The sequence below is a fragment of the Phaseolus vulgaris genome, chromosome 2 (genome assembly GCF_000499845.2).
Source record: "Phaseolus vulgaris cultivar G19833 chromosome 2, P. vulgaris v2.0, whole genome shotgun sequence".
NCBI classification, from domain to species: domain Eukaryota; kingdom Viridiplantae; phylum Streptophyta; class Magnoliopsida; order Fabales; family Fabaceae; genus Phaseolus; species Phaseolus vulgaris.
In genome coordinates, this window is record NC_023758.2 from 31,981,352 (window position 1) to 32,041,633 (window position 60,282).

The window sequence follows — 60,282 nt, forward strand, 5'->3', positions numbered from 1 at the left end:
CAATGAGTGATAATGTTGGGTTTTATCCCAGGCATATCTGTAGCAGTCCAAGCAAAAAGGTCATCATTTTTTATTAATGTCTTACCTATCACCTCTCAATCGTCCAACTTTAAGGATGTTCCCATGTATGTTTTACGGTCGTTTTCGCGGAGGAATATGGGTTGAAGGTCTTCCCTGACCTCCATTCAAGGATCATCCAATCGTGGATCTAGATCTACAAGGGCAACTAAGTGCCTTCTAGAGCCTCTTCTCCTGGACCGCTCTCTGGTGATCGACCCCTTCTGCTCGGAGATCGATAGCTCGTCATGGTGTATAGCCATCTGGTTGGTTCAACCTTTAGACTAGCTACATAACACTCCCACACAGTTTTCTGATCAACATGCACCATCACAATATCTCCATTGACAGAGGGAAACTTCATGGCCAAATGAGGGGTAGAAACAATAACCTTTAACCTGTTTATGGAAGGACGTCCGAGCAGTATATTATAAGATGTATTGGTGTTAACCAACAGATATCGGACAATAATTGTTTTTCTGAGAGAATCGTCACCAAAGGTGGTGAATAAGTCAATGTATCCCTTAGTGTCTACTCGTTCTCCTGAAAATCCAACTATTTGTTCATCATAAGGTTGTATCTCTGCCTCCAAAATTCGCATCTTTTTAAATGTTTCCCAACAGAGGATGTCGATCGAACTACCTTGATCTACCAGAACTTTAGAAATGGCAAATTTGTCTATCTCCATTGTAATGACCATGGGGTCATCCTGAGCGGGGTCGATCGCGGTGAAGTCGTCGTCAGTAAAGGTAATTGGAGGTATGTGTGGACGTTTATGTGTAGAGGCTGAATGGATAGATTGAATCGCCCTCAGGTGTTTCTTCCTAGCAGAGTTAGAACATCCACCGCCCGTGAAGCCTCCTGCGATATAATTAACCTCCTGAGGTGCTACGCCGAGTGGAACTGGGCTAGCAATAGTGTTAATAACTTCACAAACTCTTTGTTTGGTTCGACTTCTCCGCTCAGGGCTTTCACTTCGGGGTCGGGTCCGTCTGACTAGACTTTCACTTCGTTTTTGTCGGGTCGTGCGACGATAACCATCGCGGCTTCGGTTGTCCTTTCGTCCAGAATGTTCTTTGTCTCTAGAATAGTCAATGTCATGTTGGGGTGACCGTGGTGCAACATTAGACGTTCTAATGAATTTGTGGAGATGACCGGCTTGGACAAGTTCTTCTATTTTATCCTTTAATGCCTGGCAGCCTTCGGTCGTGTGACCGTAATTATGATGATACTGACAACGCTTGGTCGTATCTGCATTGGGTGGTGTTTGCGCTTGTTTGAGCGTTGAGATGAGTTCAGCTTGTAAGGCTTCATCCAGAATCTTTCCTCTAGGTACCATCAGATGGGTGTAATTATGGAAACGAGGACCCCTATTCGAACGATACCGGTCTCGGTCGGTCCCCATTACGGGAGGACGAATGCCCCTATTTTTCCCTCTTTCTTTCTCAAAAGGTTCTGCCAGTGTTTTCCTATGATAATCAACGTGTTCTTCTATCTGCATGAATTTGGTCGCTCTCGTCCTTATTTCGTTCATGTTGTATGGTGGTCGTTTTATAAGGCTCTTTGTGAACCGGCCTAGCAGTATGGCTGAGACTAAATGGTGCATTGCTCTATCTGGATTCAAATTCTTGATTCCCATGCAAACCTTGTTGAATCTGTCCATAAAAGCTTTCAACGATTCTCCTTTTTTCTTGTTTGACGTTGAGGAGGGACATTGAGGACGTATGATGGGGTCTACTCGTAGCATACTGGGGGTAAACTTTGTTTCTAGAACGTCGAAACTAGTCACAAAATTTGGTGGGAGCTCGGTAAACCATCACAGTGGCCCTTCTCTCAGTGAAGTGGGAAAAACCTTACACCACACTATTTGATCTACGGTGTATAAGGTCATTTGCGTTCTAAAAATGTTCAAGTGCTCATCTGGGTTAGTGGAGCCATCATAAAGGTTCATCGTTAAGCCCCTCCATTTGTCGGGAAGGGGTGCAACAATGATGTCATCCGTGAAAGGATGACCCCTTGGATTTACTTCTCTACCGGGAGCGACGTACTTAACGCTTTGGTGTGTGTGATGCGTAAGTGAAGTGTGATGTACCCCCTGAGTTTGGGGAGTTACTGGTTTCGTCCTAGACTGATGCGTCCGTGGTGTTGGTATCGGCGTGTGGGAATGTCCTTCCCATTCGGACTCTTCAAGTCGCTGAAGTAGTCTTTTGTTCTGCTCCTTTAATTGAGCCATCTTCTCTGCTTGACGACGCCGCTCTTCCTCTTGCTTACGTCGTTCCTCTTCGTGATGTAGTTGATCTGCAACTCCCTTCTGTTGCAGTTCCTGCATCTGGGCTTGGAGGGCTTGGAGCATGACCATTTGTTCTTCTGTCGTGATGTCATTATTCGTGTTATTTATCGTGGATACCATCGTTGCTTGTCGAAGTCCTTGTGAATGGAAGGCTACAAATTACTCGGGCCCCACGGTGGGCGCCAATTGTACCTGTATAGATGTCGAGGCCTAAGTAATGTTCGTCCACCTGGTACACAATTCGTTGTTGTGCCGGTAGTCTCCAAATCCTTCGAAGCTCTCTCTCTCCTGCGTGTGTGCTCCGCCGGTCGGTGGGGGTACCTGCGATTGCACTCCGACACTCAAGTCAGTGCTAGTGTTTTGTCTATTCTCTTAGGATATGAAAAACGTACATTTCCCCCTTTCAGAAGTCTTACTTATAGGTTGACTTGGGTCTCCACCTGTGTGGGCTAGATAATTAGTTCACCAAGACGTGTGTAATGGTCCTCAGGTCATGTGTAGTGGCTTCCTGATATCACGGGAGTGTATTTCGAGGTATATCTTTAACTCATTCAACGTTAGTTATAACTGTTTTCTTGTCACGTATTTATTACGTTACATTATTAATTCATATCTTCGGTCGTCCAGGGTCCGACTGGTACAAATGGTATTTTTGGTAAAAAAAATTATGGAATAATTTTTACAGAAAATTATATATGTTTAATGGGCTAATATTTTCTTGGAGATATTTTTCTATACACAAATAAAAATTAATCCTTTAATTATATATAGGCGACAAGGTTTGTGAACTTTTAAATATACATCTACATAAAATTGATAGAAGAAATTTTAATTAAAAAATTATTTATGTTTGGTAAAGAAGTTTTTTTAATAATTTCTAAACTATTTTAACAAGCTTTTTATATTGGTATTTTGAAATAACGTACCCAGAAAAAAAAAATATTTTATCATCTTATCTCTTAAAATGGTAACAGAAAACCTTAATGTTCAAATTTTATTTATAGCTATAATTTTTTGTTATTGTTTTCTCTCATACTAAATTATTGATTTAACATTACAGTTATTTATTATTATTTTAATTATTCAATTATTTATTAGCATCTAAAATATTTTTTATTGAGACATTATAACTATTTTAAATTATTGATGGTTCTTTTGTTGTCTGTGTTCCACTGGTTAAGTTTTGCTTTAAGATCTGAACCTTAAATAGGTATTTCATTGTGAAAACAGTATGTGAAATACAAAAGGTTATGAAATTAAAATCTCTGAGCCTAACATCAGCAAACTACAAACTATTTTTACCGCCAATTTCGGTGTGTGCTTCTAGAACAATTACAAACAAACAATTCAAGAATATCTTAACCATTAAAAATGTTTGAAGAATAATAAATAAATAAACAAAAGTTGCCCTTGAAATAATTATATACTTGATTCTGGTTTAAGATTTTTTATTATTATAAAAGCTCTATGTTGAACATTATTATAAAATTTGACATTTCAGTTAAACTCACACCTACGAGTAACAACAATCATTTGTTACTACATAGGTAATTTATACTTATTAAATAAAAAACTCTAAGAAGGGACTAGATGAAAGCTTGTTATACCAATGAAAATACTCTTATAAATAAAGTCTAAGTTAGCAAGTTTATCAGTACATGCATTCCCTCCACGAAAAATATGAGAAATCATAAATCTGATTTTCCCACATGTAAGACGAGTGTTCCACCTATTACAAAGCATAAAAGAAACCATGGTCATAACATTAAATGCAGCACAAACCAAGGCAGAATCACATTCAAACCATAATTTAGTAAGACTCATATTTTGAGCTTGTTCAATAATATATATAACTCCATAACAACAACCAAAACAGTCTGAACATAAAAAAAAATAGAGAACTATTTCTATATTTTTTGTATAGATATAGTCCATCACAAATAAATTAAGAATTCATGTTAAATTAATCTAATTCAACTTATAGATAAACAAAATTTGGTCAATTCAAATAATTCCTAAACAATTTGATGGGCGTTAGCATTATTGATAATTTATATTAACCTTTTGATTATGCATTGTAGTATAATTTTCATTAATATATATATTATATTGTAAATAAATTTATCATAAATATAGTTTTTATAATAATTAAAACAAAAATTATTAATTTTATTATACGCTTTGATTTTATAATTGATTGGTGAAAACAAATTTATATCGTTTTGCATGTATATTCTTTTAGGAGATAAAAAGACTAATAAAAAAAATAACTTTCATCAAAATCAGTTATCAAAACGTTGTGAATAAAATAAATATGTACATTAGTTACAAAATATGTTCACTTTAAATATTAGTATATGGGTGAAATTATACAAAGAAGATATATAGTTAAAAAAATATCCCTTTATATATTATTATAAATAATTTTATTTATGTTCATAATTATTATTAATTTAAGGAAGTGTTATTATAATTATTTTTTACTAGCAGATACACATGTAGCATCATATATGTATTTGATTTTTTTATTATAGTATTTTTTAATGAGTTAAAAAATTAATATTTATATTAATTTTCAACTATTTAAATTCAATATTTGTGATATTGTTTCTACATTTTTTAATATGTAAGAATAATATAAATTACAAGTTTTTATAGAAGAGAAGAAAAAAAAGTGTGACCATATTATATGGAGTAGTTGAAACATCCACAATTACTTTTAGTGAATAAGATAGTTTATATATAAAAAAAAATTATTGTATTATATGTATAAAAATAGTTATGATATTTAAAATATTATAATTTTAAAATATAATTAATAATAAAATAGAAATATGAAGAGTGTAGACAAAATAAATGAATGTATTTATTTACAAAATGATTTAGCTCCATCCAACCCAGATATTATTTAAGTTCTTTTCAATTGTTTTCTAGTAAGTGATGAACTTATTTTTGGAACAACTCAGTAAATCGATTTCTTTAAATAATTTTTTTTACAAATTATATTTTATTAGTTCAAGCAAAAGTGGTAATTTATATTAAATTTTAGAGGAGTCAAACATTTATAGTTAATATATTTGTCAATATTTACTTACGATCTAGAACAAAATATGTTTACTCAATAAATAAAGGTATACAACATAATTGCTCCTAAAAATAATATTTCCATTTTACTATTAATTAGTATCAAAATTTATATAATGAAATAATTTATCAAGAAATAACCCTTAAATAAACTTTATTCAACCTTTGTTTCGATGAAATTATCAACTATCAAATACATCCATGGATTATAATATGTATATGTACACATGTTTGTGTTGAGTATGAAGTCAAGACCAATTGGGTTGGGCTGACTAGACACCATGTTTAGTGAGTGAGTTTAATTATTGTGTCCCTTTTATAATCTCTATTTAAAGAGATCACTGTACTTGTAATTGGTGTGCAACATGACAAAATGAAAACCTAATAGTTGCCCGTGTGGATGTAGGTTGCAGTTGGCGACCGAACCACGTTAAATCTTGTGTTTTTTATTTTCTGCAGTTGATTCGTGATGATGTGTGTTGCTTCCGCGTGCGTTTTTCCCATCAAGTGACATCACTAAAGATCTGATCAGCAAAAATTAATCAATGAGACGTGAAAATTGCGGCTGCAGCGGCGTTCCAAAGCTAGGGTTTCGCAGGGGCTACAACAGCGTCCCAAAGTTAGGATTCCACATGGGCTGTGTTGGGTTTAATAGTGCCAAAGTTCTAGAGGGGGGTGAATTGATCTTTTAAATCTTTCTCGCATAATCAATATTTATCACAGTGTACAGAAAATAAATCGATTTATTTGAAATTGAACAAATTTATTTTGGCACTGTTTGTGTTTGAAAAACGTTTATACAGCAAGATTAATCACAAGATTATACAGATAGATTTTCCAGATACACACACACTGATATTAGCACGAAAAATAGTGAATCACAAAACAACAAGCTTCAATTTTAAGCAAGTGATTAAGGTTCAATTGATAGCTTGACAATTACTTGAATAACCTATCACAATCAATCTGTTTCAGTGGCTTTTTAACAAGTTATTTATGTTCTTCTTAAAATCAAACAGTTTTCCAGAAAGTAAGAACAGTATGAAACGAGCCCAGAAAGAACAGATTTATTATTGATTGAACAAAATTATTTCTTAACAGTTTTGACAGATATGCAGAAATTTAAATGTAGAGATTAAGGGAGAATGAACACAAGGCAATTATACTGGTTCACTCAACTGAGCTACATCCAGTCTTCACCTAAACCAAGGTGAAATTCACTAAATCACACTTCAAGCAAACACAAATCCCACTGTTCTTGAACCCTACAAGAACTTAGGTACACTTGCTGAAAAACCCTATTTCAGCACACACACACTCTTCAAGAAACCCTATCAAGAAGAGTGTACAACCAAACTTTTACAAGAAAAGAAATGTGAAACAACTACACCTGATTGAGGATGCAGAAATCTGCCTTAAACCAGTAGAACAGATTGCTAGAACAGTAGCAACACCTCTCACCAAGCTTTTGGAACCAAACAAGAACAAGCACTTTGTGATTTTCGAAATCTTCTAAGAACAGATGCTAACTCCTTGTAAATCCTCAATCCTCTGATGCAAAACTTGTTTTTACAAATGTATGATCGATTGTTTAAACTCAGAAACAAGTTTTCATTTTATAGAAAACCAACTTACAACATATTTTTGAAAAGCTGTTATAAAATGAACAGATTGAAAATAAAATGAACAGATTCATTTTCAAAAGCAGTTAGAGAATTTGTTATGTGAGGAGACTTAGTCAGCCATTCTGGTGCAGGGACAAAACTGAAAACCGTTTAAGCTAGTCATGGCACCAGAGTCAAAAAAGAATCTATTCATTTACAGATGAATAGATTTATTTTTCAAAACGAAAATAGAAAAAGCTTAACTATTTAAAACACAATCGTTTTGAAAGATAAAAGACTTAGTCAAAATACTTGATGCACAAAATCTAATTTTCACAAGACTTAGCCAAGGCATTAGTTTAAAAATGAATCTGTTTATTTGGAAAAGAACAAATTTATTTTTATGCAGTAAACGTGTTTTTTGTAAAACATGTGAAAAACAGTTTAAGAAATCCTATGCTTGTTCTTATCACATGGCCAGTGGTTAGGAGGTGAGTTACTCAGCAAAAAGCCTACTCTTAAACAACCTCTAAACACTACCTAAGACATTCTTAAAGCAAAAGGAAATATACATGAATTGTACATAAAAGTCTTCATCAAACACATGTCTTGAAGGGGCAGCAACCATCTTCAACAATCTCCCTTGTTTGATGGAGACAAATCCCCATAGCTATGTTGCTTTAAGAACCTGTACTGCACCAAATATTAAACCATAAAAACAGAACATTGCATAACATGTACAATGGTTTTAAGGTGCAGAATTTAACTTCCTGTTTCAGCTAGCTTCACCTAGCACGTTGAGCTATTTTTCTCCCCCTTTGGATTCATCAAACAGCATGTAAGCATAGGGAAAAAACAGAAACATAACCATAATAGTTCAGAAAATAAAGACAAATTGTTCAGCATTACAGAAATTTAAAACTGATAAAGAAAGCATGAAAAGCAAGAGACTACTGATCCTTGTAGTATAACTCTGCAAGCTGCATTTGAACCCCTTCAATTTGATCATCAAGGTGTTGAAACCTTGCTTGAGTAGTCTCAAAGTATGCCCTCTGTTCTGCTGTCATGACATCAAGGCGATGCAGAACTTGCCTTTCAAACATTGATAATGGTTCACCTCGGTATTCTGGAGTTTGATAGGCAACAATGGCATTCTGATGGGTTGCAGCAGCTTCATCATGCACAGATTGGGGAGCAGGTGAGTCTCCTCTGATTTCTACAGATGGAGAGCTTGTCCTTTGATTTCCAGCATGTTCAGCAGATTGTTCTTGTCCATAGGAGTGATGGATAACATAACGTGAATGTTCTGCAGCTTGAACTGTGTCATCCTCCATGGGAACAGCTTCATCCTCATCTTCATTGTTGAGGTTTGAGGCTCCATGTTCTGCTTGAGGGTTCTTGCCTTTGAGAACCACCCAATTGTCCTCTACTTTGTGAAATCCCATCTTTGTGAGAGTTGAATTGTCAATCTCACTTACAGCCTTGATGGGGTCGTTTCTCTCATTTGTAGCATCAACACCAAAGAAATCAATCAATTTTGAAACAAGTATAGCATAAGGAAAGCGATAATCAGCCAACCTTTTGGATTTCAGCATGTGTTCATTGATAATGAAAACCCAGTTTACCTCAATCTGGTTCATGATGCAGTATAGAAGGATTAAATCCTCTTCATGTAAAACAACATGATTTGTACCTCTTGGGATGAGTTGCCATGCTATAATGTAGGCAACAAGACGTGGCATTAGGTTCAAATGTCCTGCATGAAACCTGCTTATGCTCTCTGTAGGATTCCTCATACAGCTTTTATAATATTGCAGCTTGTTGAATTCTTGGATTCCACTGGTGTTTCCTTTTCCCACTTTCAGTCCAGCATACTTGATTCCAGCCATAGAGTTCCAAACATCACTTGCGATCCATTAATTCCAGCAGCTTTTTCAGTTTCTGGTGCTTCAACACAGCCCTTGTTTCTGACAATTTTTCTGATTTCAGCCAGTTGAAATCCAGCACCTTGGGTATATTAATCTGCTTTCTGCTTGTCTCGTGGATGTAGGCATTGATTGCTTCTTCATTTCTAGCGAACCAACCTTCTAGCACACCTTGAAAGGTGCTTTGCTTGCCCTTGTTTTTCTGTTTCTGTCTTGAAGAAGAAGCCATGGTTGAACCAGAATTTTCTCTTGGTTTCAAATGGTGAGAACAGAAAATGGATAGCCAATGTGGGTAGCAGATTTTCACACATATTTATATAGAAATGAATAGGTTGATATGGCAGTTATGAGTGGATATGCATGAAGATTTTATGCTCTGAATTTGTGCAGAGAATCTTTGAAAATATGCAACAAATATTTAGGGTCATGCTGCACACAATTCATACCTTTATTGAGCACCCAAACCATCAAATCGGTTACATAACCATGACCAAAACTGTCAAAGGTACAGAGGTTAATGCCCACTAAGTCAGTCAAGCAGTCAAAGATCAGAATTTCTCTTTCCTAGTCATCAATGCATATCAGTACAGAAAATAAACACATTCAATTACGAATAAACAAATTTAATTTTTCACTGCTAGGCACAATTGACATTTATAATACCTAATTCATTAAGCAGAAAATTAAACCTATCTTTAGCTAATGGTTTTGTGAACAAATCAGCAAGTTGTAAATCTGTACCAATGAACTTAATCTCACATGTTCCATTTGAAATGTGTTCCCTTAGGAAATGATGCCTAATTTCAATGTGTTTGGTTCTTGAATGCATGACAGGATTTTTGGTTAAGTTGATTGCACTTGTATTATGACACAGCAGAGGTATATGGTTAAGTAAGATACCAAAATCATTCAATTGCTGTCTTAGCCATATGGTTTGAGCACAGCAACTCCCTGTTGCAATGTACTCTGCTTCAGCCGTGGAGAGATCTACACAAGCCTGCTTTTTGCATTGCCATGAAATCAAGCTTGATCCAAGCAAGTGACAGGTTCCACTAATGCTCTTCCTATCAATTTTGCAACCTGCAAAATCTGAATCAGAATATCCAGTTAAACTTAATGAGATGTTACCTTGATACCACAAGCCAACTTCTTTAGTTCCTTGCAAATACTTCAAAATCCTTTTGGCAGCATTGTAGTGTGATTCTTTAGGAGCAGATTGAAACCGAGCACACATGCACACTGCAAACATTATGTCAGGCCTGCTGGCAGTGAGATACAATAGTGATCCTATGAGTCCTCTGTATTTGGTGTCATCAACAAAAATTCCAGCTTCATCATGATCCAAGTGACAGCTTGTTGAGAAGGGTGTGCTGATTGGTTTACACTTGTCCATTTCAAATTTCTTCAGCAGATCCTTGCAATACTTAGCTTGACTTAAGAAGATGCCATCCTTGAGTTGTTTGACCTGCAAGCCTAGAAAATAGTTCAATTCACCCATCATTGACATTTCAAACTCACTCTTCATGACTCTCACGAAAGCTTCACACAATTCTCCATTGTTTGATCCAAAAATGATGTCATCCACATATACTTGTACTATAATTGAGTCATCCCCTTTCTTCTTGATGAACAAGGTCTTATCTGATGTGCCTCTGTCATAGCCTTGTGAGGTGAGAAAATCACTTAGTCTCTCATACCATTGCCTAGGAGCTTGCTTAAGCCCATAGAGAGCCTTTTTGAGTTTGAACATGTATTCTGGATGCTGATGGTCTTCAAAACCTAGTGGTTGTGAAACAAATACCTCTTCATTTATATAACCATTCAAGAAGGCACTCTTCACATCCATTTGAAACAGCTTGAACCCTTTGATGCAGGAGAAGGCAAGTAGCAATCTAACAGCTTCTAACCGAGCCACTGGTGCATATGTCTCATCATAGTCTATTCCTTCTTCTTGATTGTACCATTTAGCTACTAGCCTAGCCTTATTTCTTGTAATCACCCCGTGCTCATCCATTTTGTTTCTGAATACCCATTTTATCCCAATTATATTCATATCAGGTATTCTAGGAACAAGAGTCCAGACCTCATTAAGAGCAAATTGATTCAGTTCCTCTTGCATGGCTAAAATCCAGTTGCTGTCCTTGAGAGCTTCATTCAGATTCTTGGGTTCCACTTGAGATACAAAGGCCATTGCTTCACAGAAGTTGTTCAAGGATTTCCTAGTTGATACTCCTTTCTCAATGTTCCCAATGACATTATCAAGGGTTAGGTCTCTAGGGGTTTTCCATTCTTTTGGCAAACCTGACTAGATGAATCACTTGAGATTGTGCAGCCTTTTGACTCAAAATTCACCTTGTATCCTTTGTCACAAAGTTGACTTATGCTGAGAAGGCTATGCTTGAGTCCTTCTACATACAACACATTCTCAATAGTGGTTGAGTTCCTTGTTCCAACAGTGCCTCTGCCCAAAATTCTTCCTCGGTTATTGTCACCATAGGTTACATGTCCTTCTGCTTTGAGCTTCAAGCTAGTGAATTTTGTAAGATCTCCAGTCATATGCTTGGAACAGCCACTGTCCAAGTACCACTGATTTTTCTTGCTGCCAATCTACAAAACAGAATAAAAATGATACAAATGGTACCCTTTTCATTATAGGGTCCAACACAGATTAAAACCTTCTCTTTGGTAGCCATTTTGCTAAATTCTTAGGAACAAGATGCTTTCTAGCAATGCAAGACCTAGAGGTATGACCAGATTTCATGCAGTAAAAACAGGTTACATGAGATGCCTTTTTGCCACTGTTAAAAGCTGAAAAACCTGATTTTGCTGGAACAAAAAAACTTGAAAGCTTTTTGACATTGGTTACATTTCCAGGGGTATAACCAAGTCCATTTTTATTGAAAACAGCATTCTGTGAGCCAAGAAAAGACTCAAGGTTCTCTCTTCCCTTGGTGAAATTGGAAAGGGTTTTTAGCAAATACTCCACTTGTTTTTTCGATTTTTTGCAGTTTTCACAGGTTTTAATAGAGGCATGCAAGCATGTTAGTTCAAGGCTTACCAAATCTATTTTGGCCTTATGCAATTCTTCCTCAAGTGTTTTTACTTTAGGTGCATTTTGCAGCTTATTGCATATTACAGCTAGCCTATTTGCTTCATCATGTGTTTCCTTGAAAGCAGCAAGCAATTGATCATAGTTATCTGAGTCCACAGAAAAATCACTTACCGAATCAGAGATTGACTCCTCATCCTTCATCATGAAGCACAAATTGTTTTCCTCATTCTCAGTTGAAGAGCTGCTGGTTGAAGATACTTCATTTTCCGCCCATGAGATGTAAGCTCTTCTTCCCTTGCTCCTTTCAACTTTCTTGCTTGCAGATTTATCCTTTGATTGATTGTTTGGACAATCCGTTTTTATGTGCCATGTTTTGCCACAGCCAAAGCAAGTATAGTTAGAGGAATTTGAATCATTAGGTTTAGGATACCTTCTTTTCTGTTGGTTCCTATCTCTGCTTTTCAACTTATAGATAAACAAAATTTGGTCAATTCAGATAATTCCTAAACAATTTGATGGGCGTTAGCATTATTAATAATTTATATTAACCTTTTGATAATGCATTGTAGTATAATTTTCATTAATATATATATTATATTGTAAATAAATTTATCATAAATATAGTTTTTATAATAATTAAAACAAAAATTATTAATTTTATTATACGCTTTGATTTTATAATTGATTGGTGAAAACAAATTTATATCGTTTTGCATGTATATTCTTTTAGGAGATAAAAAGACTAATAAAAAAAATAACTTTCATCAAAATCAGTTTATATGTACATTAGTTACAAAATATGTTCACTTTAAATATTAGTATATGGGTGAAATTATACAAAAAAGATATATAGTTAAAAAAATATCCCTTTATATATTGTTATAAATAATTTTATTTATGTTCATAATTATTATTAATTTAAGGAAGTGTTATTATAATTATTTTTTACTAGCATATACACATGTAGCATCATATATGTATTTGATTTTTATATTATACACTAGTACAAAAAGGTAGATTAACGACGGTTAAAATCAACATTTAAAGACGGTTTCATAACCGTCGTTATTACAAGCGTCGTTAAAAGGTTTGATTTTTCACGACGGTTCTGGAATGGTCGTTAAAACCCTACGAGAGAACCGTCGTTAAAGGTGTCTTTTCTTTAAAAAAAAAACTTATGGTATTTTAAAGACGGTTCCCAGTTGAACCATCGTTGTAAATAGCCATTTTTAAAGACGGTTTCAAGTGGAACCGTCGTTATATATAGTGTTTTAAAAAAAATTAATTGTTTTTTAAGAAATCTAAAACCTGCGTAAAATTTTCAATTCCAGAAAATAAAAACATTTCAAATCATAATTTAAATATAAAAATTACATACAACAAATTATAACATTATACAAAAAAGTTTTGCAAATATATGAAAAAATTTATCATTGTAATGATTTATCTATACTAGAGTGTTATACATGGTTACAAAATACTTTGACCATGTTGTTCTCACATACTCCAATGCTTCTAAATCTAGCGGGTGTTGGTCGTTGAAGAACTGTGACATTTGAAATTTTTTAAATTAGTGCATGAATACTAAATCTCAAATTTTAAAGTTTTTATTGTATTGGTATTACCTTATCCCAACCTTTCTGAATTTGAACTTGCAAAATAGTCAACATCCACTGCATAACATAATAGCCGCACTCATAATTTTTAGGTAGCTAGTTGGACTGCATGTGAAAATAAATGTATTAAATGAATGTGTGAAACACATTAAATTAAGTGAACAAATATACTTTAAATACCTCAAGGTACATCCAAGTGAGTTTTTGTGAATTTGAAGTTCTCCTCCCACACAACATATTATATCCAGAGTAAGCACTAAAATAATAAGATTTCATGTTAGAATACATAACATTATATAATATATAAGTAATAATAAATGTTAAATGAAACTGTCGTACCTATCTATAATGTTTTTAAAATAGGTAGGAGGTTTTTTATGCAAGGAGCAAAACCATGTAGCGGTATGATCTTGAACACATATGATCAATAGTTGCCAATGACGCCTGTATAACAAATCAGTTAATTAGTTTCTCTTATTTCAATAATTTATTAAAACTTATTTAATAAATAAGAACTTACTCATGGATGTACGGAGCAAAATAAATGTGTTTTCCACCATTCTTTAAGGCAGTGGTGATGTATGTTTGTGTTTCTGACTTCTTGTTTCCAATTGATTGAGTGATTTGAGGGTCTAAAAACCCATATATATTGTGTTTCCCCTCATGAAAGCATAATCCAGAAAGATACCTAAATTTTAATAAGTTAGTACTAATATATTTAATAAATCAAAAGTGTAGAGATTTTAAAATTTGAACTTACATCATCCATAATTGCAGAATTGTTATGTTAATCTCTTGATCTCCGGATGCAAGGTACAACAAATCAGACATGTGAACGTATAACGGTAGATTACTATGCCTTCCAAAAACATTGGCATCCCATGGAACCTCTAAGACGGTTGTATCTAAAGTTGTAGCAACTTCCACCAATGCCGCTAGAGGATCATCAATGGAGACTATTTTCTTCTTTCCCAGAGGCAGATTTGTCTTAGGTTCCTGCTACTCATCAAAACAAACAAATACTTAAATTAGTTAGAATGTAATATGTCTGATATATAATTCTATTAGTATTAGTGCAAAGATATACCATAGAGTCTATAGGTCTGACGAGATGTCTAGGCCAGGCAACGAAAGTATGTAATGCCTCTACTACAATTGTGACCTCTGATGTCGGCACAGGAACTGCAAGATCACCATAAAGGACCTTCTCCACCGTGACCTTCATGAAATTAGAAGGAAGAGGCACATTGTGTAACATTGTGACCCCTTCATAACACTTACCCAAGGCAACGAGTCGGGTCAAAGAATTACACTCAACATATAATTCGCATTGGCTAGTTGAGCCAAAGTCATCCCCTGATAGATGAACTGCCGAACAACTCCCTTTAGTGCTGACTTTCTTAATAGGAGGTGGAGGTGGTTCATCTTCTACCATAGTAGGTGGTTGCTGTGAGAGTCCTAAACCCTCCCACCGCTTTTTGAACTCCATTTCCATTCGCGCACTAAACTCCTCCATGAAGCTTTCTTTAAGCTCTTGAGTTACCTCAGCCTTTAACTGCTCATGTAGTTGTAGTAAATACTCTTGGCTAGGTTCATTGGACAATTGTTCCTTGCTGTGTGATGGAGCTCCAAAGTATGACCGAATCCCAACCCCATATCCAGCTACACCAACACGTCCAGGGTGTTCAGGTCGTTCGAGAGCAACATTAAGAATATCATTGCGACCACATGGTTTAAAAGTCCCCTATGTTGATTGCTCATTAAGAGAATCCTAAAACAAATGAAAAGAAATTGTCAAACTTCAACACATTGAATTTAAAATAACACATAGAAAACATATTTCTTACAATGCGTTCAACTGTTTGTTCTGTAGACTTAGAACTCCATGTCCCTAATGGGTTTATACGGGCACCCTTCCACATCTCATGTCGGAGAGGTGGGGATGGAGGTCTTAAAGAATCTACACTATTCATTTCCTCAATGGAAGTAGAACGTGCTTTAATCTTTTCTTCAAGCATCTTCTGCTCTAGCAACTTATAACCACCACGAGACAATAAGTGTGGGGTATTATTATGTGCCTGACTGGCTTTTGCTTTGTTCCGAACCTCCTATCATAACACTCAAAATTTAGTAATACGTTAATATAAACTATATTCAAATATAAAAGTGATATTAACCTGCCATTTTTCAGTTTGTCGAATATTCACAAACTGCTGCCAAGTTTCTTCATCAATGGATGCATATTTTGCACAAGGATTTTCTTCTTTCCTTTCCCCATATATATAATCTGTTGTCAATTTTGATTTGAACTGACGAAACTTGACACCCACATCTGAAAGAACCTTCGCTTTCAAGGTTTTCACATTCGGGATCTTGTAATGCGTCTACATTGTTTGAAAGAATTAGTTCATAAACAAAAACAAAGTATAAAAGAAATTTAGATTGAGCAAAGTAAAAACAGTTACATACCAGAATATCTTGCCAAATCATGTTTTTCTCGTGGTCAGTCACGTGATCCCAGGACTGAGTTAAGATAGAGATCCTTTCACGAGACAGTACTCCGAGATAACTCCTATATTTCTTTGCATATTGCCCAGTGGCCACACCAGTGTGGATATCAATAGACAAAGGTATTTTGTCATCTTTATTTATCTTCTTAAACATATTCTTTAATCTTGTAGGTCCTCTACCAGTTTTTGATCGAGAAACTTTATCATCTGCCATGTTCCTGTTATTAAACAAATATGATAAGCATCAAGAATATGAAATATAATTAAAATGAAATATATTGTAAAACTAAACATGAATCACATGTACATACAAATATATATTCCTTCATCATGATCATTTCGAGTTGCATGTACAACATCAGCAACATCCTCGTACTCTTTATTGATGATCGTTCTTGTAAGTGATTCAATCTCACAAATGTCATTGTTTGTATCTTCTGGGTCATTATGTTGTTTTTTTCCATGTAGCACAACAGACCAATGGTCAGACGTAGGATCTTGGATATAGAAAACTTGGGAAGCTTGATGTGCCATTATAAATGGTTTGTCATGATAACCTATCTTTCGAAAGTCAACCAAAGTCATTCCTGATTCATCAACTTTGACACCAGTCTTATTGTCAACCCACTTGCATTTGAAAACAGGTACAGTAAACTTGGTATAATTAACTTCCCAAATCTCTACTATGACACCATAATAAGGCATTGATCTCACAACAGGATTTTGATCATTTGCAGTTGAAAACTGCATAGACTCTGCCTCCAAGGTGACTCCGCTATTTTGCACTGTACTCCTATCATCTCGAGACTTTGTGTAAAACAAACAACCATTTACTTCATAGCCATAACAACATAAAACATCAAATTTGAGACCGTTTGCAAGCCATGTTAATGTTTCAGATGTTGATGGATCATTCATTATTTGTTGCTTAAACCATGACATGAAAGTTTTGTTATGCTCAATTAACACCCATTTTTCTGATTGTCTTGGATTTTTATATTTGACAATGTCTTTGTGTGTATCCAAGTATGGTAACACCTCATCAGTGTTATTCAAGATATACAAGTGTGCTTGCAGAACCTCTTCTCTAGATTTGTTTATGACATGTACACCTTTTGAAGATCTACTTATGAATCTATGAGAGTGCCAACCTTTTTCAGGAACTCCTATACATTTGGCTTTTGACATGTACTCGGAACAAAACTCAATAGATTCTTCTGAAATGTATCTTTCAATAATGGAAGCTTCCGGACGACATTGATTCTTCACATATCCCTTCAAAATCTTCATGTATCGTTCAACTGGATACATCCATCGCATATAAACTGGCCCATACAATCTGATTTCTCTTACAAGATGAACAACCAAGTGTACCATAATATCAAAAAAAGATGGAGGAAAAAACATCTCGAGTTGACACAAGATAACAATTATTTCTTCTTCAAGTTCATCCAACTTCTGAGAGTCAATCTCTTTACTACATATGGAATTGAAAAAAGAGCATAGTCGAGTGATTGTATGCCTAACATTTTTTGGCAAGATTCCACGAATAGCCACCGATAGTAATTGTTGCATTAGAACGTGACAATCATGTGACTTTAAGCCAATTAGTTTCAAATCATTCATAGATACAAGACTCTTCACATTTGAAGAGTAGCCTTGTGGTACCTTAACACCTTTAAGACATTCACAAAAACTTGTTTTCTCTTTCTTTGACAAAGTGTAACACGCTGCAGGCAAGTATGTACGTTTACCAACTTCTCTCGGTGCCAATTCCTCTCGTATATTCATCTCAATCAAATCCAGACGTGCATTCACACCATCCTTTGTTTTGCCTTTAATGTTCAGAAGTGTTCCTATTAGACTGTCACACACATTCTTTTCTACGTGCATTACATCTAGACAATGTCTGACATCTAACTTACACCAATACGGAAGATAAAAAAAGATTGATCTCTTCTTCCATATTTCATTCACAGTTTGCTTCTTCTTCATTTTTCCAAAAGTCACATTAACATTTTTGATTTTTTTCATAAATTTCAACACCACTTAAGGGAGTGGGACAAATGTCATGTTCTTGGTATCTGTTAAAAGCTTTTTTCAATCTACGATACGGATGATATTTCTTTAGAAATCTACGATGCCCAAGATACACGGTTTTTCTTCCATGTTTCAACTGCTCATAAGATGTCTTGTCTTGACATATTGGACATGCTCTATGGCCTTTCACACTATAACCTGACAAGTTCCCATATGCAGGGAAGTCATTGATAGTACAAAATAACATCGCATGCAATCAGAAAGATTCATTCTTAAACGCGTCAAACACATCAACCCCTTCATTCCACAATAATTTCAAATCTTCAATCAATGGATTAAGATAAACATCTATGTCATTTCCAGGTTGTTTTGGACCAGAGATCATCATAGATAACATCATGTATTTGCGCTTCATACACAAAGCAGGAGGTAAGTTGTAAATCACTAACAAAACGGGCCATGAACTATGATTACTACTTAAATTTCCAAAGGGATTCATTCCATCAGTTGCCTATCCAAGTCTTAAGTTTCTTGATTCTTTTCCAAATTCAGGAAATTCTTTATCAATATTCTTCCACTGCAAAGAATCAGCAGGATGACGAAGTAATCCATCACATTTTCTATTATCTGCATGCCACCTAAGGTTTTTAGCGTCATCTGCATTTGCAAACAAACGCTTAAGCCGTGGAATTATTGGAAGATACCAAACAACCTTAGCAGGAGGACCTTCCTTTGTCAATTCATCAATTTCATCATTCTGACCAACCTTAACCTTATAACGTGACAAACCACACCTGGGACATCTTCTTAAATCTTCATACTCATTTCTGTATAAAATACAATCGTTAGGACATGAATGTATTTTTCTATACTCCATACCCATTGGACAAAGTATTTTTTTCGCCTCATAATTTCGATTGGGCAAGGTATTTCCTTCTAGAAGCATGTCCTTAAGCAATTGAAGCAATTATGTAAAACTTTTGTCGGTCCATCCATTCATTGCCTTCAAATTCATCAACCTTAACACTGCTGATAATCGTGTGAAGTTAGTTGAACCAGGATACAAAGGAGTCTTTGCATCATTAGACATATTTTCAAAAACTGCATTAGCAAATGATTCTGCTCCCACATCACGAATCATGTCTTCTAATCTATCATCCATTGAGAAATGAACTTCCTCCGAACCTCCGTGCACACTTGGCAAGTCTAACAATTCACCATGCCACGTCCATGTTGTATAACTTTTCAAAAATCCATCACACAAAAGATGTTCTCTAATTTCAGAAATAGTCAATATCCTTCCATTTAAACAATTGATACAAGGGCACCTTATCCTTACTCCATTCTTATAACTAACGGCATTATGTTCTGCGAATTGTATGAACTCTTCCATCCCTTTTTCGTAAGTATCACTTATTCGTGGTGTATTAATCCAACTCCGATCCATAGAACTGCTAAACTAAGAACCAATACTTTCAATATGTAATCATGAAAAAATGAAACAAAAGTGTCGAAGGTCGGACACCTCCGGACTCAGAACCAGTGCGTTCAATATGTCAAAACAATATATAATGACTGAAAATTGCCAAAGGTCGAACACCTCCGGACTCAGAACCAATGCGTTCAATATAAAGAATCAATATCAAACTCAAAACAAATACTTTCAAAATATAGGTGATAATAAATAAGAATACACTAACCTCAAATGGATGGGCGGTCACGACAAGCGGTTGCAGCAAGGAGTCGGTGTTCACGGACGTGCGTCGCGGCACAGGGTCGGTGGTCGCTGGAACGGTCAAGGGTCATGCGCAGGGTGGTCGCTGGAACGATCGTCGCGGTCGCGCGGCGGGGTCGCGGTGCAGTGCGGTCGTGCGTCTGGGATTTAGGGTTCGCGGGCGGCGGTGCGGTCGCGCGGCGGGGTCGCGGTAAGGGGCGGCGCGGTGCGATGCGTCGCGGGCGACGGTCGGGGTGCGGCTCGGTCGTGGTCAGGGGGCGGCTCGGTCGCGGTCAGGGGTACCGGTCGCGCATAGGGGGCGACTCGGTCGCGGCACGGTGCTGTAGGGCGGTCGGTGGCGGCTCGGTCGCGGTCTCGGTGCGGCTCGGTCGCGGTCGCGCGTAGGAGCGGCGGTCATGGTGCTGGGTCGTGGGCAGCGGGAAAGTGGGAAAAGGATTATGTTTCTGAATGAAAATAGGAGAGTGGGAAAAAAGAGTTTTAAAACAAGCTTTAACGACGGTTCTGGATGAACCGTCGTTGTATCTCCATAGTGCAACATTTAACGACGGTTCTGGGATGAACCGTCGTTAAAAGTCCAAAAAAATTTCGAAAAATTTACAAGATTGCCACCGCGTAGTTTTTAACGATGGTTGTTTCCAAACCGTCTTTGAAGGATGTCGTTATTGAAGAATTTTAGGAGATAAAAAGACTAATAAAAAAAATAACTTTCATCAAAATCAGTTATCAAAACGTTGTGAATAAAATAAATATGTACATTAGTTACAAAATATGTTCACTTTAAATATTAGTATATGGGTGAAATTATACAAAGAAGATATATAGTTAAAAAAATATCCCTTTATATATTGTTATAAATAATTTTATTTATGTTCATAATTATTATTAATTTAAGGAAGTGTTATTATAATTATTTTTTACTAGCAGATACACATGTAGCATCATATATGTATTTGATTTTTTTATTATAGTATTTTTTAATGAGTTAAAAAATTAATATTTATACTAATTTTCAACTATTTAAATACAATATTTGTGATATTATTTCTACATTTTTTAATATGTAAGAATAATATAAATTACAAGTTTTTATAGAAGAGAAGAAAAAAAGTGTGACCATATTATATGGAGTAGTTGAAACATCCACAATTACTTTTAGTGAATAAGATAGTTTATATATAAAAAAAAATTATTGTATTATATGTATAAAAATAGTTATGATATTTAAAATATTATAATTTTAAAATATAATTAATAATAAAATAGAAATATGAAGAGTGTAGACAAAATAAATGAATATATTTATTTACAAAATGATTTAGCTCCATCCAACCCAGATATTATTTAAGTTCTTTTCAATTGTTTTCTAGTAAGTGATGAACTTATTCTTGGAACAACTCAGTAAATCGATTTCTTTAAATAATTTTTTTTACAAATTATATTTTATTAATTCAAGCAAAAGTGGTAATTTATATTAAATTTTAGAGGAGTCAAACATTTATAATTAATATAGTTGTCAATATTTACTTACGATCTAAAACAAAATATGTTTACTCAATAAATAAAGGTATACAACATAATTGCTCCTAAAAATAATATTTCTATTTTATTATTAATTAGTATCAAAATTTATATAATGAAATAATTTATCAAGAAATAACCCTTAAATAAACTTTATTCAACCTTTGTTTCAATGACATTATCAACTATCAAATACATCCATGGATTATAATATATATGTACACATGTTTGTGTTGAGTATGAAGTCAAGACCAATTGGGTTGGGCTGACTAGACACCATGTTTAGTGAGTGGGTTTAATCATTGTGTCCCTTTTATAATCTTTATTTAAAGAGATCATTGTATTTGTAATTGGTCTGCAACAAGACGAAATGCCCGTGTGGATGTAGGTTGCAGTTGGCGACTGAACGACGTTAAATCTTGTGTTGTTTATTGTTTATTTTCTGCAATTGATTGTGATTATGTGTGTTGCTTCCGCGTGCGTTTTTCCCAACAGTTTGTTCATTTCCCAAAGAATTTATTTCAAAATTTATTTATTTATTTTTGTACATTGTATATTTAACTTTGAAAAGAGTCTTATAATTTTAGGTAAATTATGTTTTCCATTCAAGTGAATAGTTAATAAAAAAACTAATAAAAAATTTCTTAAAAAATCTTAATATTAATTTATTTATTGTAAAATATAAATATAAATATAAATTTATGATTTTTTATGCTGATGGAACATAACGATAACAAAACACAAGTGAATTTGTTAGTCCCTTTATAAACCGTGAGGATTAAAAAAATATTTATATTTAATAGAGATTAAATTAATACAAAATAAATTTAGGATGTTTTTATTAATTTTCCTATTTTATAAGAATTGAAAACATAAATGTATTTTATGATTTTTTTTTAAGAAGATTAATGAGAGATATTTTGGAAACTATATTTTTATGAGTTTTTATTGAGAAGTAATATGATATGATTCTGAAACATTCTCATGCTTCTAGTTTATAGTAGAGTCGATAGTTGTAGAATTATAATTTGTTTGAGATTTATTTAAAGTGGTTTTTATTTATTTATTTTTTATTATTGATAAAAAAATTAATTTTTTAAATAATTAAAAAATAAAAATAAAGGTTACACTATAATAATGGGTAAATGAAAAAAAAATTAAATAATTATTTTTCTATTTATGTGGGCTAGCGGATCAACTCTCTTCACTTCGTTGTTGACCCGTGTGAATTGCGGGTTGTGCAGAGCGGATATAAATGAGTCAGCGAAGCAGGTCTAAATGGATTAACGGACTAAATTAGTGAGTCCATCCCAATTTTTTTGGTAACAGACTACGAACCAGTCCACATAACTCGTCCCGCATTGTGATCCCTAATTTTGAACCATTTGATGACGAATTATTCTTCAATAGTTCAAACTTTCTTTCTATACTTTATGACTACTTTAAATGGTTAATAGGAGCATTTATTTAAACAGCACTAATTGGAGTATTTTGCACCAGTTTTAAATAATACTTTATAAACAGTGATTTGAAAAAAAAGTTTTCAACTTTTAAGTTCAATAGGGACATTAGTGCATGACTTGACATAATATAAATATGATACATGACTTCAATACAATAAATGTAATATGACTTTATGGTAATAAATATAATATAACTTAATGACAAAAAACGTGTGATAATTTCATTACTATTTATAGAATGATTATATTTTGTTTATTATAGGAAGTATGCATTTTTATTTTGGTATAAAAATTTGAAATCAATATAAAATCTTAAGGTGTCGTAAGATGTTATAGATTATTTGACGCAACATAATATAAATGCAATCTTGAAAAGAATAAATATGACATAATGATAATAAATAAATATAACATAACTTTATTATTTATTAGCACTTATTGAGTAGTGTTATTTATTTATTAGAAGAAATATGTAGAAATTAAGCTTAAAAAATATTGGGTTAAATATGTTTGTTTTTTTTTACTGTACTTTCACATAAAATTGATTTTTATTTTTATGCTAAACTTTATATTTCTGAGCAGTTGTAGTAAAAAAATTATTAGAATGAGTCTTTGTGAGTTTTTTTTACATGATGAGAGACTAATTTTCAGTGAACTATGATGTTGAAATATTTCATATTAACTCAACGTGAATGTTATAATATTATAATATAGTTTACCGTTGAAATTCGTTTGTTATGTAAAAAAACACGGATAAGAATTCATTCTAATATTTTTATACTACAACACTATAAGAAAATCATTAAATAGTAATCAAACTTAAAGACCAAAAATAATTAGCCACTATATTGACTAGATTAAAGACTAAAAATTATTCGCATATAAAGTGGTTTCTATTATTAATAAAAAAATTAAAAGAATTTATAAATTGGTATATATATTAGTTACATAAGTTTTAACTACTAATATTTTAAATTCTAAATTAGTTTAAAAAAAACTAATAGAGACTAATTTAGAATATAAAATAATAAGCAACTAAAACCTTGACAATTGTTACATATCAATTTAGAAACTATTTATTAAGTTTTATTAATAATAGAAACTATTTTAGATACCAATAATTTTTTAGTTTATAAAATGATTCCTAATTTAGTCAAATAATAACTAATTATTTTAGTTTATAAAATTAGTTTTTATTTAATAATTTCTGTGTAGTACAAATACTTAGGGTTTATAGTTTAGGGTTTATGATTATGTTTTAGGGTATAGGATTTGTAGTTTGTGGTTTAGAGTTTAGAGTTTAGAGTTTAGGGGAGATTAAAGTTTTCGTATGTTAATTAATTACAATATTTATTCCAAAAGAAGCAATAATAGACATATTTGATGAGGAATTATTTTTGGAAAGTTGATTAGAAAAAGTTTGTCTAGCCAACAAAACAATAAAGAAGTTTCTTACGTGAGATATTAGTATGATAGAGATAATTGGAGTTTGTAAATAGAAAGCAATAGAGTTATGTTGTGATTTGATTAGGCGGCACTAAGGAGGAAGTGTTTGGTAATTTGGGTTGTGTTGGGAAGTGCCACCTAAGAATCCACGAACACAGATAAATGCACAATCTTGTTTTGGAGTCTTCCTTAACACCCTTGTCTCTTTGTCTTTCATAGAATAAGATATTAGCATTTGTTTTTGTAATTGTAATTGTTTGGTTCCATTTCTTGGAAGCTTTTAGGGACTTTTCTTGCCCTTCTCACTCACCCTGCTAGGAGACAAATCTGAGGCCAATGTTTGTCTTTGCTAAGGCATGTTTGGATTCTTGCAACCTTAGGGAATATTATAAGCACTTTCCCCCACCTCCGATTCCCTATCCACCCAAGGTCAAGACAAAGGAAGGACTCTAAACACAACACACAAACCTTAACCTTTGGAGTGTGTTGAGTGATGAAACAAACGCACCTTCTAGAGAGTAGAGTATGAAGTTATGAGACTCGAACACTCCTTTTAATTAACATGTCTAATAATTATAGGATACGCATTGGTGAAGTGTCAAATTAAAAAAATATTTATTGAATTTCTAACCATTCTAACATGACTCTAACATAATTTAAAAAAATATAAATACATTAATTTTTTAAAAACTCAAATTTATTGTATAATTTTTATTATAATTAAAAAATAATGAAATAATATTTTTTTATAAAAAAAATATTTTTATTATAAAAAAAACTGAAACATATTTATACATATAAATCTTTATTATTAATTTATATAATTAAAAATATATAATATATAAATCTTATATTTTATTTTAGATATATATAATATCTAAAATATAGTTATATCTCCATATTTCTACATAGGTGTGTGGAGAGAGAAATCAAAGTTTTGGGAAGATAAAGACAGAAACAACCGAACCAAGACTCTCACCAGTTCCTCACTCCACTAACGAGTGAAGGACAAGAAAACAATAAAGACAAGAGAACCCCTTCACGCATTCTCCACACAACCTTCTCTTCTCTTCTCTTCCCATGAACCACTCTTCCAAACCCCTGCTGCTGCTGCTGCGTCGCTCCAACCACAACCTCATTCATCACGCTTCTGCTTTTTCGGAGTGTTCACACCACCAAGCTTCGGCATTTTAAGGGGGCTTCTTTTTGTTTCTTCTTCAATTGCATAACCCATCAACGGTTTCACTTTTCCTTGTTGGGTTCCGAAAATGTGGTTTTGGTACGATTCTCTCGTTTTTACATCACCGCTTCCTGAAATTCGTGGAAAAAAGTCCCTTTACCTTCCCTTCTGATATCTAGCATTGTAAAGTGTTGTGGGGTGTTGATAATTATTACCCTTTTTACCACCTTTTCTTTTGTTATCTCAAGGTCTATATAAGATTTTTGTGGTTGGTTTCATGGAATCTGTGTTTCAAGAAGAAGGGTCATCTTCTGTAACTTCTTCACCCCTTCAGTTTTTTTCCATGATGTCTCTTTCACCTGGCATAGGATCTCCCTATCCCTGGCTTAGAGAACTGAAATCTGAGGAAAGGGGTTTGTATTTGATCCATTTGTTGATCGGTTGTGCAAATCATGTAGCTAATGGTAGCCTTGAAAATGCAAACATGTTGCTTGAGCAGATTTCTCAGCTTGCTTCTCCTGATGGGGATACCATACAGCGAGTTGCTGCATATTTCACCCAAGCACTCGCTGATCGGATCCTCAAAACATGGCCTGGCCTCCACAGGGCACTCAATTCCACCAGAATAGCCATGGTGTCTGATGAAATTCTTGTTCAGAAGCTCTTTTTTGAGCTTTTCCCGTTCTTGAAGATGTCATATATTCTCACAAATCAGGCTATTGTTGAGGCCATGGAAGGGGAGAAAATGGTGCATGTAATTGATCTCAGTGCCACTGGGCCAGCACAGTGGATTGCTCTCCTTCGTGTTCTGAGTGCACGCCCTGAAGGTTCTCCTCATTTGAGAATCACTGGGGTGCATCACCAGAAAGAGGTTCTGGATCAGATGGCTCATAAACTCACTGAAGAGGCAGAAAAGTTGGACATTGCATTCCAGTTCAACCCTGTTGTCAGCAAGATAGAAAATCTTGATTTTGACAAACTTCGGGTGAAAACTGGGGAGGCACTTGCAATTAGTTCCATTCTGCAGTTACACTCCCTTTTGGCCTTGGATGATGATGCCTCCAGAAGAAGATCTTCAAACAATTCAAATGCAATTCAACTGCAGAAAATCCTGCAGATGAACCCAAACACACGGGGTGATTTGGCTGAAAAGGACATGGTTCATGGCTATAGCCCAAGTCCAGATTCAGCCTCAGCTTCAGCTTCATCCTCACCCGGGTCTTCATCTGCCTCAATGAAATCGGAGAGCTTTCTGAATGCCTTGTGGGGGTTATCACCAAAGATCATGGTTGTAACCGAGCAAGACTTCAATCACAACAGTTCAAACCTGATGGACAGGCTGCTAGAATCTCTGAACTCTTATGCTGCATTGTTTGATTGTTTGGAATGCACTGTCTCCAGAGCATCCTTGGACAGAATCAAGATTGAGAAGATGCTTTTGGGTGAGGAAATCAAGAACATAGTAGCTTGTGAGGGAGCTGAAAGAAGGGAAAGGCATGAAAAGATGGATAAGTGGATCCAGAGACTTGATTTATCTGGCTTTGCAAATGTGCCTTTTAGCTCTCAAGGTGTGACTCAGGCAATGAGGTTCTTGGAGAACTATGGTTGTAATGGTTATAGGATGAGGGAGGAAAATGGTTGTGCAGTGATTTACTGGCAGGACCGTACCTTGTTTTCTGTGACAGCTTGGAGATCAAGGAGGTAAGATAGATTCTTCAAGCATCATAAAGAAGAAGAAGAAGAAGAAGAAATAGTGATGTAGTGATGGATAGAGTCTCTCTTATATAAGTTTTTCTTTTCTTTTCTTTGTTTCTAATTGTATGAAAGAGTTTTACCAATATATGATGATGACCAGTAATGAAGATCAATTTAGAGATACTAAACTCTCAAAAGAGAGAAATGGGTGAAACAAATATCTCTAGTTGTGTCTACCATTCCTAATACAACCCAATTAGCATGACAAGAACACAAGAGACAATTCATCTAGCATTCAATTCAAGACAAGACCCCACCAGAACTTCGGAAGGACCTGAGCAAGAATTGTGCATAGATCATAAGATCAGATGTTCTTTATTCTCACATCAATTCCATTGTTAGTGCTATGTTCATCTTGTTCTTCACTAATCCCTATACTGTAACCTCTCTGCATCTGTTGTGTAAGACCTAATATCAGTTCATTTTTAGAACAAATTTTTGTTCAAGTTTTTTTCCCTTTTCAATTTGCATGTTTAGCATAAGTTTTGATTTTTCAAATTTCAGACTTTAGTTGATTCTCATTCCCCCATTTAGCAAATCCCATAGCTCCAGACACAAGAGTCTCTTTCGACAATTTCTGCATTATGTGATCAGATGGTAACCGTTCACTGAAACAGAAAAAAGAACAAGACAGGGAAAAAGAGAAAGATGGCCCTCATGTTTGCCATTTTTTGAGGCATTGGGAGGTTTACTCTGAAAAATATTTTAAATCATCTCATACCATCATCTTCAAATTCTCTCAATGGTTTCACTGTGAAAGCTTTAAATAACTTTATGAACTACTTGCTGGGGTTTTAAAATAGAAAATTATAATTAAGTATATGAACTTATATATCATCTTTAACTCAAACTTTTATATGTTAGGATTTTAAGATTAATTTATAAAGTCTTAAATAAGTCATGTTTAATTTAAAACATGAAAAAATACGGAAATGTTTCACTCTCATAATTAATAACATCATGTTTCAATCAGGCATGTTCCCATCTTTGTAATATTTTATGTTTGATTTTCTTTTCTTTGTTAAGATTTAGAAATATAGTTATTTTAATTTTCGTTCCTACCATCAATATATCATTGCTGCAGAGATTGGTAGATTTTCATGATTCATTAGATTTCATTACTCACACTTCAATGAATAGGAATTATATGTAATAAAAATATTTTATAGAAATTAATTGGTTAAGCTCAATCATTATTGGTGACAAAATAAATAAATATATTAAAATGGAAGTTTATTGGAGACAATATATAAAGATCATGAACTTAGAGACAACATGTTGTAAAAGTAGTAGAAGGAATAAAATAGTTATATAAAAAAAAATTCAGAGACTTTAAATGATTTTGATATCTTATTAAGAAGTGAAATTTAAGTTTAATCCAACTCCATCAAATCGACTTATAAAGTGAGTAAAGTTGATTTTGATACCATATTAAAAAGTGAATTTTAAATCTAATTCAACTTCATAAAACTGATTTATAAAATAAAATTTACAATACAACATAAATGATCATGTTGTGAAAGTGAAAAACATTTAAAAGATTTTTTTTGTCTTTATATAATTGTGAATTTATCAAGAATCTTATCCATACTCATCTGCGTTACGTATTAAAATACTTTTGTTTTTTTTACTTTTTAACTTACACATCAAAAACAAATATTGAAAGCCTATAATTTATCTATAAGATGACCCAAAACTTTCATATATTACTTACTTAGTATGGTCATAAATCAATTTACACTTTAACCACATCAATATGTGAAAGCATTTATAGGAATTAACAGATATATCTTCCTAAGAAAGTGAAGATATCAAACCTGAGTTATCTATAAACAATGATACCTTTTTTTCTCTTGATTTTTTTTTCTACTCCCCTTTTAGGAGTTATGATTTTTATCCATTTCATTTTTTTGTTTACACAAAGAATCAAAATAAAGAAGGTCAATTTCATATAAAAAAGTGACTTTATTTGTTTATTAAAATATTTAAAAATTTATTAAAATCAATCAAACTATCTATATAATAATTTATAATGTATTTTGTCTTATATTAATAGTTTTGTTAAATATACCCAAATAGATGCTACTTTATATAACCTCAATCTTAACTTTCAATTAAAAACTATAATTTTATACTTATTTCCTAAAATGTTCTAATCACTATTAATTTTTCTTCGGGTTCATAATTACTATTTAACTAATCATTTTGATATCCACATTGAGTAAGTTTTATTAGTAGAACTGAAACCTAATAGAAGAAGTTTCATTTTCATTTGTACTCACGTGCCAAACCATTTCTGACTGTTTCATAGGGAAAGAGACAAAATCTCCAAAGACACGTGAGCCCCATTCTTGATAAGTGTGTGTATACATATAAACTCTTTTAACCTTTCTAACTAACTTATTTTTGTTAATTGATTTTTTAATTTTGTAAAATAAATTATGTATAATACAATGTGGTGATAAAAGATTGAATGAAGAGTCTTTATTGTATAATGGTAACCACGGATAAAAATTATTTTTTTATGATATTTTTTACCTACTTTATTACAATTTTATTTTTGATAATTGCTTTTTATTTTTACCTTATATTATATTTTTTTTAGTGTCATTTTTAATATAATTGTACTGGTAGGCACCGGACGAACGCACGTGGCCGACCGGCCTTATACACTAAATGGAAACGAACGCACGTGGCCGACCGGCCGTATACACAATAAATGTAAGGGCATTTATGTGACAAGCTAAGGTGGTTAAGATACACCTCCGAAGAATAAGGAATATGCGTTTAGAGAAGATATGTTCCCCGGGTATTCCGGAGCACGACTGACAAGACATATCCATAACCACCCTGAGCCCAAGGGATAGAAAGCCCATTAGGCAATCCTATAAATACTGTGCTCAAGCCAGAGAAAGGTACGTTTTCATTCACTTACGAAACTGCGCTTAGAATCTCATACTTACTTGAGCGTCGGAGTGCCTTCGCAGGTACCCTCCCCCGCCCGACCGAAGTTGATAGCACGAAGGGACGACCGACCAAAGGAGACAGCAAGAAAGGACAATCGACCAGAGGAGAAGAAGATCAACACGTCAGCAATTACACCACGTCAACCGACCGTGCCTGGGCCCCATCTCTCCACTCAGGTACAATAATTATTTTACTTTTTACTAAATTCAAATAATTTCCATTTATACTTCACAGTACCTGCATAACTTTTTTTTCTTAAAAATATTACTACTGACTAAATAATAATTAGACCAAAGATATTTAGTCATTATAATTACTAAATTGGATACTAGAAACTAAAAAATTATTAGTATTTAAAGTGATTTCTATTATTAATAAAAATTTATAAAATAATTTTTAAATTAGTATTTAATCATTAACTATCAATATTTTAATTACTTGTTATTTTATATTTTAAATTAGTTTCTATTCGTCTTATATAGACTAATTTAAAAATTAAAATATTAATAGTTAATTTAGATAAAAATTTAGAAACCATTTTATAAATATTTATTATTAATAAAAACTACTTTAAATATTAATAATTTTTTAATTTATAAAATAATCTTTATTTTAGTTATATAGTAACTAATTATTTTTTCTCTACAATTAATTTTTATTTAATGATTTTTCTGTAAATATATTTATTTTATATATTTTTAAAATTATATTATTTTAATAAAAATGTAGATACACAAGAAGAGCATGAGTTTAGGCTAATTGTTATTACAATAAAAATAATGATAGAGAAAGCAGAAGAAGAGGAAGGGATAAGATTGAATAAGAAAGTTGGAAGTGATTTGATGAGGGAGAGTCTCTGAAATGGGTTTCGCTCTGGCATACACAGCTTCAACCGTCGCTAATCTTCCTAATCTTCAATCTCACTCTCTCTTTGCTGCATTCCGATCCAAAACCTCTCACTCTCTCTGCACTTCCTATCGAACCAAACGCATTCGAAAACGTCTTCCAATTATTCGCGCTGAATCTGAAAATGGAGCTCCGGTTACCTCTGAGAAGAACAACACAAATTACGGGAGACAATATTTCCCCCTCGCTGCTGTTGTAGGCCAAGTAATTTCTAATCTCTGCTTCTTTCATTCAAATATTTTGCGTGCAGTGTTCCTTTCTCGTTGGAAATAGTAGTTAGATATGTTTTCCTGAGCTTATTCAATGTGACATTGTATTCTAAATGTAATCTGATTTACATATGTTCCTTGTGAAGATTAATTTGTTACGAAAGCGTGTGAAAAGGTATAATATAATGTTTTACGTAGAGGAAAATTTAACGTGAGTGCGCGGGATATTGAAAATGGATTATAGGTAGTTTGTTGCACAGGCAGTTCGTGGAATTTTGTTTTTTATTTCAAGAAATGATTGAAGAGGAGAGAAAATTGGTGGATAGGTAGCTCTATTTACAACACAATTTAATAGTTAATGACTAAATATGCAAATGCAAATCAATTTTGGTCTTGTATTGAAGGATGAGTCTTACTAGTTCCAGTTGTTCTTCAGGATGCTATAAAAACTGCTCTTCTACTTGGGGCAACTGACCCTGGGATTGGAGGAATTGCCATATCAGGAAAGCGGGGAACTGCGAAAACTGTAATGGCACGTGGATTGCATGCAGTACTGCCTCCTATTGAAGTAGTAGTGGGTTCCATAGCCAATGCAGATCCATCTTGCCCAGAAGAGTAAGGTCACTTGTTTCTTCCACTTGTAAGAAAAAGTTTACAAGCTTTGAGAATTAAAAAAACTTGACTATTCTAACGCACCAAGACAAAACCAATATGAATAGGTGACATTGTTTTTTATGTCATGTAAGTAGATATGATCTTAAAGGAGGGGCACATCACCACTGTAATCTTGTGGCGTGATTTTGTTTGTACTGTTTTAGTGGAACATGATTTGGTCATTCAAAATTGATAATGTTGTAACGCTGTTATTTTTCTTATTGTATATCGACTTGCTAAATTTGCGCGTCATCTTTTAGATATGCCAATTCACCCTATAGTAAATCCACATGAAACATTGCTTTGCTCTCTTTTGTGGTGAAGAGTTATTAAATCGATCTTGGTAACCCTGATTGACATAACATCTTTCTGGTCAGGATGAAGCAATTTCGCTGGTCCTCTTTTTTGCTTTTATCCTTGAGTCTTTGACATAAAAAATATCTTTGATCTTGTCTTTCCTTTGTTTCATTATTTTTAATTTAAATGGAGAGGTTCAATGTTTGCAGGTGGGAAGACGGTCTTACAGAATGCCTGGAATACGATTCTGCTGGAAGTATTAAAACTCGTATTGTCAAGTCTCCCTTTGTTCAGGTACTGTTCACCAAGTAAGCTTTGCATATATTTTATTTTGTTCAGCCACCCAAGGTTCATTTTCTTTTTACTGTCCCTGCAGAAATTATTTTTCTATTGAAAAAAATCACATGTTCATTTATACATTAGATTCCTCTTGGAGTAACGGAGGACAGACTGATTGGATCGGTTGATGTTGAGGAATCCGTGAAAACAGGCACAACTGTTTTCCAGCCGGGCTTACTTGCAGAAGCTCATAGAGGTGTTTTGTATGTTGATGAAATTAATCTTTTGGATGAGAGTATCAGTAATTTGCTCCTTAATGTATTGACTGAAGGAGTAAATACTGTTGAAAGAGAGGGGATCAGCTTCAAGCACCCTTGCAGGCCCCTTCTAATTGCCACCTATAACCCAGACGAGGGTGCTGTTCGTGAACATTTGCTAGATCGCATTGCGGTTAATTTAAGGTACTGCTGTAATAAACTTTTTTAGGTTTCCACGGGGTTCTCAAAGGATGTTGACTATGGGGATAGGGAGACTTGGATAAAACATTTAATGAAGTAGGGAATTTTTTAACCTAGTTAAATACCAAATAAACAACTTTTAGAGTTTGATTGAAAATGTCATGAAACCGTCATCTGTATCTGTTACCCTCTGTACACACTGAAGTCCCTCCTCAAATGATGAAATTCTTAGTGTTTTCTGCCTCAGTTTCCTGCCCCCGCTTTGCTCCATGATCTTTCCCCCCCGGTTCTCTCTATTTCTGGCATCTGACATGGTAAAGAAGACTCGTTAAAAAGCTTTTTAAATTTTTATGAATAAAAAAAAGACCAAGTGGGTAATAAAACCCTGACTCAATACATATTCAATGGAATGAATTGTCAAAATTTTGATCACCTCTCTTATTTCTAACTATGCGCCCTTCTGCAGTGCAGATCTTCCAATGAGTTTTGAAAACCGTGTTGCAGCTGTTGGAATTGCTACAGAGTTTCAGGAGAACACTCGCCAAGTATTTGAGATGGTTGAAGAGGAAACCGACAATGCAAAAACCCAGGTATGTTTACCAGGGAAATAATAAAAACTTGATCAGAAAGGTGAAGAACAAATAAGAAAGACTAGAAATTTGTCTGAATATTAATCTCCTTGAATCTGAATGGAAAAACCCTAAACCCTAGGAAATGGAAAAACTGGAGTTACAATTAGGCATCTCTATCAACCCCAGGAAATCCAAGTCCTTTCTTTCCTCCCAACCTCTACTCCAAATCCAAACCTATCTATTATATTCATCCTACTATTTGTTCGTTGTCATTTCTCCCTCTCTTAATTCAGTTGGTATCTCTAACTAACTAACTAACTAACTGTTAATTCAGTTATCAATGACTTGAACTGAGCCTAGTTTTCTTCTAGCAGAAACTGACCCATCCAATTTCTCTTCCCCTGTAATCATTCTTATTCATCCTAACATGCACCTTTTTAATTTTGATCTACTAACTTGAAAATGAATAGTAAAGAAATTATTTGTTATGATGTCTCACGTAGGCTATTAATGTCCCGATAGTACTCCTTATAAGGCTTGGACAGTTCTCCTTCATTTTGCTAGCTTATCAAGTCTTGATGTTGGACCACTTGTAAATGTCTAACCTTACAAATTTCATGCTCTGAATGTTCACTCCTGCAAACTTCAGGATCTTCTTACCTAGTTGGGTAATATGGTCAATACTTCTTATAAGGCTTGTGTAATTCTCCATCCTTTTGAGCTAGAGATTTAGTTAGATCTGATCTATTTCTAGTACAATATTAGAGCCTATCCAATTTTTATGTTATGCCTACCATCCACATACGTCCATGTGCATGAGGTTGTAATCTACTGACCTAGGAAGCAAAACTCTGTTGGGTTCTTTTTGTTTGTATAAAAGGAACTTATCCTGTAAGATTGTAAACATGACAGATAGGTTCACATTCATTACATGATTTGCATAAAATGAATGGGGCTTATGATAGACAGCTACTACCTATGGGCAAGGAAGTCAAAATCAAGATTATGGCTGGGATCATTAGGGACTCACAAAATCATAAATCGTGGGATTGTAATATAATTGTAGATCCTACTCCTCCATAATTATGAGATATATACTCTTATGAGTAATTAATTAAAAAAAATTCAGTCACAACGTCACACTTTAAAATACTTGATAAAACTTAAGTTCATCATAAACCATGACAAAGAAAGCATGTCAACCAAATCATAACTCACGTGACAAAAAAAGCAACTTAAATACCTAATTACTTAAGTCTAATTTGCCTAAACGAATTACCAAATTATCAAATACCAAGTCCAAGACAAAGAAAAATAAATTGAATTAGTGTCTAGTTTCAGTTCATTCCAAAAGGTAAAATCTAAATATGAAATTTCAATTGGAAGATTAGTAAAGTACATTTTCTTGTCATCATTAAACTCTTTTTGTATCTTTTCTTTAATCCGATCCATTCCCTTGTACGTGAAGCCAATAGCTGGTTTCACTTTCACATAATAATCTACCATTATAAGTACTTGCATTCTAGGAAATGCAACATTCTGTATACAAAAACACATCTTCAATTGAACTTCCATCCCTTGTATTTGCAAAATGAGAATTCTTCCATTCATCACTAGTCAACATTCTAAACAAAGGGCTTCTATGCTCCAAAAGACACCCTAATGTTAAGTAAGAGGTAGCAAAGTAAGTAAATCCCCGTATGGGGAATGCATAAAAAATCTATGGTTATAAATTGAGTCTCACATGAGATATTGTACGCCCAATGACTACATTGTTGATTTCATAATGTATGTTGGTATAGTCTCCACTCCCTTTGCTATTATAATTTATTTTCTTTGTTTAATTGACTTTGCTTAATATTTTCCTAATGCAGATCATATTGGCCAGAGAGTATCTAAAAGATGTCACTATTAGCAGTGAACAATTAAAATACCTGGTCATTGAAGCTTTACGAGGTGGTTGCCAGGTAAATTTTCTGCAATTCTTTCTAAGCTTGGACAAAACCTTTTTGTATGGTACATTGGTGTACATGAGAGATATTCGGTTACATCCATTCTGAAGCAGTTGATTCTACTGTGCTATTATGTAAATCAGTTCCTGATTGCTTCATTCTTCTGTTAATTTATAAACATGCTTCCAAGGTTTTGCTATATTAATATTAAATTATTAATTATTTTGTGAAGCTTCAAATCATCCAAGTGAATGGGACAAACATTATGAAAGAATGATAGTAGTTAATCTGGACTGTACAATACGACCATACATGACTGGTTAGGACTAAAAGTTAATGATCACGTGAGCTCTTAAAAAAGTCACACGGCTTTCTCTTTTAATCTTTAATGATTTAACTGAATAGCCGTGATTCGCTCTACTCACTCATAATAAAAGTTCTCTCTCTATATGCTTCCTATTGTAGCTTGCAACATATGATTTTTTTCATAATCTCATATTAATTTTGAAGGTTTTACTGGCTGTTTTTTGGTGATCAATTCAGTTTAAATTATGGGAGCATAAGAATTTTTTTTGTATGATGCCCGGGGCCAATTAAGGATATCATTTTAAGAGAAACATTCTGTGTTTTTTTTGTGTTCCCCTTCACTATACTGATTGCTGAGTTGAGGTTATTAAATAACAAGTCTTTATTATCCCATAATAAAGTCCGCCCTTCCCTTAAACTGTTTTATTGTTTTGGCATCAATTCATGAGTATATTTAATGTCATATATGCATGATAACATTGGGCACGTAAATTATACTTGCCAGAGGGAAGAGAAAGAGAGAGGAAGAACTAGGCTGCTGTATAAAAGACCTAGTAGGTCAATGTATAATTTCAAAATTTTGAATTGGTGATACCATGGACAGTTAAAACAGATGTTTAAAACATTGTGACATGACACTGTTCCATTCTACAAATACTCTATTCAAGAGAAAAAAAATGAACAATTAATTTGTTATGTGTATCACTCATTGCCGTAGTTTGGAGATCAAGCCAGTTTGGAAATCATTGTCATGTTGATTGATATTCTGAATACTTGTTATGAACAACAGGGACATAGAGCTGAGCTATTTGCTGCCCGTGTTGCAAAGTGCTTAGCTGCTCTGGAGGGACGTGAAAAAGTTTATGTGGATGACCTAAAAAAAGCTGTAAGCTTCCCTTGAAAATTGAATACAAGATTTTGGTACATCAGTTACACCTTGGTCTATTGGCTTTACAGTTCTTATAGCCTTCTCTAGGAGCAGAACCAATTAAGTTGTTAGTTTGAATTTGAATTTGAATTATGGGGTTTTCTCCACCACCTTTCCTTTTTGTGAGGATACCTATACCCCTTATCAATTAGGGTCAATTTCTAGCCTCAATTTTGCACTTAAAATATAAAAGCAGCCACTTGTTTATTAAGAAAAAGTGTCCATGCACTAACAGTGTTAACATAACTACTTTCAAAGTCATAATTACCACGGTTTCTTATTGCTTTGACATAATTTTTTTCGTACATTTATAGAACACATAAATTAAATTTCACTCATTTATTAATTTGTTTCAATTAAATATGATTTGTGGCTAGATATTTCCTGCTAATTGTTGAGGACAATCATGCCCCTATGATAAGAAAAGTTTACAAAAGAATTTCCTTGATTTACAATTCCAAAAGGAGCATAGTTTGACTTCACTAAGATTAATGTTTTAAAATGACACGCTGATGCTTTGGCACAGGAGTGTTAGCCCACTGAGGATTTGTTTATATTATTTACCTTGGGCTTTCTGTTGTCAAGCTTATTTTTTGATCCTATGAAGTGAAACCATGATGAGGAAGTTTTGAAAGAACTTAATGCTACTCTAAAATTATCAACTACAAGAATCAGAGCATCTTTGGCTGATATTTCTAACAGGTCTTTGACACCAGGTAGCATCCTTCTTGGTAGTTGGGATAATTCATTTTTTTTTGTATTGAAAACAAGGGGAAGTGGGATTTGAGTATTAAGTGTGTAATGGTATAAAGAGTGAAACTAGACAATGAAGTTGACTGAACAGATTGGTTGTTCCCCAGATTGTGTGATTTCAAAAAATGATCTAACAATATGGTCTGCAATTCCCCACGAAAAGGACTAAGGAAAATAAATCAATCTTCTGACATAATTTCCGTAGTTTTTCATTATTTTTGAAGGAGATGCTGAAGGTTAGTATTTTATCCTAGCTTTAGAACTTAGCTTTAATGCTCTGTGTGTAAGAGAGAAGTTTTATGAAAGCTGATCGTTATATCCTAACTTGATCATCTTCATACTCTCTTTATATATGCATTTATACTAGTAATGAATTGGGCTTAGGTACATCTTGTAAAATAATCAGCAGAAACTATTATTTTTTACTTTTTAAAAATAATAATCTATCCAATAAATTGTTTATCATACATTCTCCGATACAGGTGGAGTTGGTCATTCTGCCCCGGTCAGTTGTTACCGAAAGCCCACCAGATCAACAAAATCAGCCTCCTCCTCCTCCGCCTCCTCCACAAAATCAAGAATCAGGCGAAGAACAGAATGAAGAGGAAGAGCAAGAGGTTGAGTTAAACCTTTGTTTAAGTTAAATATTTTTTTAAGACAATCCCTTTTTTGAAAGTATAGATTTTGGTCCATTTACTGGAGAATATTATAGTCAAGTGGAGACCTTGTGATTTCCTTTCCTTTAAAATGAATGTTTGTATATGGACTTATTTGCATAAGATTTCATGAACGAAATTATGGATCCCATATTGATTAAAGATGTGGCCAAAGTAGAGCTTATAAAGGCTTGGGCAATCTCCCCTTCACGAGTTAACTTTTTGAGGTTAAATTAAACTCAACCTGAATCAAGATGGTGCATTACCTATCATAGATTTGATATTGGGTTACCCTCAACTGCACAGAGAATGTACTTAGCCCGGCTTTCCTTTATCAATCCTAGCCCCACAACTTTCTTAGTGCCATGTCAAAAAAATTAAGTCCCACAGTCTCTGTGATCCAGATGTCCATTCTGAATGTGAGGGAGCGTGTTAAGATCTTACATCAACTATATACCAAGCTGGAGTAAAGCTTATTAGTGAATCGACAATTCTCACTTTATGAGCTAGCTAATGGGGTTCAATTAGGTTCAACCTAAATTCAAGAGTAATGTTCTTGATACTATTAAGTTTTAACGTCCACCTTCTTGTATTTGTAAAATTCAGGATGACAAGGATGAAGAGAATGAACAGCAGCAAGAACAATTACCCGAAGAGTTTATTTTTGATGCTGAAGGGGGCTTGGTAGATGAAAAACTACTTTTCTTTGCCCAACAAGCACAGAGGCGCCGAGGGAAGGCTGGCAGGGCAAAAAATGTTATATTTTCAGAGGATAGAGGTCGATACATCAAGCCAATGCTTCCGAAGGTTGGTACTTCCAACTCCATTTGTTTGTCCTAGAATTGAAATAGATAGCATCAAATATGCTGTTGAAAGTTTCTCTGGTATTTTGATAAACACTGTTCACTGGAATGTTTTCATCTGTGTATGCACTTGCATTTTTATCATTGCATTCAAATTCAACTGTTGTGAAACTCATTAACTAGTAATCTTTAATTGCCATTGGTATTGTTTCGTATATGCTTTTTCCCCCAACAAATGCTGTTACTGCTTGCAGGGCCCTGTAAAGAGGTTAGCTGTTGATGCAACCCTTAGAGCTGCTGCACCTTATCAAAAATTGCGAAGGGCAAAAGACTCTGGAAGCAGTAGAAAAGTATTTGTGGAGAAAACTGACATGAGGGCTAAGAGAATGGCACGAAAAGCAGGAGCATTGGTACATGTCTTCTCATTCAGGACCTCTATTCACAATAATTAATTTGAAATCTAAATATAAAGAAGGATAAAAATATGTTTTTTGTTTCTTCAAAATGTTGGTTTTAGTCCTATAAAAATTTAATACATTTCTAGTCCCTACATTTACTAAAAAAGGTGTGGTTTTAGTCCTTTATCAGGAACTAAAATCATGCTAATTAAAGTTCTTACCGTCAATATGATTATTAGAAATTAAAGCATTCTGATTTTTCTCATAGGATATAAATGTCAATTTTATTTTTGTATCTTTACTCAGCCAGAGGAATTGATTTGATATCAAAAGCTTTTGTCTGACAATATAATTTAAATCACAAAGGTCTCTGCTGTGATGTTTGCTATGAAAGCAGTTATTAAAGAAATATTGAACTTGTTTGTGGTAAGCTTTTATGCATATTCTTTTAAAGAATCTTAATTATCGCCACAGGTGATATTTGTGGTTGATGCAAGTGGAAGCATGGCATTGAACAGGATGCAGAATGCAAAAGGTGCAGCACTGAAGCTTTTGGCTGAGAGTTATACAAGCAGGGATCAGGTGCTTAGGTCATTTAAATTTTTAGCATCTATGAATTTATTTATGATAAAGGAATCAATATTATTTTCAGAAATTACATATACCAATCCACCCTGTAGTTTTAACAAATGAATTCTCATACTGAAGACAGAACTAGTAGTTTGAAAGTAAAGGCATACTCACCTAATGAAAGAACTAATGCATGCGGTGGTACTTGTTCAGTGTTTAACCTGTGCATAGCTGTGGTTACAGATACCACCATGATTTGCATATTGGTTCCATTGCAAATCCTTGAACCAGAATCACTGTTAGATGGAACAATAAATTTGATTTTCTGAGGTCATTTATCACATGCAGTCTAAAACATACAAAAGTTTTAATTGATAATATGCTGGAGTAAACAGAAAGCACGACTCATTTTTATGATGCCGTCTAAATAATCTTTTTCCAAATAATTATTGTTCTTGTTAAATAGGTGTCTATAATTCCATTCCGTGGAGATGCAGCTGAAGTTCTCCTGCCACCTTCTAGATCAATTGCAATGGCAAGGAAACGTCTTGAGAGGCTTCCATGTGGTGGAGGGTCCCCACTTGCTCATGGTCTAACAACGGTATGAAGATTTTTTCATATCAATTTTATTATATTCAAAGTTTTGAACGAACAGAGGTTTTACCACTGTCAAAATTATAGAACCATGAACTTTGATATATATTACTCGAAAACTGTTCTCAATGTTTTAAATGATTTCCAACTGTTGACATTTCTTAGCAAAAAGGGGTTTCCAGTGATATGAAAATGACATTGTCCATAGACTTAAAGCAGAAGAGAGATGGATAATGTCAGTTTTGATCATTGGTGGAGCAGTATTTTCTTATAGAGAATTCTTTATATAATTTCATATAAAATTCCTCCTGATGCTTGTTTCATCTTTCATGTGTCAGAAGGACTTTGTCCATAAATATAATTGACTCTTGGATCACATTTTAATTGGTTTTAACTAAGTTTTTTTTTAAAGTTTATTAATTCTTATTTATGAAAATATTTAGGCTGTTAGGGTTGGATTAAATGCGGAGAAAAGTGGTGACGTTGGACGTATAATGATTGTTGCAATCACTGATGGCAGAGCCAATATATCGTTGAAAAGGTCTACTGACCCTGAAGCTGCAGCTGATGCATCAAAACCTTCAGCCCAAGAATTGAAGGTATGATTAAGCTTTGTAATTGGACTCGTACTTACTTTCAAATGACAAACCTTAACTGTCATATTCTGTTTTATCATTTTTTGAGTGTGGTGGGCATGGGCGGGTGCACATTATGCTTTGTATTGTCCCCACATGATATTTTTACATGAAAAAGAAGTATGTCCGCATTAAAATTTATATTTTGCCCTCATATTACAATTGGTAAAGCTCAAACATAATAATATGATATTCAAACTAAATTATTTTATATTTCTTTTTCATGAAATATGCACTTTGTAAAACCTTGTGATATTTTATTTGCGAAAATGTTATAAATTATGTTTGGTCCCACTGAGGAAATTTTCTGGATTCGCCAATGGTGGGGTTGGTGAGGAGTTGGATCCATGAGGCTTAAGCATTTGGGCTCAAGGAAAGAAGAGGTAGCAGGGGAGGGGTCATTAGAATGAACCTGCATCCTCATTAAGGATCAGGCATGTGGGTATCATCATGACCAATCCCAATGGCACATGGAAGCCATTTTCTGACAGCAAAAATTTAGAACATGTTATCCATTGCAGTGAAGAAGCCAACTATATTAAGTTCAAGTAATGCTCTTTCTGCTAATATAAAGTTAGTTTACATCGTTCTCTGAACTTTCATTATATATTTTCACCATTTTTGCAATGAACATGGGGAGGCTTTGTAACATAACATGAGATTTCCTCATCTCTCATTTTAAGGCAAAACATTATTTGTTATTTCAGTAAGCATTTACTCCCGTGACCTTTTGAAACCTCTATGTATGAATTGTCCAATTATGAACTAACTGTTAACTTTGTTTGAATAAAGGATGAAATTCTTGAGGTGGCTGGGAAGATATATAAGGCAGGAATGTCTTTGCTTGTGATCGACACTGAGAATAAGTTTGTCTCAACGGGTTTCGCCAAGGAGATTGCTAGAGTTGCCCAAGGTTTGTGTGCTACAATTTTACTACTGAGTCGATGTATTTTAGTTTCTGCAATAGGAAGAAAAGTTTATATTCATAAAATAACTTTATACTGCAGGGAAGTATTATTATCTGCCAAATGCTTCAGACGCTGTTATCTCAATGGCAACAAAGGAAGCTTTAACAGCTTTCAAAAGTTCATGAAACCTTGTAAGAATTAAGCACTTCCTTCACCCTTTTGTCATAAATGTTAATGTAAATCATGCAACTGTTTATGATAATAGCTAGTTCCATTATTTTGTTTCCCAATTATAAGTGTTAACGAGTGTAAATTTCTCACGTCTGAAACGTTCTAAATTCAATCTTATTTTTTTAATTTTTGAATAAGATTTTTCTTGGTTATTGATAGCATTAGGATTTAGAGTCTAGCTGTATCTAGTGTCTAGTTGAGAAGAGGCAACGGTGAATATGAAAATGCATTTGGATAAAGTTATCTTTAAATATGTATTTCAACAAAATGAAAAAATAAAATTAATCAAAATAAGCATATTCTTAAATTAGATTTTTAAAAATCTGCTAAATTAACCAGGCATGGTACTGGCTCATTTAAAAAGTATAAAAAATCATTAAAAATCTTAAATTACAAATTCTCTTTTATGGGGGAAATGTTCCAAGTAGTTTTTTTTATATACTTGAGACTACTTCACATCGCTCAATTTTTACTTTTCAAAGGTCATTTTAGTAAGAATTTCCGAGATGGACAAGTGTTGAAAAAGCTCCATATACGGGTAAACAGTTTATTTTAATGTTATCAGAACTTATATAAGTAGTTTTTTTGTTTGCAGTGCATGAAGAAAACTCTAAATAGAAGAATTCTAAGATATTTATTAGTCACATAATAGCTAATCCACAGATTATTTTATACTCAAGTATTCATAGATTATATTATTAAGTAAATTTAAGGTATGAATAAATTTTACAATAAAGTATTTTGTTTACATCTTAATGAATAAATGAATGGAGGTGGTAATTGATGTAAATATATTGTTTTAGTAACTTAAAGTTAAAAGTTTTTATAACTAAATAGAAGATATGAATTTTTGCTCAAACCACTCGCCTTATTAGCCTTAAAAAAAGAAGAATCCATAGATGTGTCCCTTCTTGTTAACTAACATCAAAATAAATCTTATGAGAATGAATAAGATAAAATTTCTAAACATTATTAATTGTTTAACATAATAACTAATAACAATTATGATAGATAATAATTAGTTAAACACAAGTTAGCTTTATGAAAATCTGTATTGTATCCCAAAGAGCATATTTTATTTGCCTTTAAAGTTGTCGTGTATAAACTTTGTACTTGGTATCGGTATCACTATTGTGACATAGTTTGTTTGTCCATAAATTATGAGGCTGATTCTCCCTGCACCATATCAATTCAAACCTCCACCCAACACACTCACATGAAATGTCCATTTTACCCTTAATAATTTTTAATTTTTGCCTTTCAGATATTTATATCCGTAAGTCAAATTACAAAGTTCCGGATATACAAATCCAGAACTAGTATGTGACTTCCGGATTTCACTATCCGGAAGCTTATTTGAACAGCATAAATAACCTTCCGGATATTAAGATCCGTACGCAAACATAAATGAGTTCTGGATCTCAATCCTCAGCACCATTTACAGTACACCATTCCGGATACAAAAATCCGGAACTCATAACTCACTTCCGGATATGACCATCCAGAAGCTTAAATGAAATATGAAAATAACCTTCCGGATTTCAAAATCCAGAATGTATAAAAATGACTTCTGGATATTGAAATCCGTAAGCAAATATGTGAAAAAGGGTAGAATGGGATTTTAAAATTTTTGTTGAGTGCGAGTCAAAATTGATTGAGTGCAGGAAGCAATTGCCTATTAATGTTAAAATGACTCATCAAATTTTATTGGGCGTCCATACTCTTAACTTATCCACCTTTATTTTAGGCAATCATTCTTCTTATAGGATTCCCCCCAAAAATGGCTTCTTCTAGCTTCTAGTGTTATATTCATTCCGTTTTTAACAATAACGGGAATACTTACTCGGATGGTCAAGTTTGTCCGAATACAATCAAATCATCAAATCACCTTGTGTGTGAGAGTTAAAAATTAAACGTGCTTATTTGATGTCTCTCCTATTTACTTCTGATTTAATCTTTGGTGTCATAGGCCCGCATATAGGATCCAGAAAAAGACTCAATCACACCTTAACATGCTTTACAAATAATCTAAAACCTGTTATTGACTAATAATATTTTATGGCCTCTTATTTGTTTATATTAATTATGCTGAGAGACCGATTCGTTCTCATCACTTTTGTAAACAACTTCGAAAGCATATTATTTGGCAAAGGACATGACATTAGAAACAACAACAAATACTTTTTCTTATTTGTTGCTTTAAATGTCCTTTTCCTACATAATCACATTCACAGGGCTTTGGAGTTAGAATCCAACTATGTATGTGCGCATTGGAAATATTCTAAATTGATTTTTTTTTTTCACTTCAAATTTATTTTTTTTGTATGGAATATTACTCACAAATAATACAACGTATAAATCTAGATCCCTGAAAATTTTTCACCTTCATTTAACTTTTTAAACCTTCCACACAACATTTTGCCAAATTTAGTGACAAATCTATATAAAGTTGTAGTGGGAAATGGTTAAGATAATAATAAGTTTTTCTTTTCCACTTGTTTTCATTTTCCACAAATATTGTTGAAATGAATGAAGTCATTAATGAATTCACAACATCAAACAAAAACAGAATAGAGTGGTGATATATGACAATTGATATTATCCATACAACTACTCATTTAATATTTATCAAACTATTACTTGTTAATTCAAATGTTACCATTATTATATTATACTAAAAAATTGTCAAATCATTATTTTCAAATGTGGATAAACTCTCTAGTTTTTTTTTTACTAGGTTATACATATCCGTATTTTTAAAGATCACTAATTTCAGCTCAACAACATATGTAGATGACATTCTTATTCGTAACAACACAAATAACTAACATTACTAAAATGTTTTATGAAACCTTCAAAATAAATAATTTAAGAGATCTAACATACTTTCTCGTTCTTGAGGTTGCAAGGATCAATAAAGGAATCCATTTATGTTAACGTAAATATACCTTGGATCTTCTTAATGACACCGACATGTTTGCTTTCACACCTATTTTAACACTCATGAACTTTCCCATTTGCATTTCTTCCACAACTAGCGAACCTCTTACCGATTCCTCTTCTTACCGAAGACATATTGGAAGACTCACTTATCTTACAAATACGCATCCTCATATTACTCTTGGCATCCATCATCTAAGCGAGTTTTTTGTTGCTCCCATCACAACACACCACTAAGTTTCTCTTTAAATCTTACAATATCTTGAACAAACACTTGGAAATGTCTTTTTCTTGTTGCAAACAGTGATGTTCAATTCAATGCCTTCTGATGAGCATATATTTATTCACACTCAAAAACTTTAATCATAGATTATTGGACTATAATAAGAAATAAATCCATTGTTTTAATTAATATTCATATAATTTGGTTTATTTGAGCCTTAATTATTATTTTTGTTAATTTTGTGTTTTTAGAGTAAATGGTTTGAAGGAAGTGTCTACCTTTGTGAATGGATCAAATATGCAAAAGTCCAATTTGCTTCTTTGAATCAAAATAGAAAACAAAATCTAAGGAGAAGAAGGAAATAAAAACTACAATATCTCAGAAACAAAATTGGAAGCAAATCTTCTGCAAAATAAAGAATTATGGAAAGTTGGGAACGGTTAACAAAATCTAAACTACAATATTTTCCCAAGATCCTTGGAGCAGAAAAACCTATAAAAGGACATAAGCATCAAGGAGAAGGAGGGGAATTTCATAGGATTTTCTTAGTTTCTTTTCTTCTTTGTAGTTCTTTTGTTTTTCCTCCACATGGAAGGTTAAAACTTTTTGGTTGATTCCTTTGTAATTTCCCATTGAGTTTTGAGGTTTTGGTCCATAGAAGTTTTGTTTTTTAATTCTCTATAGCATTTATTTTAATATTCTAATCTCCTGGAAAACTAGTTTTTGTGAGAGGTTGTACTTGAGCGCATGATTGAGAGTCTTCCTTATCTTAAACTTTGGTTTCTTAGTTAGTTTGTATTGTTCTAATTAATTTCTTGGGCGCATGATTCAAGAGAGGGGAGATAAGCATTCCCATAGAGTATACCCATGGAACAAAGTGGTATTGATTATACTAGTGGCCACATGCTTTACTGGTGAGCTTCAGTTGAATACGATTGGTGCATGTTCATTCTGGTTTAGCTCTATTGGAGGATTGAGAAAGGACTAGTCTTTAAAGAACATGTGAAGAATTCAATGGTGAAAGAACTTGGGGATCAACCGCTTTTTATTTGTTGTTTTAATATTTTTTTATATTTTCTGCACAACAATCTTAACCCTTTTTAATCTTTATTGTTATTGCTAACTTTTATTGTTTACAAATAGATTCCAAACACTGGTTTACTAATTTTACTATTGGATTCGTTGGGAGACGACTTGGGGTCATCTGACCACAATTATACTATCATCTTTCTAGCGTTAAAAAGGTCTACGCTGGAATCATCTTAATTTGACAGCAAAACAACAACTATCTCCTTCAGTGATTTTTGACACATGTCTAATTTCCGTAACATTTCATATTAAAATATAGACACTTATGAGTATTAATTGCTAATTTACATATAAAATAATCCCTAATTTATGAATTTATATTATTTTTTTGTATTTTTTATGATCTTTAGCATTTTATTCCCAAATTTGGTATTAATTGCAGGTTTTTAGGAAAGAATGGAATTTGGACTAAAGAAAAATGATATATGTTAAAAGGAGAAAGCTAGAAGGCTCAGAGCGCACAAACTATAGAAAAAAAAGGTCAAACTCAGCAACGAGAATGCGTTAGATTAATTGGGCTAATTTTATAATTTTATAAACAAGCCCAAAGTGCAACGCAAGAAGTCACCTAACCCTAGCAAATTAAGTTAAATAGGGGGCTATAGGCACAATCCTAGTGTGTCAGATTGAGAGGAAACCACCATTGAGTGAATTGTAACCAATTGGGAGAATGGAAGGTGTTAGAATGCGTGGCTAATTCTACCCTTTGGGATTGAAAGTAATTTATTCAAACCCTTATGTATTGATGTGATATTTAATTATGATATAATATTATGTTCTTGATTGAATATTGATATTGTTGTTTTGCTTTTAAATATTTGTGACATGTTTGAGGATCTTAAATTTGACTGGGAAATATTTTTAAGGTTCTGACTTAAACAACAATACTTAACATATTTGAGTACTAGGAATAAACTTGAAATGTTAATTGCTATTAACGTATGAGCTTGATTCTAAGTTGTTCTTATAATTATGCGAGGGATCGATATTTAGGGAACATTCTTAAGAATTTTATACGAACATCAATTTCAATAAAAGAACATAATGTTAACATGCTAATCAAAATACATAAGAGTGAGATAGATGAAACCTAATCCCTATTTTTCTAACTTGAAGCAACCAGTTCTTTGTCTATTTTTTTATTGATCATCGCCAACACAACCATTCTCAACACACTTTTAATTGTTCTGTTTTATATTTAGCGATTATTGTACTTGATAATTCATTGTTCCTTGTGGGATCAATATTCGTCCTTAGGGACAAATTATTTCTTCTGACACGGCGGTGCACTTGCCATAGAAAGTCATCATGATTCTTGTTTTGCCAAGAACGGAGAAGCCAAAAGGCCAATCACCTTATGCGGTAGCACAACCTTTCGGCCAAATCAAGTATCACATTCATTCACATATTAAATAGATTAAGCTTGATTAAAAGAGATAAAGCATGACTAAGAGATCATTTGGCCTACACTAATTTTTACACAACACAAAGCCCAATAGAAAAAGTATAAATAAGAGGGCACCCCATGGTAAAAGGTAATGAGTGTTTCAACTCTGAACTAGATAATCAGATACACTTCAGCTGACTTGAGCGTTGAAGTGTCTCTGCAGGTACCCCACCCTCACGGACATACCTGAAAGGACAATTGAAGAACTGAAGAGAGAGAAGACAAAAGGGACTTGATATGGGATATTCGGTCTCAGATAAATTGTAAAAACAATTCTAATTGGGTTGAATGTCCCGACTCTCGAAGTTTTATCATTGATTATATTATCTACCTTGGTTATTATCCTATCTCCTGAGATTCAAAGAAACAACCAACCATTTCTAAAAACTATTCACAACTAGAGTATAGAGCTCTTGCATCAACAACATGCCAATTGCAATGACTCACCTATCTTAAAAGATCATCATGTTCCTCATACTCAACTTGCTCTTTTCTATAATTAGCCATACAAATTACTTCCAATCGCCTTTCATGAATGCATCAAACACATTGAAATTAATTGTCACATTATTTGAAAAAAATTTCATCAAAGATTAATTAAACTCCTCCCTATATACTTCACTTTACAACGATCAAATATGTTAAGAAAACTTGCCATAATCCACCTTCCATATGTTATGTTCCAAGCTTGGAATGCTCAACGTCTACTCCCAACTTAAGGAGAGCTCTAACAACTTAAAACAATTTCTTTAATTTATAATCATTATTAAGCGATTCTACGGTTGCATTTGATGTTTTATATGATGTTGTTTTTCTATTCTTCTGTTTCTGTTTGTGTTTTAGTTTTGCTCTTTCCATCTTGTATCCAAGTAAAAAATTATTATCTTGTGTACCATAAAATACAATGCAATAAAATTATTTTCTTAGTTTTTATTTGTCCATGCATTCTTGTTTTTTTTTTTATTTATACATTTATTCTTTTATTATGAATGTTAAAATGTTTTCTTATAATATTATCTTATAGAAGTAAAACTAAGAAATTATGGAATGAGATGGATTACGTCAACACCAATTATACCGAATAGTTTTTCAGAATAAAAATACGAAATGTTTAAAAAAATGTGTTACTATTTCCCACTCAAATTAAGGATAGTATCAACACTTGGTGTCCTTATCAATGCCAACATTTCAACTTTAATGTTCGCATTTCTTGAAGTTTAACTACCTTTATTAATAAAAAAAATCATTTGCACTTTGATAAGAAAATTGAAGAAGGTGGCGCCACAATGCCAAATGACATACATTTTTCTAATAAAAAAAATATTATTCCAATTTTGAAGTGACATTCTTTGTTTTATTCCAATTTTGAGATGAAGATTCCTAACTTTTTTTTTGGCATGGTTTAATTATAGGAAATCGATTTCCCCCTGTTCTGTTGGACCGTATTATCATAACACATTATAGGAAAACTCGTAATTACAGCTTGTATTTCCAATATTATGCAAGTCAATAATGGAGAGTGTTAAAAAGTTAAACAATACTTATCTGCCTTTTTTTTTAATCAGCAATATACTTATCTGCTTAATATTATTAAGTTCATATTTTTTCAACAAGAAATGGATAATGCCATTAAGTTTTTATTCCGAATATAATATCTTCAAGAAATTTCACTATAATCAACTTTCATACTATTTTAACAGTTTAACCGAATCTAGTAAAATCAGTTTGTAATATAATGATTAGAACTGGAGATACATCTTCATTGTTTATTTTTATAAAAAAAAATTACACATTGATAATTTTGTTCTAGTTTAAAATTTCAAATTTTATATAAAATAACAAAAATAACATTTTTTTATATTATTAATTAGAGATGGTATAGTGCCAGATTGTTATGATTCACCATAAATGTTTTAAGAAGCTGCTAATTTTTTTTTCTCCGTGTAGGCAGAGATCATCATTCACCAAGAGAAAAAGGATAGACCCAACTAGGCTATTGCATTAAATTGTATTTGAAATAAAAAAAAAATTGTTTTTAAAAATGGAAAACATGTTGACTAAAGGGAATAGTGCGTGTAAAAGCAGTGTTGTGGTTGTTTGGTGGTGACATCTGAAAGACAGAGTAGTTGCTAGTCGGCAAGTTCTTGGGGATGAGTGGTCAGGGAAAATGCATAAATTATACTCATTTTACTCCGTCGTTATCCGTCGCAACCTTGTCTTGACGTAGGTCATTTGGATAAGCTTTTCTTATCCCAGCAAATGTTAGTGTGACTCATATTTTTTTCATAAAAATAGTGATTCATCAATGTTGGCAGAAAAAACAGAGAGAATCACAATGACAACGAGTAGAGAAGCTAAATCTGCTTTTGATTCAACTTTTAGTTGTCTCTTTTCCATGACATTTACTTGATCTTAGCTAAAAGGCAGATTTCTCTCCATCTTTGATCTTCAATTATTCCGTTCATTCATGTAGAAAAAGTGCCACTTCAAAGTCATACTTCACTGACAACCTACTTAGCTACTCTAACTTTCACATGTGTAGTCTTCATAAACAAATACAATTCCAAAGGGTACAAAATATATGTGTATGCATATGTGGCATGTACCAAGACACGTATAGCACCTAGTTACATGGTGAAACATAACTTTTTCTTTCTCTATTTCTTAAAATTTTCCGTCACTAAAATCAAGGAGGGAATGCCGACTATTGTAGAACAGAATTGGGCATGTTCTTGGGCATGGGTTTATTTAAGGCGAGTCATTATTAAATAAAGCATATCGTACATAAGCAAGCACCATTCCTTTTCGTAGGAACAAGACAAAGGATGTCCATTAAGTAATCTTGGAGCCCCTTGGCTGTCATTTTCATGAGGCATTTGTGTGTTTTGAGTACTCGACACGTCGTGAAATTATTTCTTGAAAATGGAAGCTAACCAATCCAGAAAGGGACAATAGACAGTAGTCAGTCACAGTTTACAAGGACAAGGTCCCATGATTCTCCTCCTTCTCCACCTTTCTCTTTATTTTATTTTATCATTTAACAAGTTAATGCAGACAAATCACAGATTAAAAAAACACATTCAAGTTTGGTCATGCATGTTTGAGTATTATAAAAATCAGAGCTAGCTAATTTTCAATTCAACACAACAGTGTAACACCAGATTGAAGGGCTTTTGAAGGGAATCAAATAGACAATAATAAATTGAAGGGCTTTTGAATTACCAACGTGTCACGAGATTCCTCGTATTAAAGTCCATAAAATTTGCTGAAATTTCATTGGGTACGTACGTAACATGATTACTAAGGTTTAAAATTGGAATTGATGATTTCATGTGTTGACAACATGAAGCTCGTCACAGGCATTGTTAGATAGAAAGTTTTAGAACGTGAATGTTTCATTCTTCATGGGATTGAAATGCATGATAAAGCTGCAATGCACATGTTGTCTTTGGTGTGAATGGATCATCGAAAAGTTTGGAAGCATGGAAGTGGTTCGTAGAAAAGTGTGCATGGAATCACAGAAGAGAATCATAGTTGGGAGTAAGTGTGGTGCACGCAACAACTAAAATCCAAAGTAGCCTGAGCACTCACTCTGCATGACAGGGCGTGATGGTGGAGCAAGGGGAGTGTCGTTCGCGCATTGGTTGAGATCGCTGACGAAATCTGCGACTGATTTCGGTAACTGTTCCATCACTATATTACAGACTTCATCTCTTATCAATTTTATTCCTCCAATCAAACAGTTCACAACCAAATATTATTATACCACTAAAACAATTTAATACAACTCTATTTTAAGAAACATTTTCATTTACAACTATAGAAACAGAAGAAAATATTAGATGCCTGGATTTAAATTACGGATTTTGAAAAATTAAACAATCAAATACCTCTACTTTGGAAGATGAAATACATTGGAAGACTAAAATTGTCTATTAGCCAAAATATTAAAAGATAAGGATATGAATACAAAATTATAGAATGATACCGTTTTTTTTAATTTTTAGTTGTTTTTTATTATAAAAATAAATAATTAAATCTAAAATGAGTGTCTTGCCGATATATATACAGAAAATAATAGAATAAATATTTCATTTTCATATTTTTTTTTTCTTCCTTTTACTCTTTTATTTATCTTTGTTATATTTTATAATAAACCTAAAGATAAATAACAAACACACTCTAATTAACATGCTCATTCATCTTTCAATATTTTCTTAAATAATAATGAAGTTATTCAAAAATATATAATTTATTGTACACAAATTATAAAAATATTGTTTTGACAGTTTTTACACACAATCAAACACATATATATATACTGTTAATTAAATTATAGACAACTATTTAATTGACCAATTAATTATTATAAAATATGTTTTTTTATATAACCTATAGACTTGAGAGTGTCTCTTTCTAGTGAAAATGAGAAATGCTTAAGATTAAAAAACTAATTTTAAACCATTATAATGGTAACAGTGATTTACTACCATAGCAAAAGTGAACTTTCAAATGAATGTTTTAATCTTATTAGTTCTCTATTTTAATTTTAAAGTTGGGATTAATCATTATAATTTTCATCTAGGAAATGATTCACGTGTGCGTCTTCAAGAGAATGTGGATGTAGATAAAAATAGTATATTTAAGAAAATATTTATTTATTAAAAAACACTAGTAATTCAAGATTTCACAGTAATATTGTTGGCAAAAGGTAAAAGTCAGAAGAAAAAAAAAGAGTAAGAGTAATTTTTGCTTTAATGTTTAAAAATTCGACCGTCACCCAACATTGTTTTGTATAAGATTGTTGATGTTCTTCAAATAAAATAAAAATATTTATAATGATTTCAAATAAAATATATCTGTTAGGTTAATTAGGACCTATCTGACTCTATACTTTGGTCACTCGACCTAACCTATTCATAAGATATATAATATATACTTTTATTTCATGTTTAATATACTTTTACTTTTCATGTGTCACTTTTTGGACATGATGGTTTTTGTACCTTTCCTATAATTTCTTATACTTATATATACATAAGGATCATACTTTACTTTTACGTCCGTTTCACCTTTCGGTTTTTTAATTACGATTTTAGACTACAGAACACTGTTACGAGCCGTGGTATATAGTTTAGAGGTGTAACACACTTTTTTTTTGTTATATAAATATGTTGAAAAATAATAAACAAATTTTTGTCAAATAGATAAAGTATCCATACGAACTATTTAACAACGTACTAAAGCTTCTGTAAAAAAAAGCAATTTAGTAAACCTACATTAGACACTTGATATTCTAAAACAAATATTTTTAACTATTATATTTGTTAATATATTTAATTTTCTATTTTAAATTATTGGTCTTTCTTTGTTTAAGACATGTAAACTTTCATGTAAAGGGTGTCCTAGTCTATAAGACCATAGTGTTTTGTCTGTGATATTACAATTAATAAAAGGAGCAAAACAATGCGGTTTAGAACGACTAGAAGTAGGCAAGGTAGTGACAAGGTACAAGCCAGCGATGACTTTAACTGTACCAATCCTCTCTTGGGTTGTCTTGTATAATGCAGTGGGTTGAAGTGAAAGTTAAAGTGCATTTAAGTTGGTGTGTGAGTTTAGAAACAGATATTAAGTTTAATGAGGCACATACAACACATCAAACCAATAAAACTTATCAGAAAAACGTACTAAACCAGAATATGTGGCATAAACAGTTTGGCCATTTGGAAGACTAATTAAGACAGGTTTAATTTTAGTATAAGTAGTAAAAACGTTCAAATTGTGACAAACATGATCAGTGGCACCAGAATCTGTAAAATCAGAACTGAAAGGCTAGATAAATGAAGAAAAAGTGGTACGTTTTATTTCTACAGGCTAACAAATTATAGCTAAAGAAAAATAACTAACCACGTTTTACAAGCCTACAACGTGGTAATTGGAATAATAACAAACTCTCCTAACAATTAGTTATTCCTTAAGACTAGGATTATTCTACTGATAAGTCCTAACTGAAATACAATAAATATCCAAACATTCCCTCCCTTAAGCTAATGCATATGCATTTAGCTTACTTCTGTCACTCCAAGCATCCCACGTAGCTTTTCAAATTGCTCCAATTTTATTGGTTTGGTCATGATGTCTGCAATTTGGTTTTGAGAGTTACAGTGGCTTAACTCAACTACTCCTTCATTAACCAAATCTCTAAGGAAATGGAATCTCACATCTATATGCTTGCTTTTCTCGTGAAATACTAGAGTTTTGGACAGTTGTATAGTTAAACTATTATCACAAATAATCACAGTACTTGAATTCTCTTTAATTCCAAGCTTCTCAACAACTCTCCTGAGCCAGACACAGTGACAGGCACACAATGAAGCTGCTATATATTCCGCTTCCGTAGTAGAGAGAGAAACTACTGATTGTTTCTTTGAAGACCAAGAGACAGCTCCAGAACCCATCATAATCGCATACCCAGAGGTACTTCTCCGATCATCTAAGTCACCAGCATAATCGCTATCCGTGAATGCTACGAGTTTCAGGCTGCTCTCTTCCTTTCTGTAAAAAATCCCAAAACCAGTGGTACCTTTTAAGTACCTCAAAATCCTCTTTGCTGCAAGCCAATGAGACATTGTAGGGCTGGACATAAACCTGCTTAATAAACTCACAGCATACATCAAGTCAGGTCTAGTCACAGTTAAATACATCAAGCTTCCGACCACATGCTTGAAAAGAGTTTCGTCAACTCTAACTCCTTCATCATTTTTGGACAGCCTTGTACCAGGCACTATTGGATTTTTTACAGCATTAGCATTCTCCATTTCGAACCTTTCTAACACTTCTTGAGCATACCTTTTCTGACAAATAAAAATTCCATCTGCACATTGTTTAACTTCTATCCCGAGAAAGTATTTCATTTTCCCCAAATCAGACATGTCAAACTCATGCATCACTGAACTTCTAAATTCATCAAACAAGTTTCCATCATTTCCAGTATAGATTAAGTCATCAACATAAAGACTCACCAACAAAATCTTTCCTTCTTTCGACTTTGTGAATAAAGTGTGTTCACTAGGACATTTGTCAAAGCCTTCTCGGTTGAAGTAGGCCTCAATTTTACTATACCACGCTCGAGGTGCCTATTTCAGGCCATACAAGGCCTTTTGCAACTTGTAAACCTTCTCTTCTTCTCCTTTCTTGGTGTATCCCTCAGGTTGTTGCACATACACTTCTTCTTTAAGCTCCTCATGAAGAAAGGCACTCTTCACATCGAGTTGAAACACCTCCCAATTGAATTGAGCTGCTACTGCCAACATCATACGAATTGTATCAAATCTTGCCACATGAGCAAATACCTCAGTGTAGTCCATTCCATGGCGTTGTGCATAGCCTTTTGCCACCAGCCTTGCTTTGAATTTTTCTACATCTCCATTTTCATTGAGCTTAGTTTTGAACACCCACTTAACTCCAATGGGTTTGACTCCATTAGGCAGCTCAGTGAGTTCCCAAGTTTGATTTCGCTCGATGGCTTCAATTTCAGCTGACATTGCTTCCCTCCACTTCTTGTTTTTAACTGCTTCTGCAAAAGAAATTGGGTCATTCAAAGTTACCATCATAGCATTCAAGTCTTCCCCATCAAAGAACCTTCCTTTTGTTACATAGTCATCCATCCATCCTAGAGCTCTTCTTTGTCGTGCACCCCTCCCTTCAACTAACTCTCCTTGTGTAGTAGAATTCAGTTCATTTGGAGGCGATTTTGTCAAGCTGGAACTGATGCTTGAAGGTGATTGTGCCAAGCTGGAACTACTGCTTGAAGGCTCATCTTCCATTGCACCCTTATCGGATTCAACTTCATCATCCCATTTTAGCGCATCTCGCTTGATTTCTTCCTCTGTTCTGCCCCAATCCCAGCTCTCTTCTTCTTCAAACACAACATCCTTGCTAATGATGATCTTTCTCGAGACTGGATCACACAATCTCCATGCCTTAGACTCATCACTGATTCCGAGAAAAACACATTTTATGCTTTTATCATCCAGCTTAATCCTCTTCTGATCTGGTATATGAATGTGGGCAATGCTTCCAAAGATCCGAAAATAATTCACTACTGGTTTCTTACCACTCCATGCCTCTTCTGGAGTCTTATTTTCAATTGCTGCAGTTGGGCTTCGATTCTGGATATGGACACACCATTTTACAACTTCAGGCCAGAAACATTTAGGAAGTTTCTTTTCAGCTAACATGGATCGCACTGCATTCGTGATTGTTCGATTCTTTCGCTTTGCAACTCCGTTCTGGTGTGGCGTGTATGCTGCTGTCAGCTGTCTCCTTATGCCATGTTCTTTGCAATATTATTTGAAATCGTTTGAGTTAAATTCACCTCCTCTGTCTGTTCTCAAGCAAGCAATATGCATGCCAATTTCTTTTTCAACACTAATTTTGAAATTTTTAAATGCACTAAAAGCTTCTGACTTCTCATGCAAAAAATATACCCAAGTTTTACGAGAAAAGTCAAAAGTAAAACTTATGATATACCTTTTGTTGTTGTTGGAAGCTGGTTTGATAGGCCCACAGAGATCAGAATGTACTAGCTGAAGTTGCTGTGATGCTCTCCATGAACTTTGCTTTTGGGCAGATTCTTTATGCTGTTTTCCAATTAAACACGCTTCACATAACTTCTCTGGAACTTTGAGTAATGGCATGCCATCTACCATATTATTAGCAGCAAGTGTTTTCAGCCCCTGATAATTTAAATGACAAAATCGGCGATGCCATAAATGTGATTCCTTATCAGCCAAAGCTTCTGCTTTAAGACACAAAGAGTTTTTGGATGTCATCGATGCTCTCAAGTAGAGCATTCGATTTCCACTCATATTAGTCTGCATTATTAACCCCCTCGCTGGATGATAAACTCTGCAAGTCCTTTTTGAATTAGAATGGCTAGACCCTTCTCTTGAAGCTAACCTACACTTAATAAATTGCTTTTTAATTCAGGAATATAGAAAACATATGAAATTACTTGAGTGATACCGTTTATTTCAAATCGAACACTTCCCTTAGCCACCACTGCCAATCTAGTGTCATTGCCAAGTTTTACCGTTTGATTAAATCCCTCATTCAGCTCTGAGAACCATTCCTTATTTCTGGTCATGTGATTGGAACAACCAGAATCAAGGAACCAAACTTCTTCTCCTTTGGTTTCATCAACATGGGCCATCAACAAAAGGTCTTCTTCTCCTCCAAGTTCAGCATAATTAGCATTTTTCTCCCAATCAGGACACTCATACTGATAATGTCCCAACTAATGACAGTTGAAACATTCAATCATAGCTTTGTTTTGAGAGAATCTCCCTCGTCTTCTACCTCGACCTCCTCGGAACGAGCCTCTGCCCCTGCCTCTTTTTGGCTTGTCATCATAAGAAACTTTTAAAACTTGTTCTTCCTCTTGACTTCCTTGCATTCTCTGTTCTTGAACCAGCAGACTTCCATGAAGCTCGTCAATGGTCATTGCATCTAGATCATTTGACTCCTCAATTGAACAGACAACATAATTAAATTTAGGAGTCAAAGATCTCAGTACTTTACCCACCACAGTGCTTGGTTTCACATCTTCACCATTAACCTTCATCTTGTTCACAACTGTCAATGTTCGTGCAAAGTAGCTATTGACCTTTTCTGCTTCCTTCATAGTCAGCATTTCAAACTCCTTCCTCAAGGACTGCAACTGTGCTCTTTTCACTTTGGTGGATCCTTGGTATTTTCGCTGCATCGAATCCCAGATTGCCTTCGACGTACTTTTGTCAAGAATGGTCTCAATTATCTCTCTTTCAATGGCAGGAAAAAGATAATTTTTAACCTTCAAATCCTTGAGTTTAGCCTCTTCGACACTCTTTCTCTGCGCCTCACTTGCTGCTGAACTTCCGATTGCTGGTGCTGGAACCCCTTCATCCACCAGATTCCTCATCTCTTTACTTCTTAAGAAGTTCTCCATCATCATAGACCAATGATTGTAATGTCCTTCGAATTTTGGAACGGGGAATTGCTCTGAGTTTGACATGGTGCACTCTCTCACACACTCTTTAATCAAATTCCTTTAAAGCTCTGATACCAATTGTGAAATCAGAACTGGAAGGCTAGATAAATGAAGAAAAAGTGGTACGTTTTATTTCCACAGGCTAACAATTTATAGCTAAAGAAAAATAACTAACCACGTTTTACAAGCCTACAATTTGGTAATTGGAATAATAACAAACTCTCCTAACAATTAGTTATTCCTTAAGACTAGGATTATTCTACTGATAAGTCCTAACTGAAATACAATAAATATCCAAACAGAATCAATAATCCAAGATTCTTTTATAGAAGATAGTGAAGAGAGAAACTTACCTGTTGAAGAATGCTCAGTATTGGGGATTTCATCCGTAAAGATAGTGCCGACTTGATTAATTTGAGTGTGAGGGGTAGGATCCTCAAGGTTTTGCTGACGCAAAATGTTGGTAAGGAATTGGCACTGCTATGATGTAAGTTGAATCCCCTTTACATCCTGTTCTTTAGGAAAAAGCTCAGAAAAAGTGTTAATAGTAATCATATTATTGGCTTGGGATGTTCAATTGGTGAATTTGTAGCCAGGAGGGAACCCATGCTTTTTATAACTGGTGTCGATAGTGTGGCCAAGACGATTACAAAAAGTGCAGACTTTTCTAGTAAAAGAAAACTTTAAGGTTTTAACATTACCAGAAGGAAAACCCACTTTGCGAAAACAAACAGCCTCAGTATGACCATATTTACCACGAAAATTGCATGTAATAGTGTGACTACTATTAAGACTATGAAGACTAGGGTTTTCATTAAACATTGCCTAAAAGATTTTTAAACCCAATCAAGATTTTGAAAGAGAACAGAAAAAAAAATAACCAAGAACAACAAATAGGGAAATAAAAATCAGAGAGAAGCGCAACATAACTCTTCATTCGAAGAGCTCTACATGTTAATATATTTAATTTTCTATTTTAAATTATTGGGCTTTGTTTGTTGGAAGATCATAGGATAATGAGGCTGGTGGAGGGACAATATTGGGTGCAGGAGTAGAGGCACATGGCTCGACAAGAGGTGCAGTATCAGAAAAAAAATCAAAAGCAGAATTATATGCATTAAAAATAGGGAGAGATAAAGTGTTAGGGTCCTTAGGCAAGCCACTATCCAATTTATATGGAAAGTGGTTTTCATGAAAGATTACATGTATTTATCTCTATGCTATGAAACTTTAAATTTAAGATAATATAACCTTTTGTATTTTGCGGGAAACCAAGAAAAATACCTTTGATAGATCTATCATATAATTTTTTCCTATGTGCAGTAATGGTACTAGCATAACAGAGACAACCAAACACTTTTAGAAAGGAAATGTCATATGGTTTTCCAAACAACTTTTCATGAGGAGTGATGTTATTAAGTAATGGAGTAGGAATAACATTTATTAAGAAAACAACATGATTTACAACAAATTCCCAAAAAATAGGAGGAAGATTTGCTTGAAAAAGTAAAGCCCGAGTTACATTTAGTATGTGTTGATGTTTACGTTCTACAATGCCATTTTGTTGTGTTTCAACACAAGATTTTTGATGTATAATTCCCTTTGAAGCATAAAAATTTGACATAGCAAACTCAACACCATTGTCAGTACGAATTGTTTTGATATTAGTTTTGAAATGATTTTGAACGAAAATAGTGAAGTTAATGATGTGCTGATGCACTTCAGATTTGTTATGCAGCAGAATAACCCAAGTATAACGTGAGTAATCATCAACAATAGTCAAGAAATAACGAAAACCTTGCATAGAAATTATGGAACATGGTCCTCAAATATCAAAGTATACAAGATAAAAAAATAGCATAGGTAACAGTATTACTTAAAGTGAAAGGAAGTTTTCTCTGTTTTTGCACGACTACAAGTGTCACATACATGATGAGTATCAACAGTAATAAAAGAGTATTGTTTGCTCCTTTTATTAATTGTAATATCACAAACAAAACACTATGACATTATAGACTAGGACACCCTTCACATGAAAGATTACATATCTTAAACAAACAAAGCCCAATAATTTAAAATAGAAAATTAAATATATTAACAATATTTTCTTAAACCTTTATGAATTATAATTTTTTTTATCATGTTTTATTTTATTTTCTTAAAAAAATATATTATGAAATAGATTTTATTATTTGACTTAAA

General features: G+C 33.5%; 3 protein-coding genes, 1 long non-coding RNA gene and 1 pseudogene across 6 annotated transcripts; 3 read left to right on the forward strand and 2 right to left on the reverse strand.

The window, feature by feature from the left end:
- Positions 1–226: 226 nt before the first annotated feature.
- On the reverse strand, positions 227–1,804 carry LOC137809374 (uncharacterized). The gene has a single exon (XM_068610497.1). It carries the CDS (start codon positions 1,802–1,804, stop codon positions 227–229), a length of 1,578 nt encoding a protein of 525 aa, XP_068466598.1.
- An 8,176-nt stretch (positions 1,805–9,980) lies between these two features.
- LOC137809375 (uncharacterized) lies at positions 9,981–19,625 on the reverse strand (annotated as a pseudogene).
- Positions 19,626–25,256: 5,631 nt separating this feature from the next.
- LOC137811489 (scarecrow-like protein 3) lies at positions 25,257–27,710 on the forward strand. Its single transcript, XM_068613271.1, has one exon. It carries the CDS (start codon positions 25,798–25,800, stop codon positions 27,223–27,225), a length of 1,428 nt encoding a protein of 475 aa, XP_068469372.1. The 5' UTR covers positions 25,257–25,797; the 3' UTR covers positions 27,226–27,710.
- A 3,278-nt stretch (positions 27,711–30,988) lies between these two features.
- On the forward strand, positions 30,989–42,410 carry LOC137811490 (magnesium-chelatase subunit ChlD, chloroplastic). Of its 2 annotated transcripts, none has more exons than XR_011081090.1 (15): positions 30,989–31,352; positions 31,794–31,972; positions 32,518–32,602; positions 32,732–33,048; positions 33,512–33,635; positions 35,492–35,584; positions 36,666–36,761; positions 38,039–38,173; positions 38,819–39,019; positions 39,270–39,425; positions 39,888–39,995; positions 40,450–40,584; positions 41,021–41,760; positions 42,005–42,125; positions 42,220–42,410. XR_011081090.1 is itself a non-coding variant. In XM_068613272.1 (15 exons), exons 1-15 carry the CDS (start codon positions 31,104–31,106, stop codon positions 42,303–42,305), a joined length of 2,241 nt encoding a protein of 746 aa, XP_068469373.1. In that variant the 5' UTR covers positions 30,989–31,103; the 3' UTR covers positions 42,306–42,410. The 2 variants fall into 2 exon arrangements, 1 of the variants encoding a protein (XP_068469373.1); XM_068613272.1 differs by having other exon boundaries at positions 41,021–41,176.
- A 409-nt stretch (positions 42,411–42,819) lies between these two features.
- Positions 42,820–47,391, forward strand: LOC137811491 (uncharacterized). 2 transcript variants are annotated; one of them, XR_011081091.1, is made up of 2 exons: positions 42,820–42,889; positions 46,986–47,391. It is a non-coding gene; the product is annotated as an uncharacterized lncRNA (long non-coding RNA). The 2 variants fall into 2 exon arrangements; XR_011081092.1 differs by lacking the exon at positions 46,986–47,391 and adding an exon at positions 46,348–46,704 and having other exon boundaries at positions 42,834–42,889.
- The last annotated feature ends 12,891 nt before the right edge of the window (positions 47,392–60,282 follow it).

Bases quoted from the DNA above. Each gene is read 5' to 3' on its own strand.
- LOC137809374 (XM_068610497.1), bottom strand. From the start codon at position 1,804: ATGCTACGAGTAGACCCCATCATACGTCCTCAATGTCCCTCCTCAACG.
- LOC137811489 (XM_068613271.1), top strand. From the start codon at position 25,798: ATGGAATCTGTGTTTCAAGAAGAAGGGTCATCTTCTGTAACTTCTTCA.
- LOC137811490 (XM_068613272.1), top strand. From the start codon at position 31,104: ATGGGTTTCGCTCTGGCATACACAGCTTCAACCGTCGCTAATCTTCCT. The intron at 31,353-31,793 runs GTAATTTCTAAT...GTTGTTCTTCAG, and splicing joins TCGCTGCTGTTGTAGGCCAA to GATGCTATAAAAACTGCTCT. The intron at 33,049-33,511 runs GTACTGCTGTAA...GCCCTTCTGCAG, and splicing joins CGCATTGCGGTTAATTTAAG to TGCAGATCTTCCAATGAGTT.